The 72,089-nt window shown below is 48.4% G+C and overlaps 2 protein-coding genes and 1 pseudogene across 2 annotated transcripts; 1 reads left to right on the forward strand and 2 right to left on the reverse strand.

Moving 5' to 3' along the window:
- Positions 1-7,133: 7,133 nt before the first annotated feature.
- Positions 7,134-13,468, reverse strand: LOC542077 (vacuolar processing enzyme 1). Its single transcript, NM_001111713.1, is given in 9 exon segments — positions 7,134-7,409; positions 7,493-7,699; positions 9,439-9,645; positions 9,723-9,771; positions 10,566-10,765; positions 10,832-10,917; positions 10,998-11,154; positions 12,115-12,279; positions 13,206-13,468. Coding segments are annotated over 9 exon segments (1,485 nt in total). The 5' UTR covers positions 13,437-13,468; the 3' UTR covers positions 7,134-7,226.
- A 9,478-nt stretch (positions 13,469-22,946) lies between these two features.
- LOC100285569 (uncharacterized) lies at positions 22,947-30,040 on the forward strand. The gene is made up of 7 exons (NM_001372304.1): positions 22,947-23,932; positions 24,609-24,897; positions 24,980-25,065; positions 29,014-29,237; positions 29,320-29,386; positions 29,482-29,541; positions 29,621-30,040. The coding sequence occupies exons 1-7, from the start codon at positions 23,030-23,032 to the stop codon at positions 29,732-29,734; spliced, it is 1,743 nt and encodes a 580-aa protein (NP_001359233.1). The 5' UTR covers positions 22,947-23,029; the 3' UTR covers positions 29,735-30,040.
- A 3,506-nt stretch (positions 30,041-33,546) lies between these two features.
- On the reverse strand, positions 33,547-33,906 carry LOC118472087 (uncharacterized; annotated as a pseudogene).
- Between the last annotated feature and the right edge of the window lie 38,183 nt (positions 33,907-72,089).

A 72,089-nucleotide genomic window follows, 5' to 3' on the forward strand; every position in this document is an offset into this window, starting at 1 on the left:
GCTTCGACAGGTATTGGCAAGCTTCGCATCTCTGAACTAACTCGGCTGCATCATTCTTCGCCGTCGGCCAATAGAATCCTGACCTGAAAACCTTCCCGACTAATGTTCTGGATGCTGCGTGTATCCCACATTGCCCTGCATGGACTTCCTCCAGAAGTTGCTTCCCAGTGGACGGGAGAACGCACTTCATGAGGACGCCTGACGCGCCCCTCCGGTATAATACCTCCCCAATGAGTGTATAGTGAGCTGATTGTCTGGCAATGCGCTCTGCTGAGTTCTTGTCATCTGGCTCTTCTTCATTCTTTATATGCTTAATAATCGGTTGCCTCCAGTCATCAGAATCTGACTCGGGTTGGTCTATGATGTTGCACTCTTCTATTTGATCCGTCGAGATGCTCGGCTGAAGGATTTCTTGCACGAAGACCCCGGGCGGGACTTGAGTCCGACCGGATCCGAGCTTGGACAGTACATCAGCCGCCGTGTTACGATCCCTTTCCACATGATGAAATTCCAGACCCTCGAACTTATCTTCCAGCTTTCGAACGGCAGCACAATATCTTCCCATTGAATCATTTGAACAATCCCATTCTTTGTTTATCTGGCTAATGACTACCAGAGAGTCTCCATATACCATCAATCTCTTGACGCCCAGTGATATGGCGATGTTTAATCCGTGTATCAAGGCTTCATACTCGGCTGCGTTGTTAGAGGCCGGGAATAGTAGCTGGAGAGCATACTTAAGGTGCTCGCCTCCAGGTGCAGTGAAGAGAATTCCTGCTCCTGCTCCTTGCAGCTTCAGCGAGCCATCAAAATACATTCGCCATACTTCTGCGGTTTCTGGATTATCCGGAACTTGCTGTTCTGTCCACTCTAATACGAAATCGACCAGTGCTTGAGTTTTGATGGCAGTGCGAGGTCGGAACTCGATATCATGGGACCCCAACTCGCAAGCCCACTTGGCTATTCGGCCAATGGCTTCCTTGTTGTGAAGAATGTCCCCTATTGGAAAACCAGTAACTACTATGACTTTGTGGTCGTCAAAGTAGTGGCGCAGCTTGCGGGCAGTTAGAAGTACTGCATATAATAGCTTCTGAACTTGAGGATACTTTTTCTTCAATGGGCCTAGAACCTCACTGATGAAATAGACGGGATGTTGTACCGGGTAGGCATGCCCTTCTTCCACTCGCTCGACTACCAACGCAGTGCTTACCACGTGAGTCGTGCAAGAGATATATAACAGCAGATCTTCAGCCGGCTGAGTCGGCGTAGCTCGCCGGGGCGGTTTCAATACTGGCGGCGTTGTCAGGAATTTTTTCAGTGCATCTAGAGCTTCTTGTGCCTCTGAAGTCCATTGAAACTTATCCACCTTTTTCAACAGTTTATAAAATGGCAGACCTTTTTCTCCCAGTCTGGATATGAATCTGCTCAGGGCTGCCATACATCCTGTGAGTCGCTGAACCTTCTTTTGCGATCGAGGAGCTTCCATCTTCATGATAGCTTCAATCTTATCTGGATTAGCTTCAATTCCCCGGTGGCTGACAATAAATCCGAGTAACTTTCCTGCTGGTACCCCGAAGACGCATTTCTCAGGATTGAGCTTCCATCTATATCTTCTCAAGCTATTGAAGACCAGCTGTAAATCTTCAATGAAATTTTCCGGATTCTCCGTTTTAATCACCACATCGTCTACGTAAGCCTCCACACGCTTGCCCCAGTGGTCGGCTAAGCATGTTTGGATAGCTCTCTGATAAGTTGCTCCAGCGTTTTTGAGGCCGAACGGCATGGAGGTATAACAGAAAGCACCGAACGGGGTGATGAACGCCGTTTTTTCCTCGTCTTCTTTTGCCAAACTAATCTGATGATACCCGGAATAGCAATCTAAGAAAGACAGCATCGAACATCCAGCGGTGGAATCCACCACCTGATCTATCCTCGGGAGCCCGAAGGGATCCTTCGGACAGTGTTTGTTGAGATCAGTATAGTCGACGCACATGCGCCAATCCACTTTATTCTTTTTGAGTACAAGAACAGGGTTGGCTAACCACTCGGGGTGCAATACTTCTCTAATAAATCCGGCCGCGACCAAGCGGGCTAACTCGGCACGAATGGCTTCTCTCTTGTCGGGCGTGAAACGACGCAGCTTTTGCTGGATCGGCCTTGCCTGGGGATAGACCTTCAATTTGTGCTCGGCCAGTTCTCTTGGGACTCCCGGCATATCCGCAGGTTGCCATGCGAATACGTCTCGGTTATCTTGCAGGAACTGGACGAGCGCGCTTTCCTATTTGTCACTCAAACTGGAGCTGATGATGGCCGTCTTGCGTTCATCAGCGAACCCCAGGTTGATCCGCTTGGTGTCTTCAGTCGGCCGCATAGAGGTCGCGGCCTGAGCTTCGTTTGCCGGCACGGCGAGGTCTTCATCAGGCTTAGAGTTCGCCGGTGTAGAAGGAATCGCTGATGGCTTGGTGGTGAGGGCCGCTTGGATGGCCACTCGGAAACATTCTGCGGCGCCTTGGAAGTCGGCGCGCACAGTTATGATTCCTTGTGGTCCTGGCATCTTCAGTATCATGTACGTGTAGTGTGGGATGGCCATGAACTTGGCCAGCCCTGGCCTCCCGATGATGGCGTTGTACCCGCAGTCGAAGTTCGCCACCTCGAACCTCAGGAACTCGGTTCTGTAATTATCCGGAGTCCCGAAGGTGACCGGCATGTAGATGTGGCCCAGCGGATACTCCCCTTCCGTCGGCACGATGCCGAAGAAAGGAGTGTCTGACTCGTGGAGCTCTTTGAGGTGAACTCCCAAGCCTTGAAGCGTACGGGGGAAGGTGACGTTGATGCTGCTCCCCCCGTCCACTAGCACCTTCTTCACCCGGCTCTCTCGGATCACCGGATCGACGAGGAGCGGGTACTTGCCTGGGTGGTCGAAGTTGAGCCATTGATCCTCCCGAGTGAACGTGATTGGGTGCTCCGACCACCGGTACGGGGCGGGAGGGCCGGTGGTCGCCACCAGTATCTGGCGGTCGTTGAGTTTTTGTTGTCTCTTGTTCTCCTGCGACCCATGTCCGCCGAAGATGACGTTGACCTCCCTGTCAACGCGCGGGAAAGCTCCTCCTCCCCCCTCCTCCGGCTGATGGGGCTGTCGTGGTTCATCTGGTCCTCCTCTCGGCGGAGGAGGTGGTAGAGGTTGGAAGGGTCGGCCATGCCCGACGGAGTGCTTGAAGTCCCGGCAGTTGCGGAGAGTGTGGCGCATATCCTTGTGGTATGGGCACTGGGCGTCGAGGATGTCGTCCAGCGTGCGTTCGCCTCCACGAGGTCCTCCTCGGGCGCGAGAGGCGGGTGGTCCGGCGGCGTGTACCTCTTCGCGAGGCCTCTTCTCCCAGCGCTTGTCGGGCGGCTGGTTCGCGTCACGTCGTGGTACCGCCGGTGTGGGCTTTGCTCCTCCGATGAGGTCCTGGGCCCGCTCGTCAGCGGTGATGTAGAGGTCGGCTTCCCGGAACAGCTCCTCGGAGGTAGTCGGCGCCTTTTGCAGTATGGCTCGGACGAAAGCCGAGTCGTTAGATCCTCTGTAGAAGTCCTCGATTACGGCCGCCTCCGTGACCTCGGGGATGCGGTTTCTCATGGTCTGGAACCTTTTAAGGTATGACCTGAGAGTCTCATCCCCCCGGCGCTTGATGGATTTGAGGTCCCATGGTTGCGCTGGCTTGTCGGAGAGAGACTGGAAGTTGGCGGTGAAACGTCGACTGAAGTCTCCCCAGTCGTCGATGCAGTGTCGGGGTAGATGTCGTAGCCACTGCAGCGCGTCTTGCCCGAGGACGATGGGCAGATACGCAGTCATGACGTCCTCGGATGCCCCAGCGGCCCGAGCAGCGGTGGTGTAGACGGCTAACCAGCCCCCGGATCCTGCTTAGGTTCATATTTGTCGACATTGGATACCTTGAAGTTGGGAGGCCATTGGATGGCCCTAAGGCGCGGAGTAAGGGCGGATACTCCGCACGTGTCCTCCTGTCGCCGAGGATGTCGTCTGTCCCGGGGAGGGGAGTGGCGGTGGTGGCTCCTCGACCGTCCCCGGGTGGTTCCACCAGTTGAAGCTGTTGCCGACTCAGTTCGGGTGGCCTGGCTTTGGGTCGGGAATCCATGATCTCGATCATACTCCTCTCGACGGCGAATTTCGTTCTCGTGCCGCCGTTCGCGCGAAGCATTGATAGAGCTTCGCGCGTCTCGGCGACTGTTGATGGCGTGTCGCAGATCGTTCGGCGGATGAGCGAGCGGTAGAAGATGGTTGGCTGCCTGAGTGAACAAGCGCCGGTATCCCTCGGCGTCGGGGGTCCGAGGAAGTCCGTCAGCTATCCGGGCCAGAACGCCTCCGACTTCGCTCGGCGTATTCATGGCTCGGGCGAAGTCGGGGTTCAGGTTGCGCCCAAAGAGCGGATTCTCGCGTCGTTGCCTTGCATCTTGCTCGGCTTGCTCCTGAGTTCGACGGCGATCTCGTCGTCGGGAGTTCCTTCGTTCCCTGAAGACGCGTTCTTCCGGAGTTTCTCCTATCTCTGAGACCTCGTCTCGCGAGACAGGTTGCTCCGGATCCCGTTCTCCAGCTGCGTGATGTCGTCGAACGTTCCTGCGCCGATTCCTTCGTCGGCGGGATTCTCGCTGAGGCGGTTCTTCTCCAGGCGCGGTCGGTTCATCGTCGGAGACGGCGGGTGATTCTGCTCTCCCGATGAAGAGGACGTCGGGGTAGAACGGTATTGCTGCCACGGCGGCTTTCTTTCCGTTCTCCTTTGAGGTCGGAGGAACGGGAAGAACGACTGGCCTCTCCCTGGTCTCCTTCTTTCTCACGACCCGTGTCCATTCTTTCGTTGGAGAAGTAGACAGCGGAGTCTTCCGGGTCAGCGAGCTTCTCGCTCCAGCCTCCCCGGAGACGATCTTTTCCCGAAGAGCTGGAAGTAGCGTCTTTCCAGCATTTTCGGAGTTTGTTGATGGAGACTTCTGTTCCGGCAGATCCGCGAGGCGGTGTAGAATTCCTTCTTCGTCTGCCACGGAGGAGATTGTCCCGAAGCAGAATGTGGATCCGGGACGCATGGTGATCTTGCTGTGGAAGGTGACGGCCATTGAGCTAGCTTGGATCGTCGACACACCCCCTACCTGGCGCGCCAGCTGTCGGTGTTTTGGGTCCGACCGCACACCCGGGGTTGCCCCTCAAGGTGTTTTTAGGAGTAGGACAGTGTTGACGACTGTAGCAAAATGGTTCGTGCCGATCGCACGAGAGACAATGGACAAGATTTACAGGTTCGGGCCGCTTAGAAACGCGTAACACCCTACGTCCTGGTGAGTATATGAGCGTGGTTACAAGAGGATTCTCTGGATAGAGGGCGCAGAGAGTTTTTGTGGGTGGCTAAGTGGAGCAGAGTCGATCGATCTGAAGGGGTGCCCCCTAGGCCTTATATACTCGGCCGTGGAGCATTACATGTGTTACGATAACAACAAGTAGCTGAAAGATAGTGAACTTCTTGAGCTTATCCTTACGTAACCTCCGCCGACTTATCCTCGCATGGCTCCGTTGCATGGGGGCTTCAGCGCGGGAAAGTCGGGTCTCTGTTTGTGATTCATTCGTTCGACGTTGTGGGCCGCCTGTGTTTGCACTAATCAGTCCCACGTCTTCTTTATTGGTTGTCTTTCCCTAGGCCCATGAAAGAATGACCTTACGAATTATTGGGCCCTTGGGCTTTTCGTGAGGCCTTTTACTTCTTTAGTGGACCCAGGGGATATCTATCCCCCACACACTCTTTCTCCACATTTTTCCCACTGGGTTTTTCGGAGTTTTAACGAGACATGTGTTGGTCGCGGTATTCGCCCAAGGGGGAGTGTTAAGTAACCCTAGTTAGGGTTATGTGGGCAAATACCTGCTTTGCCCCAGAGGGGTCTCACATCTCTATATAAGGAATATGTACACCACCTCATAATACAGAGAAGAGAAAGAGGCCAGAGGCCCAACCCTACATCGTGTCTTGTGTGTTTTCTCTGTCGTGCTTATGGGAAGGGAGACGGGTACTCTACAACTTCTTGCGCCTCTACTGCTGACGGGAGGGAAGGGAGCGGATCTGGTGATCCGTGGTAACGTAGTTCTCAACAGGTATATCTACATATACACACGCATGTAGACCTGAAAGTTTGGGTCGTGCTGTTTTGGGCCGTCTAGGCACGGCCCGACACGAAATATATTGGGTCGTGCCAGCACGGCACGAATAAAGGGATGAGTCGGGCTTTGATTTTCAGCCCATCGTGCCGCCCGGCCTGGCACGAGTGACTGGGCCGTGCTCGGGTCGGCCCGACGGCGAAAAGGCCGGTATAAATATGACATCAAAATTATATTAGGCTTTATTATATATATCTTCAAAATAACTTACTTGATTGTGGGCCGTGCCTAGGCCGGCACGACCCAAGATAAGCATGACGTGCTTTAGTGCCGTGCCGGACTTAGATTTTAAGTATTTGGCTTAGTACGATCCGGTCCAAAAATATTAAGGGTCGTGTCGGCCCGAAGACTTAAGGCCCAAGACATGATGGGCTCGTGTCGTGCCGACCCAAGTTTCAGGTCTACACGCATGCATTTTTATCTTTCCACGTTGTTTGCTTGCTTCGGCTCCTCTAACAACAGTAACTGTAGCAGCACCGTTCACGTAAGTTACGTGAGTTGTTTTTCTCTCTTTGTGAAATGGTGAATGTGAAGCTGGGAGCCCTCTGTTCGTGAAATGAACGTGAAGCTGGGAGCCACGGTCTGTAGCGAGTAGTAGGAGGCATAGGAGCATGGCCAAACAGAGCCTATGTCGCAACACTCATCTGCGCAGCCAGCGTCTTCTCTGATTCAACCTGTTCTACTCCGACCGTATGTCGTGTCGCAACTCCCAGCTCATGTCGTCTCGTACCTGCATCTGCACTTCTGCTCTTTAAGCTGTCCGAACTAGTGTCATGTCTCTGTTCTCCTAGAAATGGCCCATAGGCCTGATTGTGAACTACTACTACTAGTCTACTACACCGGATTGGCTTGCAAGCTGCAGGCCACTTTCGTCTATTATTATGACCTGGCGAAACATACCAAGTCAGAAACACACCACCGAGACATATACAAGACAACTGCTACGTACATTACAGAGGCACAAAGGCCAACTTTTACAGTATACAGTACTTCACAGATAAGACTATACACATCCATATCCCCGGAACCTTTCAGAAGATCAAGCGCTGTAGCCCTGAGCCAACGGGCTCCATCTCGCCGAGTTGTAGCCGCCACAAGCACCCATGCTCGCTCGCTTCATCGAAGCGCCAGGCGTGCCACTGTTGCATATATTTGCGAACGCCCTCATATGCCTCATACCGTACTGAGTGAGCGATCCGCAATGGGATTCGAAGATCCGTACCTGACGAGGCTCACCAGAATTGAGTCAGTTCAACAACAGGAAGTAAGGGGATGGATGCATCGAGTGAGTCTCTAATAACTAACCATTTGCTTCAAGCAGTCCCAATCATCGACGAGTGGCTGGCCGGGAGGTCTGACGGCCTCAAGTGTGGAAGGCCCTTTCTCAGCCCCGAAGAGAAGCTTTCCGATGAAGTTGATGCTGTTGTCCAGATGCTTCCTATGCCTTACTGTTCCGGTGATCTCCCTCAGAACTTCCTGCTTCTCTTCAGACTTCTCATGTAAGAGCTCATACTGAAACCGAACAAACCAAAACTGTAAGCAGCCTCGAAGAAAATAAAAGCAGACGACTCTTTTTTTTTTTGACGCAATTGCAGGATTTCAATCAAGAACTAGAAGAAAGCAAATAAACTTAATTTAGGAGTGTCATCATCATAGGGGCATGACAGACTCCCCCCAGCCTGCCACAGCTCAAGAAAGTGACAGCCCAAGAGCGAAAGAAGCAGAAAAGACAAGGCCTTTTCAAAGCCCCAGCACATGACCTTCTTAAGGCTAAATCCTCCCATATGAAATGAAGTACACCAAACAAGCATTCACAGATTGCCCATAGATGACCTATATTTCAGTTCTGCTTGGCCACAGTAGCAAAGCTTGAGGTGAAATTTGGGGGTGCGGGTCGGGGCTGGAGGGTCGCATTAAGAGCACACTATGTTGGATTAATCTCCACTAAGATGGACCCAACCCTATATGGTTGGTGGGCCCCTATCACAATGCGCTATAAATGATGGGTGGGGGCTGGCGGCTCTAATGACGCAGTTCGCTAGAGCCGCATTCCCCACCGACAAACTCTAACACCGATCTGAGAGAGGGTGCGCAGCTAGCAACAGGAAGACACCATCGTTCTTAGCCGTCGCCAGCCTCGCTGCATCGACCATAGCTGCCCTAGCGCAGATCTTCACCAACGAACCTGATGGCGACTGGATCTGCATCCTCCAACACGCCTGCGCTTTCTACTGACGGTAACAATCTAATACTGTTTTGATCTACTAGTTAGGAACCCGAAATTACCCCACAGAACACAGATTACCCCACTGATTTACTCCTAGAGATCCTGTTGGGTCTAACACACTAGTCACCACATGGAAGCTCATGACACAGCTCAGAAGATGGCCCACAGTCAAGGTCCTGGGTGCTCCATCAACTCGAGAACGTTAGCTAACAAAGCATTTGAAGTTAGCATACAAGCTAAAACTCTCAGCCGGCTACTCTTATTAGCTGGCATTTACTACTTGCATGTGTCTCAACGAACAGATTATTAGCTCCCAGCTGCAGTCCTGTAGGAAGCCTCTCAGTTCTTTCAAGGCCTTGGTGACTGCACTGCACTCATCAACATGACACTTGCTGGCAAGCAGCTAAGTGTGAGCACTAGGAGTCTAGGACACAACAAGTAACATACATTTTTAGGTTCAACGAAGTTGCTAGTCCTGGTTTCTAGGTGGAGGATCAATGGGGTAGCTGTGAGATGAGATAGATATGCTTAGGCTTGCTGAGCTAACTCTACTTGGGCTTTAAAAAATGTTTCAGAAGAGGGAGGCTAGTTTCGCCTCCAGGTGGCTCCATCCATACCTAATGAGCTCTCAGCTCACATGATGTTCATAAACCAAAATTCCACTACCTAGGACATACTGACAATAAATTTGGCCTACTTACAGTACAATCCTCCGGTCAGGACCATCATCTATCTATCCTGAACAGAGGAAGTAATAAACATAGGATGTGCAGATAGTAATTACTGAAGATTATTAGTAGTAGAAAGAAAGTGACATATACAAAGCCATGTCATCGTAGTCCAGATCACCCAAATTATCTAAGCAAGAAACAACTTCAGCAGGGAAAATTGGTAGGTTGTAAATTAAACCATTTCAAGAAGCAAACATAGTGGTTATCTGACGCAAGATAAATTAGTTCATTTTGTATCCCAGAAAGGAGCAGGCAAGCTAATCGAATGGTGCTGGTATAACACAAGGACTTACCCTCTTCCATAGGAAGAGAATATCTGCATCCCTTTGGTTGACCACAGCCTCTTGGCCTGACCAAAGCAGCTTATTTGTGACATTGGCATTTGCAGGATCAAAACCTTGATAAAGGTAAAGCTTCTCGCCCTTGAAGGTCTTGTCACCATATTCCATGACGTGAGAGCCTGCACCATAGCTATTGAAGTCTGAAGTACGCTTCTTCACCTGTGCACAATGCTGTGACTAAGTACAAGTTTATAAAGCGATCAAATGAAATGCCTAGAAGGCAAGTCCAGACTCACCACTTCATATTGTTCCTTTATTGTTTCCTCCTTCAGATTGTTAGTCTCACTGTCAAGTAGTAATATTATGGTTATTCATCATGGAACCAAGTGGCCATCTCCAAATTAACAAAAAAATATGATTCAAGACGAAGTAATCAAGTCAAGTGGATGTTTGGTAAAAGTCCTCATCAGCCTGAATTAGTTCTATATTCACTAGAGAGAAGTTCATGGTTTTGAAGTTGCTATGTTAAATGTACCTGCGAAAGAGCCTCTAGCGTAATGGTTAAGGACTTAAGGCTTCCGAGTAGCACCTCCAAGTTCCCGAGCTCAATCCCCCTCGGAGGCGATTTTCCGGCTTGGTTAAAAAAATCCCCTCGTGTGCCCTGCCTGCTCCGGGTTACGTCCTGCGCGCCACGCTCCGGCTAGGCCGTTGCAAAGTGGGCGGTGACGGCCCTCTAGTGATGGGGTGGTCAGGGTTCAATGATTTTCTCGGCCGTGACCATGTTTAGGTCTCTTCTTAACATAATACCGGGATGTCGGTCTTTCCCTCCCTAGCCGAGTTATGTTAAATGTACCTACCAACTGTACTTTATTCGACTACGAGTGCACCAGTTTCCTGTGTACAGCAGAACCGGAAAAGAACAACATGCCATAGTATCTCTACAGAGAAAATGCGAGTAATTTTTGAGAAAGATTATGATTCCCCCACTAAACCACAAGGTACTCCACTACGTATCTAAACACAGCAAATATCTAGGTATATAGCAAAATGTCTGTACCTAGAAAAGCCAAAAGACCTATAATTTAGGAAGGATGAAGTTGTTGCCAACAAAATAAGCATCCACAAAATATGAACTTTACCTGTCTTCCATCCAAGAGACACTATATAGATCACCTAGGCAGGTAATGTACTCAGAAGGAGGCGGTGGTTCCATTCCTGGACAGTATGTACCCCAGCTACTTTCTTCTGCATTGGATGCAGTCGTGACATAAATATTAAGGTCTTCTGGCATTAATCCCTCAAATATACTGCCACTTTCACATGCTTCAATATATATAACCTGTCCACATGCTTCCGTTCAGATAGGACAAGTGTCCTGGCAACAAGTAAATGAGAACAATCTTACCATTTTGGCATAGCTATTTGAAGCATGTTTTTCTCTTAACACCTTCATGAAGTCACCAGCATAAAGATATGGTAGATTGGGCATACCTGCAAATAGCAAACGTCAATCCATAAGACAACAAAATTCGATTGGATAGTGTATAGAAGCATATGCAACTTCCACATACCAAGAACACCAGGGCCCCCGTGATCTGAGTAATAGATAAAAATATGGTCATCTGCTTTACTATTGATGACCTTCCTGCTGCCTCCAGTGACTGCAGTTTTGTTGCCCAAGAGAACTGCATAGAAGTTCTTAGTAGTGACTTGGTCCCCAGTGTAGTCCTGGAGTTAGAAACTATGTTAATTAATAGACTTGCAGAACCTAACACTGCTAAAAAAGAATGTGCCTATGGTGAATTCATGAAGCAAGATACCTAAAACAACACATGGTAAAAGGATAGATTCCCATGCCACGTCCTCCTCCTAAATAACTTGCATATTTAATTGAAAAGCTAAATATACCCAGGTACAAAAAAAAAGCCTAGCGAAAGGGCATCTAGCCTAGTGTTTAAAGGCTTCCGATTAGCACCTCCAAGTCCCGGGTTCAATCCCCCCTCGGAGGCGAATTTTAGACTTGGTTAAAAAAATCCCCTCGTTGTGCCACGCCCGCTCCCGGGTTACGTCCTGCGTGCCACCCTCCAGCTGGGCCGTTGCAGAGTGGACGGTGACGACCCGCTAGTGATGAGGGGTCAGGGTTCAGGGATTTTCTCGGCCGGAATCATGTTTTGGTCTCTTCTTATCCATTAGTGGGTTGTGTGCGCCTTGAGTGCCGGCCCTAGACATTGTACCGGGGGGACGGTCTTTCCCTCCCCAACCGAGTTTTTTTAACAAAAGTTACCTAGAGCTTGGTTGGAATCAAATGCTGCTTAAGTAATTCACATTAGTGTGAAAACTCTGAAGTATGGACAATGAAATTATCCAAAAATCTGGCCTCATCATGGGTGGGTGTCAATGTTGAGAATTTTTCTATATAAGAATATGCATGCTGCATCTGCAAACAATTGCATTGGATTTGAATTACTTTAACTTATGATGTGTTGTATTGGTGGCCTGCAACACAGTCAAAAGCAACTTGTGATGTACAAGTCGTAAGGTGTTCTTGCTGTACCAATACAGTGGGTTATGTAGAATCCTAGTTGACGCCTCTACAGGTGGAAACTAGTTGAAAGGGAAGTTTGAGTGCATAATGATCCCAATATTGTATCTAGAAAATGGTAGAAGGACAATTCACAAAGTAAGTACCTTTGGAACACCAGCATAAACATCTTCGCCCTCTGGGTGGTTGATGATAACCCCCTGCCTTGGGTTGAGTGCACTATTGGCAATGTCATCATACATAAACACCACGATGTTCTCCTCTTTTATGCCTCCTTTTTGCAGTATCTGGTACGCATGACATATATCAGCCTGCAACAAAAAGTCACATGAACCCTGTGAGCAAAGCACCATGGAAAATAATTGCTTGCTGATCTACGATGACTGTTCCCTACTTAGGGCTAGTTTGGGAACACTAATTTCACATGGGATTTTCATTTTCCCAAGGGAAATTAGTTCGTTTTCCCTTGGAAAAATGAAAATCCTATGAGAAATTAGTGTTCCCAAACTAGCCCTTAAAAGGAGACAAAACAAGGCAAAAAAAGAACATGGAGATCATTGCCCAAGAAAGATGATATTCAGAAGAGTTTTTAGCTACTGGTGCATATTCCAGTTTACTGACTCAAAGTACAAGCACTTGCCATCAAATATTTTATCTGTTCTTTCAACTGTCATCTAATGTTCTTGCCAACTTATGCATCTCTTTAGACAGTAGCAAAATTTGGTACCAATCCATCCACTGCAAAAAAAAAAACCAAAACTTGCAAAGTTCCAAATCCCTTCACGTTCCTGAATTATATTGTTGCTTAAACAATTTCCATCCATGAAAAGACTACAACAACGTCCCAAACTTTCATTTGTCACTTCTATTCTAGCTGCACTCTCCCTTGATCCTTAAACCCGCGGAAAGTGGAAACCCCTGGAGCCGAACTGTTCTTTCCTGAACTTTAGGTCTTTAGTTGGACCCACAACTAACTTAACTCAGGATGTCATGTTAGAACTTAGAACCCGAGCATCCTATAGCTTACGAACCCCCCACCACCAAGAAAAAAGAACTGATATCCAAAAGTGCAACTTCACGGTTCGACGACAATAATTTCAGAAGCGCTTTTTGAACCACAAGAACCTGACGAAGCAGTATCGCAACAACAGTATTACACCACGCTCCTCTCGCTAAAAATCGAACATCGGACGCATCCATGAGCGCGTGTAACACGCCCGTAAGGTATCGCGCTCACCTGGTGCCTGTAGTTGCCGTAGCCTGAGGACCCGGCAACGAGCACTGCCCACCTCGTCCCGACGGCGTCATCCACCTCCCCATCGAATCCCTCGCCGCTGTGCGAGTGCGACCCTGCAGGCTCCTTCTCCCCAGGCATCCGAATCACCGGGTCCCACTCCCCCTTCTCCGCGCAAGCCGCGGCCGCAGCCAACACTAACACGAGCAGCAGGAGGCACCACCGCACAGCCATTGCCTCTCGCGTGTCGCGCTATTAGAGTCCAGCGACGCGAGGGTAGGAATGTAGCGTCAGAGCAGCGCAGGGTCGGGACTCGGGGTGGAGAGAACTCAGAGAAGTAGGCGCCGCGCGCATGCCGCCATGCATGGCACGCGCCCTGGATCGCGGACGCGTGGGCGTGTGAGCTGGTGCGGCGGCTCCGTCGGCTTGTGCGGCCGGGTGCAGCCGTGCAGGTGCTGGAGAGTGGAGACCGGAGAGTCACTTCAATGCTTTGATGACGTCAGCCGAGTAGTGGATTGGTGTTGTTAGAATTCCAGACTCACTTGTGTCTTGGTGCTGTAAGCTGCAGCATTTTCTGTTGATTGTATTCACTATAAAAAGGAATCACATGCTGTATTACAAGGAAATAAAATAACCAGCCAATCCCGGCATACTCGTGATCAGTGGTTGCCATCCCAACCTCCTGGACCATGCCGCAGTGGCGGACCTAGAATTTTTGTATAGGGTGTGTCGTAACAAAATTTTCATGTAGAATTCTATCTAATGTACATATAATTTATACTCCCCCGTTTCTTTTTAGTTGTCGCTGGATAGTTCAATTTTGCACTATCCAGCGACAACTAAAACGAAACGGAGTGAGTATAAATTTGGTAAATAATTCAATATATAGATATAAAGTTTGGTATTCAACAATTAAGCATGAAAGTTGCATACATTAAACATAAAGATTGCAATAATACTACTTATCTGGCCTACGCTTCCTCAACGCCATAAAAGTCTCAATTATATCTTCTTCATTCACTTCGAAGAAAATATCCCTCTCGATGTATGTAACAAGACAATCATCTAAAAGACTATCACACATCTTATTTCTCAATTTAGTCTTCACTAAACTCATTGCAGAAAATGCCCTTTCAACACTTGCTATCGCCGCCGGCAAAAGCAATATCAATTTGAGAAGCAAATAAACCATATCAAACACCTTATGTCTCTTTGTTTCAACAAGCTTAACTGAGAGGTCCACAAGATTAGTTATGTCTTTGAATCTATCATCTTCTCTTATGCCATCAATATAATTGTCAAGTTGCAAGTCAAGTTTTAACAAGTCAGTGTTTGACATGTCATTAGGATACAAATCAGCTAGCTTTCGTACCTTGTGTGCATCAAAAGAAGCAAAGGAGTTCGAAGGATCCAAAGCTGACATACAAGAAAGCAGCTCCATATTAGCCTCACTAAACCGACTATCAATCTCTAGGCTAATTTGATCAATGACCCCAATATATACTTCTCTTCTGAAGTGGTCATCATTGGTTTGGTTATGAACAAATCGTGATGATCTTCCATAGGGCTTATAATTTCCATCCATAGCAGGAACTTCGATATTATGTTTGTTGCAAAATGAAGTGATTCTTTGAAGGAATTGATCCCAACCATCAAGCCTTAACTGTTGCATTCTTCTCTTTGCCACATTAACAAGTGAAATTGCATTAATAATATCTTGCTCCCTTCTTTGCAAACACACTGATAGATCATTTGTATATCCAAGAATAACAAACATTAAGTGTGCATCAAAAACAAAGTCAAATGACTCAAATGCTCCAAGCATAGAATGTATTCTTGTCCAATCACTTCTAACTGTAGTATCCTCTCCAAGAATCATGAGAACATCTCGAATTACAGGATACATAGTAATTATGTTGCATATAGTTTTGTAATAAGAGCCCCATCGAGTCTCACCAGGCCTAGGTAACCCCATCTCTTGATTCAATCCTCTCCCAGTTTCAAGTTCACCACATTCAAGTGATTTCATAAGATTCTCAAGTCTAGCATCTCGAAGCATACCGTGACGCTTACAAGAAACTCCAACAATATTCAATAAGAGAGTTACTTGATCAAAAAACCACACACAATCATTATTTCCCTTGGCAACAACAACAAGAACTAGTTGGAGTTGATGTGCAAAACAATGGATATAATAAGCAGAAGGTGACTCTTGCATGATCAATGTTTTCAATCCTTTAATATCACCTCTCATGTTGCTAGCCCCATCATAACCTTGTCCACGAATTCGTGTTAAAGTCAAGCCATGACTAACAAGTAAAGCTTCAATTGCATTCTTAAGTGATAAAGAGCTAGTATCATCTACATGAACAACTCCAATGAAGTGCTCACATGGCCTTCCCAATGCATCAACATAACGCAAGCAAAGAGCTAGTTGTTCTTTGTGCGATATGTCACTAGACTCATCCGCTAAAATTGCAAATGGCTCTTCACCAAGCTCTTCAATTATTTTCTTTCTAGTTTCTATAGCGCAACACTGAATAATCTGCTTTTGTATCTTTGGGCTAGTCAAAGTGCAATTACCTGGAGCGTTGTTAAGAACATACTTGTTGACCTCTTCACTATTTGCAGCAAGAAATTTCAAGATTTCAATAAAGTTTCCTCTGTTGCCAGACTCCTCACTTTCATCATGTCCACGAAATGAAAATCCTTGATGCAAAAGAAACTTTAAACATCGAAGTGAATATGTCAACCTTATCTTATAAAGATTGCGGTCATCATCACTCCACTTCTCAATTTTATTATCAATTGCTGCATTAGGATTTATAAAGCCAAGATATTTCTCTTCGACTGTCTTATGTGCCATAGAACCCACATGTTTTAGAAGTGCTTCAGACCCTTTATTCCAATTATTCCAACCATCTGAAGTAAATGCAAAAGTCCCTTTGCCCTTATTTGCTTTACTTTTGAATAAGTAGCACATAAAGCAAAATGCAGCATCTTTCTTGACACTATATTCAATCCAAGGAAAATTTTGAAACCACACAAAATTAAAATGGCGATCTCTATCTCCAATTTTCCTATTTGGGAATTCATGTGCATATGGTTGAAATGGACCTCTAAGAATATATGCTCTTCGAATTGCATCGTGATCATTAGCATGGTAACTTGCAATAGGTTGTCTTTCACCTGGATCATGTGGAAGACGACTGACATCATAAATTGTTGGCGGTGGCGATGCAGATGGTATTGGATTCACAATTTCTTCATTTATCATCTCTTGCTCTTGTTCTTGAGGTGTCGACGCTTGAGTAACATCCGGAGATAATGAAGAAGCAATAAACTTCTGTTTTTTTACAACATGATTACGAAAAAGAGAGGCAATATCTCCCTGCTTCTTCATATTTTAGTCACTACAAAAACAATTGTAGTGAATCAACAATTAATAAAACAAAAATCAACAACAACAACAATATATATATATATACGCACACATTGTGTATTTGCATTAGACAAAATTCAACAAAAAAACATATATGTACATTACCTGACTGAAGCACAATGCAAACGGCACTACGGCCAGGCGCCCAGACCGCAGCCAACAACCAATTAGCAATCTACCACACTACGACAACTAGGCAAAAGGCAAGACTGCAATGCAACAGCAAGAGCCACTACGTCCAGACGCCGAACGGAGGCAGGCTGGCAGGGGCCGAGGGGCGCAGGCTGCAGGCCGCAGGGCGCTTGGGCAGGGCACCGGCTGATCGGCGCTGGCGCACCGCACGTCCAGGCGCAGCGCAGATCGCAGATTCTGAATTTCGCAGCAATCGTCAGCCGCCGATGAAAGCTGAACCGCCTGAACGATCGCGCTGTTTAAATAGGAACGTGATGCCGAGATGACCAGATGGGGTCCTCGATGGGCCTGGCTTAGGGTGTGCCAGGGCCCACCTGGACCCCCTTGTGGGTCCGCCCATGCCATGCCGTAATCAGTGGCTTACCTTCTACAATTTGATGCTCAAGACTTTATTCAAACATTCTCCACCTAAGTCCTAGAGCTGCTAAACTAACTTCTTCATGCCGATGTATCCACGAAGCTCAATGAACTGAGTGCGTCCAAGTGCTTTTGTGAGCACGTCACCTAGTTGCAACTTGGTGTCGACGAACTCGACGTCGATCAGCTTTCTGTCGCAGCACTCCCGGATGAAGTGAAACTTCACGTCGATATGTTTACTCCGGTCATGATGCACAGGGTTCTTCGTCAAAGCGATGGCAGATTTATTGTCCACCATGAGCTTGGGTGCGTGAACCACCCCTCCTGTGAGCTCAGCTAGCAACCTTGCCAGCCAAACTGCTTCACACGCGGCTGCTGCTGCTGCCGCTATGTATTCGACCTCACAGGAAGACAAAGCGACTACCTTCTGCTTCGACGATTGCCAAGCAATCGGACCTCCGGCGAGGAAGAAGATGAGCCCGCTCGTGCTTTTCCGATCATTGATGTCGCATGCTAAGTCACTGTCGGAGTATCCCACCAGTCTAGGCGGCGATCCCTTCCCTCCAGCCGGACGGTAGTGCACACCTCAGTGCACCGTGCCCGCAACATAGCGGAGCACCCGCTTCACAGTAGTAAGGTGCTCTTGTCTCAGTGCCTCCATGAACTTGCTGAGGTACCCGACCGAATAGGCGAGTTCTGGTCTAGAGTTGCACGTGTACCTCAAGCTCCCGATGAGGCTGCGGTACTCCGTGGCGTCGACGGCCAACGTGTGCCTTCCTTGTGGAGCTTCAGCTTCATCTCCATGGGCGTGGCGCTGGCATTGCAGCCGACCAGCCCAGCCTTCTCAAAGATCTTGTTGGCATAGGCACTTTGCCGCAGTGTGATGTCGTGGCCACCTTGAGTGACCTCGAGCCCCAAGTAGTAAGATAGGAGGCCGAGATCGCTCATGCAAAATGTGCGCAACATTTGCGCCTTGAACTTCTTGACGGCGTCGGCATCACCACCTGTGATAAATGAGGTCATCGACATACACGCCTGCAATCAGGTGCTCAGCTCCACTTCCCCGGGTGTACATCCCGTGCTCATCCACGCAGCGCGTGAACCCGAGGCCCAACAGCTCGGCGTCGAGCTTATGGTTCCACGCCCTTGGCGCTTGGCGGAGTTCGTAGAGTGCCTTATGGAGGCGCAGCACCCTGTTCTTGTGCTTGTCGTCGATGAAGCCGGGGGGTTGATGGACGTAGACTTCTTCCTGGAGCTCGACGTTCAAGAACGCCGACTTGACGTCCATGTGATGTACGCCCCAGCCGAAATGAGCAGCTATGGCGAGCACTAGTCTCACAGACTCTAGTTGGGCAACCAGGGTGAACACTTCCTCAAAATCAACACCGGGTCGCTACACATACCCTTTGGCAACGAGGCGTGCCTTGTACTTGGCGATGTCACCCTTCTCATCACGCTTGACCTTGTACACCCATTTCAAGCCGATGGCACAGTGCCCTTATAGAGTTCAACCAGCGACCAGGTCTTATTGTCACGGATCGACTTCATTTCCTCCTCCATCGCACCAACCCATTTAGGATCCCCCTCAGCCTCCTTGATCGATCTGGGCTCCTCCACACTCACTGCATGTCTGACAGTGTGGAGCTCAGCTTCAACAGCATCACGGAGCACCAGTCCAGGCGCTGCATCCGAGCCGAGGATGTTTTCCATTGTCCGGTACCGGTGCTCAGCTTCCTCATCATCATCTACATCAAGGTTGGGGTCGATGGTGAGTGGCATTGCGAACTCGATGCGAGTCAGCGGTGCCTGCGGTGTCGAGGACAAGGATGCTGCCACCGATGCGCTGGGTGCCGTTGGAGACACTGTGCGCAGCGCCGGTGTTGATGAGACCGACGCAGGGCGCGGTGTCAATGCTGATGGAGCTGGCGTGCGCGCTTCGGGAGAGACAGGCTCAGGGCCGATCCCTCAACTTGCTGGCGCCGCAGCTCGTACTCCTCCGCGACAGTGAAGGGGTGCATGTCGACGGTGTCTGTGACACCTCCCTAGTCCCAGCACGCTCCCTCGTTGAAGACGACGTCGCGCGAGACGTGGACGCGCTCGGCGACGGGGTCGTAGAAATGGTAGGCCTTGGCCCCATCTTGGTAACCGATGAAGACCACCTTGCACCCGCGATCGTCAAGCTTTCCAAGGTGTGGGTGTACATTCTTGATGTAGGCCACACATCCGAACACGCGGAGGAAGTGCACGAAGGGCTTCTTCCCGTACCACGCCTGGTAAGGGGTCTTGCCGTCGAGCGCGCTGGTGGGCGCCTGGTTGAGGAGAAAAACAGCAGTATGCACTGCCTCCCCCCAGAAGTGCCCGAGCACTCCACATGACCGCATGATGCTCCTCGCTGTCGCTACGATCGACTGGTTTCGGCGTTCCACCACGCCATTTTGCTGCGGCGTGTACGGAGCCAAGTGGTGACGTTGTATCCCTTCTCCTGCACAGTATTCACCAAATGTAACAGAGGTGAATTCACCTCCATTGTCGGTCCGGAGCACCTTCAGTTTCTTACCGGATTCATGTTCCACCCGCGCCTGGAATGTTATGATGGCCGCCGGTGCGTCTGCCTTGGAGCGTAGCAGCGTGAGCCACATGTACCGGCTCATGTCATCAACCAGCAACAGGAAATAAGTGTTCCCAACCGGCATGTGTGGCGTTATCAGGCCACAAATATCTCCATGAACCAGCTCGAGCTCCTCCTGAGCTCGGTACTTGGCGGCCTTGGGGAATGGCTTCCTCTTCTGTTTCGCCAGGACGCAGTCCTCACTAGGGATGGCAACGGGGAATTCCCCGTCGGGTTTTAGCTCCCCAAACCCGTCCCCGCGACGAAAAAATTTCCCCGCGGGGATCCCCACGAACGCTTGCGAGGGACATTTCTTCCTCATCTCCATTCCCCGCGGGGATAAATCCTCGTCGGGGATCCCCATCCCCGCTTAAATTATAATTAAACTGTACTTTATTGTTGTTAATGTAAAACATTATCACTTATACACATTTTTAGATGTAAAAATCATTATGTGCATATTAAAATCAATGTATTCGTACAACGGGTGATCTCTTGACAATGTAATTCTTTATTTTTATCATTAACTATTACATGAAATCATTGTCACATGTATGTTTTATGGGTCCCCGCGGGGAACGGTGATGGGGAATGCTTCTCCATCCCCGTCCCCGTTTACCCGTCGGGGGAGAATTTCCCCCCGTTTACATCCCCGTGGGGGAAGAAACGTCCCCATCTCCATCCCCTAATAGAGGAATTCCCCGCGAGGAATCGGGGATTGGGTCCCCATTGCCATCTCTAGTCCTCACAAACCTGATCAACATGATCGATGGCTGGCAGTCCGCGCACCATGCCACCGTGTCCAAGCTTGCGGAGTGCCTGGAAGTTGACATGGCCATACCTATCGTGCCAGCTCCATGCCACATCCCCGACGCGCGCAGTGAGGCACACAAGAGCGACGAGATTCATGTCGAGGAGGTAGAGCCGGCTCGGTGACCGCAACACTTTGGCGAGCAGTTGCCGCTGCAAGTCGAAGAGACGCATGATCCCCTCCTCGATGACGACCTTCAAACCCTCCTCATCCATCTGCCCGAGACTCACAATGTTGGTCGTGAGCCGCGGGATGTAATAGACGCCGTCGAGCCGACGGTGTTCGCCAGATTTGAGGGCAAAGAGGACGGTGCCCTTCCCCTCGATGTGACCACCGACCCGTCGCCGAACCTCACGGTTCCAGTGATGCCGGTGTCAAGCTCGGAGAAGAGGCAGTGTGATCCCGTCATGTGGTTCGTCGCCCCGGTATCAAGGACCCACCGGCAAGGGGCCACAGCCTCCTTCTCCTCCTCACTGCTGAGATGGAGGAGAACCTTGCGCTCGTGGATGTGGATCGGAGCCTGCGGGGATGAGGTGGACGAGCAAGGCGGCGGCGAGCAAGGCAGCGACGCGATTACCTCTGTCTCTTCCGCAAGGTACATCAAGGCCCGTTCTTCTTCTTGGGCCTCTGCGACATGGGCCGCGTGCTTCCTTTTGCCATGGCAGTCTCTGGCCCAATGGCCCCCCTTTCCGCAATTGTGACAGAGGGTTCCAGGCGGCGGCTTCCCACCGCCACCATTCCCTGCGGCCATGTACCTCCCGTCTCGAGCGTTCCGCGCCGTGGATCCCCGTCCGCGTCCACGATCTTGGCGCTTGTCGCGGTTGCTAGAGCTTGAGCCGCCACCGGAGTTCTCCTGCTCGCGGTGTTCCTTGCGACGGGCTTCCCAGTCTTCCTCGCACAGCATCAGGCGCCCCATGGCGTCCGTGATCTGTGCGGGCTTTGCACGCTCCTCGAACACGTGGAGACGACCGATCACTTCCTCGATTGTCACCTTGTTCAGATCAAGGAACATCTCGAGGGAGACCGTGGCTTGGGTTAGCCGTTCCCGTACCACCTGCAACATCTTCTTTACCACCTCGGCGTCGGTGATGCTGTCGCCGAGGGTGCGGAGGTTGGTGGCCAGCGTCGTGATGCGGATGCCGAACTCGGTGATGCTCTCGCCCTCCTCGAAGGAGAGGATGCCGAATTCTCGGTGAAGCTGCTGCGCGCTGGCATCACGCGCGCGCTCGTCGCCGATCTGCAGGATCTTGACCGCGTCCCACACCTCCTTCACGGTCCTTTTCCTGGCGAGAGTGCTCTAGAGCTCAGATGGGACTGAGCGCAGAAGCCCGGCCATCGCCTGGCGGTCAGCGTGGTACTCATCTTCGTCCGGATCGTCGTTGATCCCGATGTCGACGACGTCCCAGACCAGGAGGGTCTGGAAGTTCACCTCCATGACCAACGCCCACTCCGGGTAATTCGTCCGGGAGAGCATCAGCCAGGAGACGTTCGCGGACGACCGCTCGATGACGCGCTTGACGACGCGCGATCCGACACGTGACGGTCAGCGGTGGCGGCTGTGGGAACGTCCCCTCGGCGGGCGAACGTGACGGTTGGACCTTCTTCTCACCTCCATCGGAGCCATTACCAATCTCTGGCTTCTTGGCAGGAGACTTCGACGACATGGCGATGGTGAGAGCAGGCTCTGGTACCAAGTGTTAGAATTCCGGACTCTGAAAGAGATGGAAGAAAGAACACGCACGCGATCTGGACACTTGTGTCTTGGTGCTGTAAGCTGCAACATTTTCTGTTGATTGTATTCAATATAAAAAGGAATTACATGTTGTATTACAAGGAAATAAAATAACTAGCCAATCCCGGCATACTCGTGATGAGTGGTTGTCATCCCAACCTCCTGGGTCATACCGTAATCAGTGGCTTACCTTCTATAATTAGATGCTCAGGACTTTATTCAAACAGGTGTGGCCGGGGCGGGCTGGATTATTTAGGCTGCAGCCCAACTTTGTTGGCCCATCAACTTGGCAGAGCTTGCAAAATTTAGCATATGGCTAGATTAGAGGCCCAAATGTTTGTAAGAGGCTGGAAAAGGCCCATTTATATATGCGACAGTAGGCGTAATAAAATAGAAATACACACAGTGGCAGGCCGTAATCCATATGGTTGTCCGGTGTCCGGTGTCCCTTCCGTTGCCTTCCGTAATTCCTGATCGGCTATTCCGTGGAAGAACCTTCGAGAACTGGGATGCAACTATGCCAGCACGCAGCTGGGCTCCTCTCGGTTTTATAAAAACCTCAAAGCTTTTCGCCTTAATCCCCATCAACCCCCCCCGGACATTTCTGGTCGCACCCTCCTCCGGCCCTCCCAGCCGCCAAGCCCTCTGGAACCTTCGAGAGCTCGATCGGATCGGAGCCCCTGCCATGGCCGACGAGGCGAAGGCGAAGGGTAATGCGGCGTTCTCAGCCGGCCGCTTCGAGGAGGCGGCGAGGCACTTCACGGACGCCATCGCGCTCGCCCCGGGCAACCACGTCCTCTACTCCAACCGGTCGGCGGCGCTCGCCTCACTCCACCGCTACTCCGACGCTCTCGCCGACGCGCAGAAGACCGTCGAGCTCAAGCCTGACTGGGCCAAGGGCTACTCCCGCCTCGGCGCGGCGCACCTCGGCCTCGGCGACGCCGCCAGCGCCGTCGCCGCATACGAGAAGGGCCTTGCGCTCGACCCCAGCAACGAAGGTCTCAAGGCGGGGCTCGAGGACGCCAAGAAGGCCGCCGCCGCCCCGCCGCGTCGCGGGCCGTCCGGCCCCGACGCCATCGGCCAGATGTTCCAGGGCCCCGAGCTGTGGAGCAAGATCGCGTCCGACCCCACCACACGCGCCTACCTTAACGAGCCCGACTTTATGCAGATGCTGCGCGAAGTGCAGAGGAACCCCAGCAGCATCAGCATGTACCTCTCCGATCCCCGCATGATGCAGGTGCTCAGCCTCATGCTTAATGTCAAGATCCAGAGACCCGAGGCCTCCGAGCCATCGCAGTCTACCCCACCGCCGCCGCCGCCGCAGCAGCAGCAGACATCTCCTCTTCAGACGAAAGCCAGAGAGGTGGAGCCGGAGCCCGAGCCAGAGCCGATGGATTTCACTGATGAGGAAAAGGAGCGCAAGGAGAGGAAAGCTGCTGCTCAGAAGGAGAAGGAGTTAGGTAACACAGCTTACAAGAAGAAGGACTTCGAGGCGGCGATCCAGCATTACACCAAAGCCTTGGAACATGACGACGAGGATATTTCTTATTTGACTAACCGGGCAGCAGTTTATATTGAAATGGGAAAGGTGAGGCGGTTCTATTATGCTGGTTTCATCCAGTGAGCTCTCATACTGTTTGTTGATGTTCATTTGCTTTGGTTTATGCAATGCACAAATCACTAGTAGACTGAGTTGTGATTTACAGGAATGAGGTGCGGGACTGGCTACTATTGAGTTGCCATTATGCGGATTTGTGATACTTGTTTGTCATGCATGCATGCTAATAATGAAAAGTGCTTAGTTGAGAAGCAGTTGTTCTTACTTAGAGCTTTGTCTAGGAGTAAAGAGTGCAATATACTCCATTCTAAATTATAAGACATTTTGGCTTTTTTTAGGTACATTATCCATGGTTTTTAAAGCGATAAGGCGGTCCAAGGCGTTGGACCACCGCCTGGACGCCTAGGCGGCGCCTAGGCGAGGTAGGCGGGCAAGGCGCCTAGGCGTTAGACCACCGCCCGGACGCCTAGGCGACGCCTTAAGAACAGAGCATGCATCTAGAAAAGCCAAAATACCTTATAATTTGGAATGGAGGAAGTATTACATTATGCCTCATTAGAATCCAAATTTTCTGACATGATTTAACTGTGACCTATGCCCAAAATATCAGATATTCTTGTTTTACTAGAAAGTGTCTATAGCTTTCTCTTACTTTTGGTAGCCAAAGTTGTCACTGTAATGTATTAATATTACCTTTTACCTGCAGTACGATGAATGCATCAAGGACTGTGATAAGGCTGTGGAGAGGGGAAGAGAACTTCGTGCTGATTTCAAGATGATCTCAAGGGCACTGACAAGAAAAGGAACAGCTCTAGTCAAGCTTGCTAAGACCTCTAAGGATTTTGATATTGCCATCGAGACCTACCAGAAGGCTCTAACTGAGCATCGGAACCCAGACACTCTTAAAAAGTTGAATGAGGCTGAGAGAGCGAAAAAAGAGTTGGAGCAACAAGAGTACTATGATCCAAAATTAGCAGATGAGGAGAGAGAGAAAGGTATGTATAATCTTTATAATGTCATCTCTAGTACATGTTGGTGATTCTGCTATAGTTTTGTAATTTGTCATATGATTTGTAGGCAACGAGTTCTTCAAGGAGCAAAAATACCCAGAAGCAATAAAACACTACACGGAGGCTCTCAAGAGAAACCCAAAGGATCCTAGGGTAATTCTGCTACCTCTGTCTCATACAATCTGCCTTTGTTAGGGTATAATACTATAACATATGAAATATTTGGGAAACTTGGTAATTGATATTCAGTTACATGACTTGATTGTGTTTTTGTAATGCAAGTACAGACTGTATATCCTTTACCAAAAAAAGAAGGAAAAATAAGACTTCATTTTGTGTTTATCCACATCGTTCAATGACTTGTCATGGCTGTGTTTTTCTTGGGGGTGATGTTGATGCTGAGAGTGGTTTGCCTAGTGCCTTGGCTTGCGGAGGTAGAGAAGGCAGATATGGTAGAAGGAAGAACGATTCTGGTTGAGATAAGAATTGTCACTAGAAGAGATGCATTTCTTGGTTGATTTGAAAAGGATTCTTGCTCTTATATGAAGCTACTTAACTTAGGATTTGGTCTTTAACTTCGAAAGTGCAATTGATTTGCTTTTTCTAGATTCTAAATTGTAACTTTTATTGTAAATTTAGAGAAATAGGTGACAAGCTTCCAACATATTTAAATTGATTAAATATTCTAATTCCGAATAAAACAAGCATATAACTCAGATAAATGTCATATGTAAATGTAACAACAATGAACAGTAGCAATCTAGGACATAAAAATATGAAACATAGCTACTCAGGTCCATTTGAACATCAAACATGGCTAGTAGATGAAGAAAATAGAGTATACACATGAACATGATTATTTATATTTAGATTTTGTTCTCAAATTAGTGGGTTGCTCCACTAGACAACCCTCCAACGCTAAGTGGTGATCAAAGATACTTGACTAACGTGACAGTTCTATCTTACCAAATCAGGGTTTTAGATCAAATATAATGAGCCTAGAAGCCAAGCATGAATACCAAGATCAAAGTACTGTGCACTGGAATAAAGGAACATAATTTAACTCAAGTAATCAGCCTTCGCAATAGTAAGATATGACTGGGCACAAATATAATCAATGCTGAAAATAACAACACACTAAAACCCAGACTGTCACGTTGTCTCACTACACCGCTATCATCATCGAGCAAACAAATCTGCCCACAATAGTGCAATCACACCCAAGTATATAATACTAGCAGATTGCACAAAGTATACTGTAAGTAAAGAGAGGCAACGGGTAACTCACATCACGTAGATTGTCTACGTGGGAAGACAAGCTCAACGAACCAGTGTTTACAAGTCGTCCGACTAATCGGATTAGTCGGGCTGGTCGCCTGGAAGAGGGCGATTAGGAGGACGACGCGATTAGGGTTTCTAGTCGTCCGACTAGTCGTCGACCTGGGCGATTAGTCGTCTGGTCGAACACTTCCTGGTCGTTTTTGGTCGTTGCAGTTTTGGTACTGGGCTTCACTCTGGTTTTTGGCCCATCTACAGTAGCCCGTCCCTCCAAAAACCCTCCCAGCCGCCAGGACCCCTCCTGGCCGCCGGAAACCTGCCAGAACCCTTCCCAGCCGCCAGAAACCCTACTCCTCTCCCCTGTCCTCTCTGGTTTCTGCCGACGTCTCTGCTCCAGCCTCCAAGTGCTCCAGCCGTCCAGCGGCGTCCAGTACTCCAGTGCTCCGGTGTCTGTCAGCTAGTCAAGAATTGAAGATGAGCTCGTCATCTGAAGGTAGCACTTGCTCTCCCTTCTTTGATTATCTCCCAGTCTCCCTTCCCTTTCCCTCTATTACCTCTGCAGCGCCCGGAAGATAGCAGTCATCTGGTATCTCCCAGTAGGCAGTTTGGACTTTGGACTTTGGATGGATTCAGCTTTACACTTTTACTGAATTACTGCTAGTCTGCTACTAATTATGCCTATATTATTGTAGAAATGCAGTGTTTATATAGTTAATATATAGTTATATACATATACATATGTCCTTAAATCTATAGGACGACTAACGGACGACCAGAGGTCGACCAGGATCGATTAGGTCGACTAATCGTCGCCCTAATCGCGATTAGTCGCCTGGTCGCCCCTCTCACTCGACCAGCTGGTCGCTCGACTTGTAAACATTGCAACGAACACAATGTTCTGTCCCAGAAAACCGATTCCGCTGCCCACGTCCGAGTCTGCACGACGGGAGCTTGACGGAGATACTAGAGTCGCTGCTGAGGCCGAGGGAAACGTCCACGACACCAGCCCGAGAAGAGGAACACTGCACATCAGGAAGCTCAAGCACCAAGCCACGGTTGACAGCAACCAGAAAGAAGCCCACAACACCACACAGGCGCTCGAGCACAGCAGTTGAGCACAAGAAAACCTCTCTGCACGTGTGCAGCGCAACCACTGTCCTCTTTCAATCACTACTAGCGAGACGAACACAGGAATGCCAGGGATCGAACGAATCGATTGAGTTCTTGACTGGAGCAGTGAGTAGGAAAGGAGTAGAGATCTTGCGTCTCCAGAGATATTCTAGAGCCAGGGGATTCACCTCCCATTTTAAGGAGCCGAGCAGGAGGTGGTTGCACAAGCTTCGGCGAACGTGCCGCGGAAGACGGAGCTGCCGTTGAGCGCTGCCGCCCCTGTCGAGAACCCAGCGCCCCCTGGCCTCCGCTCTCCGTCTGGAGGAGGCACCAACATGCCTAGGGTTGTGCTGGCCGGCTGTGAGGTCTTTTAGCGGCCCAGCCCGGCTGGCCACCCCCCCCCCCTAAAAACCTTTTCTCATTTTCATATTAGAAAATAAAGGGAAGTACCCCATAAATGGACCACAACTTTCCACTTTTTCTTGTTTGCTGAACATTCATATTTTCTACCTCTATATACTTCAAGCTTTCCTGATAAGCTATGGTTTTACTTTGATTCGACATTTCAACTCGAACCATTCGCTGTTGGTACTGGTTAGACACAGAGGGTGTCTGCTGCAATAACTTAATAGTATTAAACTTAATTTAGCAACTGGGTTACGAGGAGTGGGAAAGGGAAATGATGGATAGGTTAGATTTATTCCAGCGTTTGGTGGTTATGGGGAAAATATTGGTTTGGGATAGGGATACAAGCTCGTCGTATCTCATTGCTGCTATCCCATGGTGGTGGTGGTGGGGTGTTTATGAGGATGGATTGGGTTATGATCTGTGAAATGATCAAAATACCTATGTGGAGGAGGATATCTTCCACATAAAAAATTGATTTTGTCATTTTCCTCTTTCCCCCCAATCCATACCCATAGGCTATGTGCCAGACAATGGAATTTGAAATGATGTCGACTTCCGAATAAAAAAATCCACACCTCATAAGCTACACCCACAAGTCATATCCCTTTCCTATTCCAACTTAATATCCAAAAACGCTGGTCAAATCATATGAACCCTACAAATTGAGGTACTTCCCTTCTGTTTATTCTAGGTTACTTTGGATTACTTGATTGTTGTAACAATGATGGTGTGCATATCTCCAACAATGGCAACTCAGCTCAGCTAGCTCATATAATTCATATCAACAATAGTCTATGCAACAAATAATCATCATATGGTCATTTTTTCCTATGTAGAGAGCTAGAAGGACTAGCTCTTTGTCATGACCTAGTCTCTTGCATGTCTCTTGATGTTTAGTTGGTCATCACTTATGTCTCTCCAATCATCTTTCTTTGCTTTGAGAACCAGATTAGCTTTGAGCGTTGTGTAAAAGCTATATCATCGGTGATTTGTTTTTAAACTAGCTCTTATTGAGGTGGATGTGACTGGCCTTAGAGTTAGCAGGTAGCTCTAACTTGTTGGGAGCTTGCTATTGATGTCTTGTGCTTGTGGTTTTTTGCTATTTATCAATTGATTGCGAGTTAAATAATACATGATCAATGTAATAGTTTAATCCATACTATGTTTCTTAATTGGTATCCTTCCCTCTTTCTGCCTTTATATATTGAGCTGCTTAATGTTGTTGCACTTTTCAGCTGTGTCTGTATAAGCTTACATGTGTTACTTGCAGCCTGTAATTGACCTTCAAATGTTATTTATATACAGGTTTACAGCAATAGGGCTGCCTGCTACACCAAGTTAGGAGCCATGCCTGAAGGTCTTAAAGATGCAGAGAAGTGTCTTGAACTAGACCCCACCTTCACTAAAGGGTACACAAGGAAAGGTGCAATTCAATTCTTCATGAAAGAATATGACAAGGCCATGGAAACCTATCAGGCTGGCCTGAAGCATGACCCGAAAAACCAGGAACTGCTTGATGGTGTTAGGAGGTACTAAAGCTTATGCAGTACCACTAATCTGATTGTTCTGTGTATATTGCTTCAACATGTTAACACTTTTTAATATTTGCAGGTGCATTGAACAAATTAACAAGGCTAACAGAGGTGAAATAAGTCAGGATGAATTGCAAGAAAGACAGGTAACCATATTGGGATGTGCTTCTGTATTCTTTGGTATTCACAACTTTAGAAGTTAAGAAGATTCAGTTAACTGTTCTTCATGCTGTCTGTGCAGAACAAAGCTATGCAAGACCCAGAGATCCAGAACATTCTTACCGACCCTATCATGAGACAGGTACCGTTGAGTCCCTGAACTCTGGTATCTTGTATCAAAACTTACTATACGGGCATGCTGATGATGTCATGTTTGGCAGGTGCTAAATGATTTCCAGGAGAACCCAAGGGCGGCCCAGGAGCACCTGAAGAACCCTGGAGTTATGCAAAAGATTCAGAAGCTTGTAAGTGCTGGGATAGTCCAAATGAGATGATCAGGCACACGATGCGATTGTACCTGCTTGTTCGTCCCTTGTGCTTGGCTTTGTTAGTTAACGTGCCCTTTAACAAGCAGCGACGGCAAAAGAATGAGGGGCTAATCTTTTTTCCCAATTGGATTGTAAGTGCAGTTAACATTGGATTATTCATGTTTGTGGCAGAGTCTGAGTATAGGCGCCGTCTTGCTTTATTGATGCTGGACTTTGCGTGCTTGTGGGTGGGGGTTGGTTCCCTAGCTAAAGTTTAGTTCATGTCCCATTAAATATTTGAATATAATATATATTTAATTAGGTTTCATAAAATTTTCTCATCTTTTATCTTTCATCTGTGTAATTAGTTTCATAATTAGCGACCAAACTTTAGTCTGATCTGAAATGATGCGCACGTCCTGCTTCGATGGTATGTGCCCTTCATGCCGCCTAGTCTGATCTGATTGTTGTTTGATGATGGCTAGGCTAAAGGTACTCTCTCCTGTCAAACAAATAGCATGCTGAATAAATGTCTAGAGCACTTTTCCTAGTTGGTGGCCTAAATACAGTATTAATACAATTGCATGAAGGAACAAGGAAGCCAACAAGTATAGCTTAATAATGCTAGTGCATATGTGCAACTATTTTTTTCTCTTCTTTACGTGTGTTTTTTGTGATGCTTTTTATTTTTTCTATTAATCAATAGCACATAAGATGGAATCACACTTAGTTCAGTTTTCTGTGCATAGACTTAGACTTGAGAAAATCTGCAAAATCTTTAAAAACATGTAGAAATTTTGGAGCTTGATTACTCCAACTTTAAGGCTAAATTTTCATAAATATGAAAAAGCAAAACCCTACAAAGTGGGGGAGAAATGAATGTAAATTTCTTCTTGGTGATTTAAAAAAGTTCATGACTTTGGAGTTCATATGTGAAATTTATTATTGTTTTAACAATGGTCACCGAATCTAGGTTCTGGTGAAGTACTATCTATCCAGTAGATCATTAAGCGGGAGCTCTACACCTAAAATATCCGAAAGTATTGGTAACCGTGTTATTTTTTAGATATTGTTTTAGATGCTCTTTAACTAGGCTAGATGACCACTGATGGAAGTGATGTGAGCTCGTCTATCTGTGCTGTGCCCGTGCTTGCTTGTGGCGGGACGGGAGATTTTGATTGAGGGCCCAACAAACATGATAGTGATAAATATGTACATCACGTGTATATCTTAATTTCATTTACCTAATAATTATATATATAGGCTGTTGGTAATGGAAGCCTATTGCTTCCGATAGGCATAGGAAGTCCCAGTTAGGGTAGTGGTCACGCGCGTGGTCGGATTGGGCTAGTGGGATGCGTTTATGCATGTGTAAACATGTGTTATGTTTTGCGTAAACAGAAGGTACACACGTGGTGGGGTCGAGATGGGATGGACGAAGATTGACCAGCGTCGTGTTCGTTGGTCGAGTAGTTGGTTCCTACTCGTGTTTATGCTAACATATTTGATGGTTCAGACTTGCATAACAGCAGAGCGGCAACAAAACTTTCGTTGGTTCGTTCAGGTGGGTCCACACACCACGATGATTAGCGCACCCACGATGCTGGAAGTTACCGTATATGTCGGAACAAAAGATACAGAGTCGATTGTGCGTGGGAGCTCAGGCGGATTTCAGCGTAAGACGTGAACCAAAACAGTGTAAATGAGTACGAATTTTAGTGTAAATTATCGATCTATTTCATAACAACGAATGGGTCCCAAATTTCGGTTTGAAAACTGCACACGTATGACAGCGCACGGATTCAGTCCTGGACAAATTTAAGTGTAAAATGTGAACAAAAATAGCATAAATGAGTACGAATTTTAGCATAAATAATCAACTGTTTCGTAACAGCGAATGTGGCCATATGTATCTCTCCGCACGAGGCTGTCGTAAAACGCATCAAGAAATGTCATAAGTTGGCATAAAATGCAACGAGAAGTGATTTGAGATAATTGTAGCGTAAAATGCAAGCTAACTATCTACATGATAACTGTTTCAGATTTTACAATAAGATACAAGAGATTATTATTCTTGTACTTAACTATGATAATGTCGTGTTTAAAGTTTAGCTGTTGATACATACACGCAAGACTCTGTTTCACCATAACACCACTGTTAGCATAAAAATGAGTAGAAAGGACTCTTCCAGCTTCCCTAACGTGGACAAAACCACCAAGGTCCATATCTGCAAACGTAACATGAACTGTTAATATGATCTTTCCTTGTTAATATGATTATCTTTTCCATCTTGTTATGACTAACATAACCTACACTCTAAACTGAATGCAAACTTGAGTTAGAAGATTAGATTACCAAAAGAAAAAATCTCTCCAGTGAACATTATTTGGATTTAGGGCAATATGAATGATCTCAAACTAGTTCATTTGTACTGCCGTAAATGACGACGAGTAATGTTGATCACAGGTTGTGTAGTTGACAAATATGGATCCAAATCCCACCTACCTAGACAGGCCTCACTCATATTGCATTAAATTAGTTGGAAAAGTAAGATACATTATCTTGTACAAATGCTCATGGGCAAGCCATCATTTGGCAAAAGGCTTCATTCCAAAAATAGTAGCAATATTTTGAGTGACATTTGACATGAATGCAATAATGGAAAGCTAACTAAGTATAATGAGCAAGTTTTCAAATAAGGACAACAACATCTACAAAACAGTGAAGGTATTTTATATTTCATAGGTTTAATGTCTACAGAACTGCTACTGATATTCATTACAGTTACATAGCTTGGTAGCTATACAACTAGTTTTGACAGCGAACTGATGCAATAGACATACAATCAAATGAATACATGAACATTCATAAAATAGTAGTTGTAAATATAGTAAATTTTGGTGCCATGCATTTAACTAGCTTGGAAGTTATAAGCTTAACATTACTAGACAATCTATGCACGAACATATAACAAGCAATCATGTAGCAACTAATTTATACCATAGTCTCATAGAAAATTCAATGAACGGCAAGTAGTTCTTCATAGAAAAATCAATGAAGGCAAGAAGCATCTACTGATTGAATAGTTGCAGAGCATAGAAGAAAATAATCATAAAATTCTAAAAGGCTAATAAACAGACAAGATATTCTATAGTGTAACCAATAGACATGCTGACAGTGACAACGATTCATATGTTCTAAACTTACGCCATAGACAATGTTGCAGAGCCCTTTGCCAGCCTTTGCTTCAACCACTTCTGTCCCACCAACATGTGTCCTCTTTGTGAGGGCCTCAATGTCTTCTTCGAACAAAGAATTGCTTGCAGGATTGGCCAGCATATAAACAGAAATTTTGATTTTAATTTATGTTTGAGTTGCTAGCTTCAAAGATACAAGGTACATCATAGAATACAACTAGCATGCCTATCACTTGCATAACATTTTAGTACAAGGAAGAATGATGCAATGTACAAATAACACGTCATGAACATACTATGTATTGCTAAATAACATCATAGAATACAATCACAATCATAATAAACTGGAGTGAGGGATTTAATATCACTTTTTAAAAGAAGAATGTGTGCAGGTCGACAAAATGAGGTGCTATCTATCAAAATGCATTACAATCGTCAGCCATTACGAGCCATACTAATTTATATAGCAAATGCTTCTAAGAAATAGAAAGCAAACATAGAACAACAAAAACAGATATGCAATAAGATGCTGACTACATCAACCAAAATATACGCCGAGTAAAAAATCAATCAAACCAATCAAATAGTCTAATTGAATGAGTATGGTGAGTTGCATAATTGATCGAACAACTGACCTGCAGTTAGGCCCGCTGCTCCATCCGCCGTAGGAATGCTCCCTCCATCCATGGTTCCATCTTTTGGAGAGACGAGAGGGTTGTAGCAGAATATGTCGACTGAGCTACAGTCGATACACAACTGAAAATGGTGGTGACGCCACGCCGGAGATGGACACTAGCAGCGTTGTTTATGCAGGGGATTTAGAATTGAGAAGCGAGATCAAGATCTAGTCGAAGAGTATCTCACCTTTGAGTTGGCTCTAGTGTCACTGCTTCGTCCTACCCCATGGAGGTGCGCACCGTGCCTCACATGGCCGACACGGACAACGTGATGGTCTACGCTGCTGCCTCCCCCGCTCTCGCCGTAGGCCGCTTCAGCCCCATTGCTGGTGTCGCAGAAGGTCAGCGCGACTAGCGGTTGTTGCTTCCGTTTCCGGCGAGGCGCGGGCAGCTTCTTCACCACGAAGCGGAGGAACTCGAGGAAAGGTCTTGCCGTCGGGGAGGAATATGGGTGAATGGCGATCCAGGAGGGGACAACGGCGATCTGCTAGGGTTTGGTTTGGGAGTGAGGGGATGAGGGAGAATTGCGATATGGGAGACAATGACGACGATTCAAATTAGGGTTGCGAGCGGTTGGGTGGTGGCGTACTGTAGGGTGGATCCGAGCAGGGCGTGGGTGGAGCAGGTCCGCCGCGTCACAACTCATCCATTTTTTTTTGCGTAAAACAGATAGAAAATAAGGATAAATGTTTGTATAACTAATCATAAAATATTTTTGGTGGACTCTGGTTCACCTGGTCGACCAATCGGGTGGGATGGTTGGGGTTTTCTCTACTTAGACATTGCCCATGGCTTCAAATAGTTTATATATATAATATTTATAACGTAAATCACAATACTATAATAAAAATGGTTGAATTGCTGTGCTGTGCTGTGCTGTGCATTCAAGTACTTAAAAGAGATAGTACTTAAGAAAAAATCACTGTTCTCAGCGCCACGGCCCCCGATGCCTTCCCCCTCTGGTTCCGCCACTGCTTGCATACCACGAGGTTTGGTTCAAATATTTCTATAAGCTACTCCTGCCCATCTCACATGGAGCATTCACATGTTTATCGGCAACAGCATTTGCACAGCTGACTCCTCCGTGATCTCATGGTCGGCACGCTCTAGACGCCGGGCTCATGGTCGTGGCTGCCACTGCCAGCTCAGCTGCCCCATTGTTGTTTTCGCTGCTTTGACGAGCCCTGGCTGGCACTGGCAGGTCCCAAAACAATTTCCCAGGCAGATTGAGATCTCCCTCCAGACTCCCAGCTCTTTTATTATGTTTTGCATGCGCTTGGGGGTATGCAGATGCTGGCTTTCAGCGCTGTTCGTGTCTCACTACTGCCACCTTACCCGCGACTAAAAACAATTCATCTACGAGGGGGCAACGTCACGGCTCGCGTAGTGTGCTAGTGGTGCAGCGTGCTCGGCGCAAGGCGGAGGATGCTCCATGTACACGGGACGTGCGTCCACTACGTCGTGCCAATGCCAGTACGTACATGCTGGAGTCCTTGTCCCAGTGGAGCCAGTGCTACCGTGTAGCTCTTCAGAAAAAAACAAACAAATTGTAGGTCAATGAGGCATTCGAATTCAGTTCAGAAAAAAAAGAAAGGACAAGTTGAAACTAGTACACAGAAGCTCTATAATGAGTTAATGACAGTTCTCAACCTATTTATATTGTCGTTTTTCGAAACCGTCAGTGCACATGAGTTGCCATATATGTACACAATAACGAGTTCAATGCCACTATGATTTCTGAGTATAGATGGCCAATCGGGCCATACGACACGGCACGACACGGTCACTACCACGGCTAGGCAAGACACGGTAGGTTAACCGTGCTGTGCCTGATAGTGCTATCGTACTAGTAGACCGACCCAGGCACGACACTACCAGAGCTTAGCCGTGTCGTGTCGTGCCACCAGGCACGGTGTCCCGTCAGTGCTAGTGCCAGCACGGGCACTAAGCCCTCACACAGGCTTGCAGCACTGGTTAGCACACAATCACACATTAATTCAAGATTCAAACAACTATTACGGTTGTGCTAAGAAAACAAGTATTAATTCAAGATTCAAACAACTATAACGGTTGTGCTAAGAAAACAATTTTATTAGGAGCTTTTGTGCAATGGCTGCCCCATTAAAACATGTCTAGGTAAAACTCATCCTTGTGAAAAACCCTAGACATGAAAAAGAGTACCACTAGTACACACAACCTCTATAGTGGCGGTTCTAGAGCCGTTTTCACTGGCGCTTTTCAGTGCCGCCAGTGCTAGGGGCCAGTGGAAATCGTCATTTCCACAGGCGGTTTTCTTAAGCAACCGCCAGTGGAAATAGCATTTGCACTGGCGGGTTTATAAAGAAAACCGCCAGTGGAAATAGCATTTCCACTGGCGGTTTGTTTTATTTAGCCTCCAGTGAAAAGTTTCCCGCTTTTTTTTAAATTTTCAATCAGTACTGAAATTTATATATATTTACACACACAAAACATATATATATATTGATATTGATATTGATAAACATGTAGTATTGATATTAAAAGCAACATGGAATTAAATTCTATCATACATTTATATACATCAAAGTCTTGTTTACAACCATGTATGCATCACACATTATATACATCAAAGTTTTCACTTAAGCTCTAATAACTATCTCGGCTAAGAGATAGTCTACTAATTTCTGTTAGTATTCTAAACTCTGGCAAAGCTAATGTTCCGGAAGCATCGTGATATTTCCCTTCTGCGGGAATGACCTCTTTCAATATGAATGTGCACAGGTCCTCAACTATGCCATACAATGCACCTTCAGTCAAGTTCTCCGGGCTTCCTTGTTGAAATTGCTGTAAAGGAAGTTTATAAACATCATCTATTTATACTCAATAATAACACATTTGCATCTTTAATGACATAAATACATACGTGACTATTACTAATAATACCTTGCCAGGGTTCGTGATGTATCGTCCGTTCATTCTCATGAACTCGCACACGTAGAACCCACATAGGACCGATCCGGGTGGTTGCTTGTGGCACTACATAACGGGAGATTGGTTATTTAGTTGCAACATTGTCCTATGTACGTACATGTATGATATGTATTCATAAATTCACATACTTACCGGCCAGTTATAATGGATGTCTAGTGGCACGCCTTGTTTGGACGTGTCGTACTTTCCACCTTGTAGCTTATAAAACCTAAATGCCCTGTGATCTCAAATAGAATCACCATGTTATTCTACAATTCTCATTGATATAAGTATGCATGCATAGAAAAGGCTTACAGCTCTAAGATGCTGAGGAATTTTGAATAGGCCGAAGGCTCGGTGTGCAAGGAGTCGAGCACCAGCACCTTTCCAACCTTAGGATAAATGAAGAAGCATATCCAGTGGTCCCTGTACGAATCAAACTTGTGATACATGTGTATTGAAATTATTAATTTTATTTATGCAAAATCACACTTACTTGAAGTTGTACGGGGCCACTATGGATTCCCTGTCTTGAAATTCAAGCATTGCGTGTCCTATGTAGGTGGCGTATCTTGCTTCAAAATCCTTCTTCAGATCCTGGATACGCACCTCAATTTCTTCGTCTGTTAGCCCCTGTAATGCTTCGTTGCCTTTTCCGATTCTAAAAGTATGGTTATCCTCGCATATCTTTATTGGGTTGAGATACCCAACCCTTTTACTGGCACTAGCATTGGGATTGGTACCATAAAGGATCTCCTGCTGATCATGTTGCATTCTGCAATGCACACGTGCATGTCAGATATTGAAAATTTATACAACTCACTAATAATAACACATATATGTGGAGTATGAGTGACACTTACAATGCAAATATGGTTACAAGTTGCACGTCGAGTCTCTGAAGGTTCATCATTAACCACATGTCCTCGAATGTAACAACGACCTTTTGATTTGAACCAATAAAAGCATGGGCTGGTATATTAACACTGATGGTGTCGATGCCAACTGAAGATGCCTGCATGTACCAATCATGTAACCTTTTAATATTAGCCGGGACCTTCCTTAGTTTCTCAAAAGTGAGTAGTGGTCTGCCCGACACATATTTTTTAGGCACGTTTTTATAATCTGCCTTAGTTGGCTTCTTTATCTTTGCGGCCATTGCCTCAGCCTTTTTTGAGGACTCCTCGAGATCGGCCAAATCAACATTGTCTGACGTGAGGCTCCGTCCAATCCCTTTCAAAAAACGAACAGTGCCAGCAGTGGATTTACTCTTCTTTTTCTTATCATACTTTTGGTATAGAAACTTTAGATTTCTTTGATGGTCGTGGAGATAGCTGTGGAGAAGGTGGATCCCTGAAGGACGATGTATGTGGCGGAGACGGTGGGCCACCATGAGGATGAGGAGAAGGAGGGTCAGAAAGAGGATGAGGAGCAGCATGTGAAGTTTGAGGAGGTGACGATGGATGTACAATAGGAACATCAATTTGAGAAGGCGGAGACGGTTGGGCCTGCGACGAATTCGACCAATCAACCAATTCGACATCCCTTCGAGGCCAAAGGATAAAATTCTTGATAGCTTGTCCAAGTGTCTCGATACCTTCGGGCCCAGGGATGTCTAGCATGTCGTCCTCGTTTCCTTGGACGACTGTCGTCACTTCTACCCTGCAATATTCTTCTGGAATGTCGTTTCCATGGAACTTGCGTCCTGGGATCGCAAGGCCTGTGGCTACTTTCCTTGTACGCTGATTGTTAATACCATATCTTATAACTAGTGTGCATGCCACAGGCCTTGTGATGTCATCAACTGGATAGTGGACCTTATTTCCCGTTGACGCGACAGAGCTTGGGATGGTCGTACCCTCGGTGGCAGCCGGCGTTTGACCTGCTGGAATTATTTGCATCTGTGGAGTGGTCATCTGTTGAACAGACATCGCACTCGCCATCGCCAATTGCTGCATCAATTCTGGAGGAGGATTTGATAGCATTTCAGACATCAGGCCTTTGAACTCTTTCTTGGCCTCCTCCTTAAAATAATTTGCCATCTCTTCCTTGTATCGATCACGTTTCTTGTACAGACCTTCCCATTGTGGTCCGAATCCTTCCTTCCATCCTTCCTTAGATGATATTCCTCGTACACGACCAGGATGCTCAGGGTTACCGAGACAAGCCGTTAGAATGTCTTTCTCCCTTTGCGGCTTAAATGTTCCTTCGCTCTGCTTAGCTGCAATTGCATATATGTTTTTTGCCGCTTCTTCGACAGTGGGATCATCAAAAGATACACCAGACTCAGTTTCCCTTGGTTTTCTAGCACGGATCCAATTAGCTGTCCTTTCACCGAGTTGCTCGGACAGCGTCGGCAACCCTGCAGCCTTCTTCTCGGCGTCTTCTTGTCTCCATTTAGGAACCTGACGCTTGTAACCACCTGTGCCAATGTGGTGGCGGTATTTGTTCTTCTTAGACAGTTCTGAATTTGCCTCACTTAGCGATATGAAATCAGGGCTGCTCCTCTGCTCTAGAAATACTGCCCACTGACCTGCTGAGATTTTATATTTTTTCGTCGGGTCTAGGCCTTTCTTTGCAAACTTTGTATTCATCTCAGACCTCCAGTTTCGGAAATTTATTGCAAACTGCTTCATCGTGTATTTTTTCACGAGTTCTTCTGAACCCCCAGGCAAAACGAACCTCGTTACTAGCTTATTCCACATTTGATTCTTGACATCATCTGATACATCTCTCCACTGTCGGATTGTGATGTCAAGATTATCTCTAACTAAGAACCCAAGTGCATTCCGAAACTTAGGCAGTGCCTCTTCTGGAGCTAGGGGCTGACCATTCGGGCTCACGTCTGTGATTTTATATGTCTTGTCAGGAAACTTGTTTAGCCCCCTGTCACCTCTGTTCCGATCGCTCTGCTTCCTTTTCCTTGACCTCTCGGTGGTTATCTCGGTCGATTTCGGTGCGCCTTGGGTCGGTTCTGGTGCGCCTTGGATCGGTTCTGGTGCATCTTGGTATTGTGCCACAGCTTTTTCGAGCATCGCACGAAATTCAGACAAGACCTCCTATTCATGTAATAAATGCACAAGAGAATCATGCATGTGTAATAGACATTGTGAAATCAGCTAATTAATTAGGTACACACACGAAATTAAGGATGTATAATTTACCTCATGTTCTTGTGGATCATATGTAGGGTCACGTTGCAACTCACGCGCAGCGGCCCTATCTATCCTAGTGGTAGGAAAAGGGTCGCTAGGCGTTTCATATCCTTCACTGCTGGATTCTTCTTGAGCAACACTCTTGTCCATGTGGTCGGGCCCTAATCCTTGGTCCTTGGTTGGAGAACTCATTGAGCTACATATTAACATAAGCAATAATTAAATTCGTATTAACAAATACCCTAACCCTTATCGAGGAGGAGTCGTATAGGACGTATAGAGAGGGAGAGAGGGAGATGGAGAGTCGTATAGAACGTATAGAGAGAGAGAGAGGGAGAGAGGGAGAGAGGGAGATGGAGAGTTGTATAGAACGTATAGAGAGAGAGGGAGAGAGGAGGAGTCGTATAGGACGTATAGAGAGGGAGAGAGGGAGATGGAGAGTCGTATAGAACGTATAGAGAGAGAGGGAGAGAGGAGGAGTCGTATAAGACGTATAGAGAGGGAGAGAGGAGGAGTCGTATAGAACGTATAGAGAGAGAGAGAGGGAGAGAGGAGGAGTCGTATAGAACGTATAGAGAGAGAGAGGGAGAGAGGAGGAGTCGTATAGAACGTATAGAGAGAGAGAGGGAGAGAGGAGGAGTCGTATAGGACGTATAGAGAGGGAGAGAGGGAGATGGAGAGTTGTATAGAACGTATAGAGAGAGAGGGAGAGAGGAGGAGTCGTATAGAACGTATAGAGAGAGAGGGGGAGAGAGGAGGAGTCATATAGAACGTATAGAGAGAGAGAGGGAGAGAGGAGGAGTCGTATAGGACGTATAGAGAGGGAGATGGAGAGTCGTATAGAACGTATAGAGAGAGAGGGAGAGAGGAGGAGTCGTATAGGACGTATAGAGAGGGAGAGAGGTGATGAGAACTCGCTCTGGTCAATTGGGGTTCTGATGAGTTGCTCTTAATCGAAACCATGAAGGAATACGTTGTTTACTAGTGAATCTAGTCTACATTTTACAATATGTTGTTTACAATATAATACAATAGAATATGTTGTTTACAATGGAATACGATGGAAAAAAACATGCTTTCCGTTGCTCTATCCTCTCTCTCTCTCTAATCTCCCTCCCTTTCCTCTCTCTTCCCTCCCTCCCTCTCCCTCTCTTTCCTCTCTCTTCCCTTTCCCCCTCTCTCCTCTCTCTCTCCCCCTCCACTCTCTTTCCTATATATACACTCCCTCTCCCTCCTCTCTCTTCTCTCTCTCTCCCTCCCTCCACTCTCTTTCCTCTCTCTTCCCTTTCCCTCTCTCTCCTCTCTCTCCCTCCACTCTCTTTCCTATATATACACTCCCTCTCCCTCCTCTCTCTTCTCTCTCTCTCTCACTCTCTGAACGTGCGCAGGGTCTCCCTCTCTCTTCCCTCTTCCTCCTCTCTCTTCCCTCTCACTCTTCCGGTTAGGGTTTATCCGCGGCGCGTGCACGACGGCGGCGTTTGCACGGCGGCGCGCATGCCCGCGAGCTAGCCCGAGCGAGCGATCAAGTCGAAGAAAAGGGAGAGAGAGAGAGAGAAGAACTTACCTACGGCGCGGGGACGACGGCGTGGACGACGGCGTGAACGACGGCGGCGCACGGCGGAGAAAATCGGCGGGCGAAAATTTTGGCAGCCTGACGGCGGGAAGATGGAAAGACAGGCGCCAGAGACTTAGCGAATTTTTTTGGCCCCGCGCGCGCTCCTTTATATAGGAGATATTTCTACTGGCGGTTGACAATGACAACCGCCAGTAGAAATCATTTCTACTGGCGGTTGTCATAGAGAACCGCCAGTAGAAATGCCGTCCACAAACTGTGGAGGCCATTTCTACAGGCGGTTTTCATCGACAACCGCCAGTAGAAATGATTTCTACTGGCGGTTTTCGTTGTGAACCGCCAGTAGTAATGTTTTTAGTATATTATTTTTTATTGTATATTCATACATTAATTATATATATTTTTTATACATATTAAATATATAAATATATATATTTAGTATACATAATATATATATTTATATATTACTTCTCTCTCTCTCCTCTCTTTCTCTATCCTCTCTCTCCCTCTCTCTCCCCTCTCCCTCTCTCTATCCTCTCTCTCTCCCTCTCTCTCTCTCTCCTCTCTCTATCCTCTCTCTCTCCTCTCTCCCTCCTCTCTCTTCCCTCTCTCTCTCCCTCCTCTGTCACTAGAATGCCCGTTCTTGCAGTGTTTAAATACTACGTCGTCTCCTGGCTTCGCGTCTCTCATCACCATTGGCCGGGAAAAAGACCACGGCTTCCTCTGACGGCGGCACTCCAAAGAAAGCCAAGGTGGTGGTGGAGGATGAGGAAGAGCTCTCTCTCCCTCTCCCTCTCCCTCTCCTCTCTAGAAAGTCGTGTAAAATTACATACTTCGGTTTGTCGCTAACAATAATCAATTACATGACATGTCCTAACAATAATCAATTACATGACAACTATATAATCTAGGGAGCTATTGTTCTGCCTTGTCCATCGTGGCGTACCCAGGGCATCGAATTGCGTGGGATGCTTCGCTCAACGTTCCTTATCTTGGTTGGATGGTCTATGAAAAGAGACATGTCGTTGAACTGGTTAAAATCCTCTAAATCAGATACACCATCAACTCCTATAGCTTGTTGTTTTCCAGGAAAAACTACATGCTTCGGTTTGTCGGTGCTTTTCTTCTCATTGTTAGAAATGATCTGTTCAGCATAGAAGACCTGTGCAACACGATTAGCAAGGATCCATGGGTCATCTTTGTAACCTACCTTACTTAGATCAAGAACTCTGACCCCATAGTTGTCTACAGTGACATGTTTGTCTTCAACCCATTGACATCGGAAAACCGAGATCTGAAATGTACCATAGTCTAGTTCCCATATGTCCTCAATAAAGCCAAAATATGTAATAATCTCACCAGTTTCATCATCTATGGCCTCGCATCGAACACCACTGTTTTGTGACATGCTCTTTTTGTCCTTGGACTTTGTACAAAATGTGAATCCACTAATGTCATAGGTTTGCCATGTTGTGACCTGGCGTGAAGGTCCAGATGCCAACCCCTTGATGGTTTTTTCTTCTATTGTTTCTCCACGTGGAATGTCCTTCACCATTAGCCATGTGTTGAACCGCTGCTTATGTTGCTTCATTACCCAATCAGCCGTATGCCCAGGATTTTGCTCGTGAAGCTCATTGATGTGTTGTTGGATAAATGGCTCTATTATCGTTAGCTGATGTAGGATGCTGTGATGTGCCTCAAGTACTGTATTGTAATCTGGTGGAATGAAAGATTTCCGTCCCATCCTCCCGCTTCCATACAATCTACCCTCGTGTCGTGACGGAGGCAGACCTATTGCAACCTGATCTTTTAGGATATTATTGCAGAATGGACCTCCGGACTCAATGGCCTCTTCAGTACAGTACCCCTCTATCATGGATGCCTCGGGACGAGCACGGGTTGATACATAGCCATTCAGTATTGACATGAAACGCTCGTACGTCCACATTTCATGTAAGTACATAGGACCCAATGCCTCTATTTGTGGCACCAAGTGCACCACAAGGTGCACCATAATATCAAAGAACGATGGAGGGAAACACATCTCAAACTGTGTTATTGTCTCCACTACGAATTCCTGAAGAGATGCCAACTCATCACGGTCAATTACCTTTTGTGAAATTCTGTTGAAAAAGTAGCACAACCGTGTGATTGCCATCTTTAAAAACAAAGGATTTATAGCCGTGATGGCAATAGGTAGGAATGTAGTCAGCATGACATGACAATCATGTGAGTTGTAGTTGGTGACTATCGGGTCTTTCATTGACACAATACTTCGTATGCTAGAGCAGAATCCGGATGGGACTTTCAAATTCTTAAGCCAAACACACATCGCATGTTTCTCATCTACATTGAGATTGTAGCTTGCTGCTGGGAGATGATACTTCCCATTTTCTTGAAGAACAGGATGTAGTTCCTTTTTTATGCCTAAATTTACCAAGTCCATGCGTGAATTGAGCCCTTCTTTTGTTTTGCCCTTTATGTCTAGCAAGGTGCCAATTATGCTTTCAAACACGTTCTTCTGAACGTGCATACCATTGATCGCATGCCGCACATCTAACTCTTTCCAGTAAGGCAAGTACTAGAAGAAAATAGACTTTTTCTTGAATATAGCCCCCGGAGCTGGTTTGACATCTTTCCTTGTTTTTCCGCCTTTTGTCTTCTTTCCGAAAACAAACTTGATATTCTTGACTATTTCAAAAACTCTATGACCTTTATTGTTACCCGATGGAGCAGTAGAATGTAGTTCACCATTATTGTCAAAGTACTTATCCATCTTTCGCATGCGGTACCTGTGTCCTTCCAATAAAAAGCGTATGTGCCTCATGTACACTATCTTCTTAGATGCAGTAAGGGACACGTAAGCAGTTTCATCAATGCATACTGTGCAACCAACCTTTCCCTTAAACTGGCCTGATAATGTGAAGAGTGCAGGGTAATCGTTGATCGTAACAAAAATAATTGCTCTCAGCGTGAATGAATCTTTACGATACTCATCCAACATTTGAACACCCGTTACCCACAATATTTTCATATCCTCCATTAAGGGCTCTAAAAATACATCCATATCAACTCCAGGTTGTGTAGGTCCAGAAATAAGCATGGTTAGCAAAATGTACTTCCGTTTCTGCATCAACCATGAAGGAAGGTTGTATATGGTGAGGATCACTGGCCATGTGCTATGCTTGCTGCTCCTTTCAGCAAATGGATTCATTCCATCAGTACTCAGTGCGAACCTAACATTTCTTGGTTCATCGGCAAAGTCTCGGTGGTTCTCATTGAAATCTTGCCACTGCTTCCCATCGGCTGGATGTCGAAGCTTCCCATCGTTTTTGTGCTCATCAGAAGCATGCCAGCTCATAAGTTTGGCATCCTCAGGGTTAGCGAACAAACACCTCAATCGATCGACGACGGGGAGGTACCACATCACCAAAGCAGGAATCTTTTTGAGCGCATAATAGTCTACTTCTTCCTTTTCTTTGCTCGTGGATTTTGAAGTCTTCTTTTTGGCTTTCTTTCGCTTCTTCCCTTTAGACACAGATGCAACACACTCTTCCTCTCGATAGTCTTTATTCGTCTTGTACCTACTTGCACCACACTTTGGGCAGCTCTCCAAGTCTTTATAATCATCACCTCGATAAAGGATACAGTGATTTCTACACGCGTGGATCTTCTCCACGCCCATAGTGAGTGGACTGATTAGTTTCTTTGCATAGTACGTGTTAGCAGGCACTTTGTTCTCCTTTGGAAGCATGTCTGCGACAATACTCAAGAACACATCGAAGCCAGCATCAGACAGACCATATCTAGCTTTTAACATCAACAACTTTAACATAGACCGGAGCGTCGTGAACTCTTTGGTACAGCCCTTAGACTCGTCGTACAAAGGCTCTTCTGCTGCCTTCTTCAGGGACTCCATACCTTTCATGAAGAACATCGATGGATCTGTATGACGACGCAACATTGCCTCTAACAACTCTGCATCTTCCTCGTCCATAACATTTGGCAGAACATGGCTTCTTTCACGTTCATTTCCTCCGACGTAACCATGATCAGTAACATTTGGCACTACATGTTCGCTCTGTGGAAGAGGTTGTTGTGTCTCGTGAACGAACTGAAAGCTGTCGTCGATGTTCGCAGGGTTTCCAGCTGTATAAGGCGAAGAGCTACCCTCTCCATGCTTTGTCCAAATTATGTAATCCTTCACAAATCCTCGGCATACCAGATGAGATATGATTTGTTCTGTGTCATCAAATACAACAGCATTTTTGCAGTCCATGCATGGACAATATATGTGCTTTGTCTTTGTTCTCCAAGCATGGTTCTTAGCGACAACAATAAACTTATGGACCTCAGATATGTATGATGGATCTAGCCTTGATAAGTTATACATCCAGGATATCCTCTCCATCATCACCTGTAAAAAAAGTAACATAAAACACATGGTGAAACCCTATATCCAAAAATGTGGCTAAAATGTGAAACCCTCTCTCTCTCCTCTCTCTCTATCCTCTCTCTCTCCTCTCTCTCTCTCCTCTCTCTCCTCTATCTCTCTCTCTCCTCTCTCTCTCCTCTCTCCCTCCTCTCTCTTCCCTCTCTCTCCCTCCTCTGTCACTAGAATGCCCGTTCTTGTAGTGTTTAAATACTACGTCGTCTCCTGGCTTCGCGTCTCTCATCACCATTGGCGTGAAGTTCTTTCACAAGTATCAGATCTGGTGATAAACCATGACCGGGAAAAAGACCACGACTTCTCTATGGAGGATGAGGAAGAGACGGGCTTCTCTACGGCGACACTCCAAAGAAAGCCAAGGTGGTGGTGGAGGATGAGGAAGAGGCGGGGTTGGAGGATGAGGAAGAGGCGACTGTGACACTATCCATGGAGAAGGACGCGCTGGAGTGCGACATCTGCTGCCTACCCTTCCAGTCCGAAGTTTTCATGGCAAGTCAGATTACCATGCATGTATATATACAATACATATTGATCGGTAGGCTCCAGCATGATGCTCTGCTCTGTGTAAAATCAGTGCAAGAACGGGCATTCTGGATGTGCAAATGAAAATGAACTTATTTGAGAAACACATTCAACCTTATATATCCAACCTTCCATACAACACATTCACCATTCATAAAGCAATTAAATATGTGTTATGGATAAACTTATTTGAGAACTAAACATGAAAAAGGAGAGGGAATAGATAAAAACTAATCATCTTAAGCAACCTCATTTGAGGAAATAGAGAAAATTACCTAGCTATACTCTTCTCTCTCACATGTAAAACCCTAGATCCAAAATGTGGCTAAAATTGAGCAAGAATGAACAAAAATTGACAAAGAAACATAGACCAACCTTTCTTATCCACCTTCTTCCAAGAAATGAAGACCAAAACCTCCCCCCTTATATTTTTGTGAAATCTGGACCTCCAAAATCGCCTCCAATGGAAGCTGGCTGCGAGCATACAGTTCACTGTCGGGGGGAAGAAGAGGGCTATTTATAACAGACAGTTCACTGGCGGTTGGCTTGAAAAACCGCCAGTGGAAACATATTTCCACTGGCGGTTATCTTAACACAACCGCCAGTGGAAATAGGGTATTTCCACTGGCGGTTCTGTTACACCAACCGCCAGTGGAAATAGGTTTCCACTGGCGGTTATGTTACACCAACCGCCAGTGGAAACATCCTATTTCCACTGGCGGTTGTGTTAAGATAACCGCCAGTGGAAATGGGTTTCCACTGGCGGTTCCAAAGTCGGGCCCACCTCGTTTTTTTACTAGCGCGCGATAACTGAAACCGCCAGTGATAATTTATGGGTGTTGCAGGCTATGAGCTCTTTTCTACTAGTGTACATCCTAGCTCCATATAAGTTTATTGTCCTTACATCACAGTTCAAGTTCATAATATTAGAGTCCAAGTACATAAATGGTCACAAAGAAGTAAAGAACTAATCCAGATAAAGACCTTCAAATGATTCTTCAAGCTCATTGTCATCCACCAAGTGTTGCATCCTTGCTTCAGCATGCTCCCAGTCTTTAATGCAGGTTAACATCTCAGCCACATAAGATTTCAACCTCCTCCTCCGCTCATCGATGATCCTGCCAGTCAGACTAAAAGTGGATTCCAAAGAGATGGTAGAGACAGGGACAGTTAAAATGTCTTTAGCCGTAATTGACAGTACTGGATAATTGAGTTTATGTTATTGACAATGCAAGATGTTGAAATCATCATTTAATTTGTTCACAGTGTCATAGTCCAAGTAAGAAATGAGTTCAGAAGCATTAGAAGTTGAAGAGCTTGCAACATGCAACAGAGCAGTTGCAGAGGTGTCTCTAGCTATGTTAAGAGTAGAAGCAAAAGAATGCATACCACCAGAAGCGCTCACATCATCAGTATCATCATAAGTTTCATCCCAAGCAAACCTTTTATTACCAGACAAGTTAGGAGGGATAGACCTCCTCAACCTAACAGATCTGTATTTCTCTTCATACTTATTATTGACATCAGTAAGTATAGCTCTAGTGGTAACCTGATAAGCAGCATAATCAGTACTAGTCAGGTTCATCAACCTCCTAAGTACCCTACTGAAACCTTTCATTTTAGCTCTAGGGTCCAGGATGAATGCAAAAGAGTAAAGTAAAAGTATGTTCCTCCAATATTTATTATATTTATATATCATAGGTTCAATCACAGGTATGATATGACTGTCATTAGCATAGTTCTTTAGGTGTATAGCAATATTAACAAGATAATGAAGCATAAGTGGAAATGTAGGATAGTAAACACCAGACAATGCAACTGTAGAATCATAAAATAGCTCAAGAAATTTAAGTACTTTTTCTACAATTACCCAATGCTCATCAGTTAAAATAAATTGATCACCTTCAGCCCTAGGATAGTTTGCATGCATGAAAGTAGTGAAAGGGACCCTATGGGGAAACAAATGTTTAAGCATCAGATATGTAGAGTTCCATCTAACCTCCATGTCCAACTAAAACTTTCTAGGCCTAGAATTAGTATCAATGCAGTAACTTTTATATGCAGCAATTCTCTGGTAGAAGAGTTTAAAAAGGATATTGCAATTCTAAATGTTTCAATCAAAGACTTAAGAGCATCAAGGGCCTCTTTAACTATTAGATTGATAATATGACATGCGCAACGCTGATGCAAGAACATAGATATGGAGGTTTGGGATTCATCATCATCATCAACATTGTCAATTCCAAGATATGGTGACATTATAGGTCTAAGCAGCCTCATGGCAGAAACATTAGATGATGCATTATCTAAGGTAATAGCAAACACCTTATTAGTCAAGCCATAATCAGCAAGCACACCAGCAACACGATCATCAATGTTTTGTCCATTGTGTGACACATCAATAAGCATAAGACCAAGCACCATTTTCTCTAGTTGCCAATCAGGGTTTATGTAATGGGCAACAACACTAAGGTAGTCCTATTTTACATTACCAGACCAAATGTCGGAGGTCAAGCCAAAACAATTAACAGTAGTAGAATAAGAGTTTCAACAAGCTTAGCCTTTTTATCAGTGAAGTATTTAACCATGTCTCTGGTGGTGGTTTGCCTAGAGACATGACAAATTTAGGATTATGAGCAGTTCTAATGTAGTTTTCAAATGTAGCATTTTCACCCAAACTAATAGGAACTTCTAGCCGAGCAAGCAATATTACCAGTTCAGTACGTGCGACCATAGGACAACACTCCCAATTACGCATACTACCATCAGGACTAAAAGAGATCTGAGAATGAGACATGCGAGTTTTCTCACGCCTCCTAGGACATTTATCCCTATGTCGAGTGAAGTGGCTAGTGCCACCACTAGAGAGAGCAGAGTATTGCTTAAAGCAATGGATGCATTTAGCTGCATACCTTAGCTTCTTACCATTGACAATTTTGAAGATTTTTTTGAAATTTAACTAGACTACCGAGATAGAAGGACGAGAGCGCTTGGTGCTTTGTTCATCCTATGCACCATCATCGACATGGACGGGAGCATCTGTACTACAGTCGAAGAGCTCCGCAGCATCTTCCCGCAGATCATCATCATCATCATCATCGGCCAACCTGCACAACTGCCTCTCGTCGTTGCCGTCGATCTCAACTGTGTAGTCGTTGGAGCCGTCCATGGTCAGTCGACGAAGCCCCGGTTCCTCAACAGCTACACCAAAGACAACATAAGTACACCGAGAGGGTTAGGGTTGCAGAGGAGTTACGATTAGGGTTACCTTGTCAGTCGAAGCACTAGGATCTCCGCCGGCGACGTCGACCGGTCGACAACCAACAGATTCGGCCTCCGGCCACCCAGTTCCTCAACGGATTTGAATCCGAAGCACCAAAGCAGCCGACGGCTTGTGAGCTCGACGGATCCGACGAGGAAGACGACAAGATGAAGAAGATGTCATGTCGTGTGCCAGTGCCGACCACCAGTGCGTCAAGATGACACTAGAGAGGGAGAAGTTGAGAGGACAGAGGAGTTAGGATTAGGGTTCAGGCGACTCCTGACTTAGCTGAGCCCCCAACGCTCAAATCCAAGGGTCGGGTGGAGCGGGGGAGGATCTCCGACGATGGATCTGAGGGGAGGAGGTGTGATGTAGCCACTGTTGGGGCGAAGGCAAAGATGCCACCCTTCGCTCGAGGCCTTCGCTGCAGTCGCTGGTCTGATAGAGACAAAACGGGCAGGGACACCCTTTGCTCTATTCGGCACCAGACGAAGGCCTGCGGCGACGTCATTCCACAGTGCGGCCTCGTCCAGCTCAGAGGCCCACGTGTGATCCGGCCCATTGTAACGGGCCCTGCGTGGCCGCCGCGTGTTACGGGCCTAATTTGTAAAGGCATCCCTGTAATTACAGTCTGTAACCCTGCTTTATGGGAATATTCTGGGGATAACCTAGGTAGCTGAGGGCACATGTGTCCTTAACACAAGGCGCTGGGCGCTCAGGTACCTATAAATACCCCCGCACAGTGCCCGTGAGAGGCCAGATTAACAGAGCTATTGCCTTCTAGCACGTAACCCTGTTAACGTCATTGTTCACCCTCGTTGGCCCCCTTGCGACTGAGAGCAAGTGCCAACATTTGGCGCCCACCGTTCGTGCTACGAGAAAACCACCCGCGATGGCACCCAAGAGAGCTAACCCGAAGGCTGACGAGGCTGCGAAGGCAGCACTGCTAGCCGCAAGGAAGGGCAAGGCCCTCGCCCTCACCCAATCCACCCACCAAGAGGCCACTGAAGATGACACCCTCCGCACCTGCGGCCCTGAAGGACAATCACAGCCACCCCCAGGCTTCGCCCCACTGGAGGGCGCGGACCTCACCGAGGACGGTGAAGTCCTCGGCGTTTCAGCGGAAGAACAGCTACAACTGCGCGCCCTGTGCCTCAAGAACCGCAACCTCCAGAGGCAGAAAGAGATACTGGAGGCCAAGCGCCAGCGCGTGTCCGCACTAGCCAAAGTGCGGCAAATGATACGTGACGAAGAGCAGAAGGCCCAGGACCTCGAGCGGGAGATCACGCTGATGCAGCGCGAAGGCCACCTCGGCCTGCAGCATGAGCCACCCCTCCAGCAGCGCGCACAACTGGAAGACACGCGCGAAGGCCACCTTGGCCCGCAACATGAGCCACCCCTGCAACAGCGCGCACAACCGGAAGGCCCGCGTTTCCCCCAGCGCGACCACACCTTCCCGCACGCCGCGCCATTCCAAGGGGTCAACTACCTCGACGAGCGAAGTCCCCTGGCGCCACACCTGCAAGTGACGCCTTGGCCAGCTAACTTCCGGGCAGGGGCATATCCCAAGTACAACGGCAGCACCGACCCAGCACAATACATAATGAGTTATCAGGTAGCCGTTGCATCTTCCGGAGGGGACGACGCCACAATGGCGAAGTCTTTCATCATCGCCCTAGAGGGCCCAGCTCTCACCTGGTTCACTAGGTTGCCTCCGCTGTCCATTGATTCCTGGAGAAGCCTCCGGGATAAGTTCCTGCTCAACTTCCAAGGGTACCGCCCAGACACCGACGCCTTGGCCAAGCTCTCACTCTGCAAGCAGCTGGAAAAGGAGACTCTGCGGGAGTATTACCGCAAATTCTTAACACTCAAGTCACAGCTGCCCTCCGTCGATGATCAGATCGCTATCCACTACGCTATCAGTGGCCTTCGCGCCGGCGTCCTCTACAGCCACTATATCAGAGATCCGCCAACAACCTCCAGGAACTATACCAGCTCTTTGAAAAATATGCCAAATCCGAAGAGCTCCACCAGCGCAAGGTTGAGTCGCAGCGGAAACCCAAAGATGCTCCACAGTCCAGCCGCACGTGGACGAGGACTCCGCAGCCAGACTCCGGTCGAGACGGCCGCAATCAGCAGCAAGTGCACAACATCACCAACCAGCACCCCGCCACTGACGCCCCTCGTCGCCAGGAATATCCCCCCCAGGGTCGCGGAAATGGAACTCGTGGTAGGGGTCGAGGGCGTGCGCAGCCGCCGCGCCGATTCTACTGCCTCTTCCATGGCGAAGACTGCGCCCACCAAACCAAAGACTGCCCCGAAACGAAGGCCACCAGAGACAGAATGGCACGGGCGCAGCCAGCCGACAACCCCAGAGTTGTCGCACACACTTACCAGCAACCCCCTCCACCATATATCCACGCCCCCGCCCCACATCCACCGCACCACGCTTACCAACACCATCTAGAAGTACAAATCGTACCTCCCCCACCCCCACCACCACACCAGCAACATCAAAACATCCCCCACGCCCCAAAGCAGGAAGACTTCGCCGATCAGCCGTATCGCGGAGTCATTCACATGATAACGGGGGGGGGTCCAGCACTGACTTCGACACCAAGCGGCAGAAGCGGGACCACTACCGCAGCATCAACCATGTTGCCGTCACTGGCCCAGTCGTGCAGACAAAGTGGTCCCACATACCGCTAACCTTCGACGCACGAGACGTCGACCTGCGCAGCGCCCCCCACATCGACGATATGGTTATCAATTGCAGCGTGGCAGGCTGGGACCTACACAAAGTCCTAGTCGACAATGGCAGTCAGGCGGACATCATCTTCCTCCACGCCTTCGACCGCATGGGTATAAGCCACAGCCTGCTCAAGCCTTCGGACAACCCGTTGTATGGCTTCGGCGGCAAGGGCACCTTTCCCGTCGGCAAAATAGAGTTGCCCCTCTCCTTCGGTGTAGCGCCCAATGCCCGAAGTGAGCAAGTGACTTTCGATATCGTGGATATGGTATATCCATACAACACCATCATGGGTCGGGGCTCCATCAATAAGTTCGAAGCCGCCATTCACGGACTGTACCTATGTATGAAGATACCAGGTCCGTTAGGCGTCATTACGGTCTACGGCAACCAACAGACGACGCGCAACATAGAGCGGGACTTCGTGCCCGGTCAGAGAAACGTGCATTGCCTCACGGCCCAGCGCGAGGTCCCCGCGCCCGCCAGCCCAACCGATAAACAGCACGACAAGGCACAGCTGCAGAGCCAAGACGGGACCAAGACTGTCCCCCTCGATCAGGCCACACCCAAGCAGACAGTCACTATCAGCGAAGACCTCACCTCGCATGAAGAGGAGAAACTCCTCTGCTGCCTGTCCAAGAATAAAGATGTCTTCGCTTGGTCCGCCCTCGACCTGGTCGGAGTCAGCCGATCCATAATTGAGCACAGCTTGGGAATTGACCCTTCGGTGCGACCAAAAAAGCAGAGGCTTCGCAAAATGTCCGACGAAAAGACAGAGGCCGCCAAGGCGGAGGTGCACCGTCTCCTGGAGGCAAAATTCATCGAGCCAGTGGCTTACCCCACGTGGCTCTCCAATGTTGTAATGGTGCAGAAAAAAGCGGGAAGTGGCGAATGTGCATAGACTTCACCAGTCTCAACAAGGCCTGCCCAAAGGACAATTTCCCGTTGCCGCGGATCGACAAAATAGTCGATAGCGCAGCCGGATGCGAGGTCATGTCACTCCTCGACTGCTTCTCTGGTTACCACCAGATATACATGAAGGAGGAAGACAAGGCTAGCACCAGCTTTATAACACCCTTCGGCACATATTGCTTCATCAGAATGCCGGAGGGACTCAAGAACGCCGGGTCCACCTTCTCCAGACTCACCAAGACAGTGCTCGAAGGGCAAGTTGGCAGAAATATATTTACATATGTGGACGACATCGTCGTCGCCAGCAAGAGCAAGGAGGACCATCTCGCCGACCTCGCCGAGACATTCGCGAACATGCGAGACGCACGACTCCGTCTAAACCCGGAAAAGTGCGTCTTCGGCGTTCGCCAAGGCAAAATATTGGGCTACCTGGTATCACACCGCGGCATCGAGGCCAACCCAACCAAGATCCAGGCCATCATAAACATGACGCCTCCGCAGTCCGCCAGAGACGTCCAGCGTCTGACAGGCAGATTGGCCGCTCTCAACAGATTCATCTTCAGGTCCGCTGAGCGAAGTCTCCCCTTCCTCAAAACACTCCGCGGTGCAAAAGACTTCGCCTGGGGACCGGAGCAGGCAGCGGCCTTCGCCTCACTAAAACAGTACCTGTCAGAGTTGGCCGTTCTCACAAGCCCCGACTCCTCGCTCCCCCTATTGCTCTACATCGCGGCTTCGCCGCATGCGGTCAGCGCGGCACTAGTGCAGGAGCAGACAGTTGAGGGCGTGGTCAGGCAGTGCCCTGTTTACTATGTCTCCGAAGTACTGACACCGTCCAAGTGCAACATGACAGAGCTGGAGAAGATTGCCTACACAGTCGTTATGTCTTCGCGCAAACTGCTCCACTACTTCGAAGCATTCAAGGTCCGAGTCACCTCAGACAGGGGACTCGGCGAATTGTTCAGAAACCCAGAGGCATCGGTGAGGATTGCCAAGTGGGCAGCCGAACTATCCGGCTACCACATCAGCTTCGAGCCTAGGACAGCCATCAAGTCACAAGTCTTGGCAGACTTCGTCGTCGACTGGACTGGGCCAATAACACAGCCAGACCCGTCCGCAGAAAAGGTTTGGACGATCCATTGCGACGGCGCATGGTGCCATGCGGGGGCAGGCGCCGCTGCAGTCATCACCTCACCAGCCGAGGTCAAGCACAGATATGCAGCACGCCTCAGCTTCGCTTTGGAATCCGACAGATGCACTAATAATATAGCAGAATATGAAGCAGTCATCCTCGGCCTCCGCAAGCTAAGGGCCCTCGGAGTCACCACCTGCATCATCAAAACAGACTCCAAGGTAGTTGCCGGCCAGGTCGAGAAAGACTATGCAGCAAAGGACCCCGCACTTATGCAATACCTCGCGGCCATCCGAAGTCTCGAGAGACAATTCAAGGGATTCACCTTGCAGCATGTGGATCGGGCCAAGAATGAAGAGGCCGACGCATTGGCCAAGGCCGCCGCCAGGGGCGAGTCCTTGCCCTCCGACGTGTTCTTTCACATCATCGGCACGCCAGCCGTCCGGAGCCCCGAAGGGCTCCAAATAACTAATGACAGCGAGGGCCACCTCATAGTCAACCTAATCATGACCGAAGACTGGCGGGCACCAATAACCCTGTTCCTACAGGGGTACTATCATCCAACCGACATCAGCGAGGCCAAGCGCCTCAGACATCGAAGCCGGGACTTCGCACTGATTGAAGGCAACCTCTACAAGAAAGGGGTCAGTCAGCCAATGCTTAAGTGCGTCACCGAAACCAAAGGCATCCAGATCCTACGCGAAGTCCACAGTGGCACGTGCGGCTCACACGCAGGGCCAAGGGCCCTAGCTGCTAAGGTGATCCGCCAAGGCTTTTACTGGCCCGCAATGATCTGCGCTGCAAATCGGGTCACAAGGTCCTGCGAAGCCTGCCAGAAGTTTTCTCCTCGGTCAGGCAGCCCCTCGCAGTATACAAAGCTGATCGCCCACACATGGCCTCTCCAGCGCTGGGGCCTGGACATTGTCGGGCCCCTGCCCACCGCTCAGGGGAACCTTAAGTTCTCCTTCGTCGCTGTCGAGTACTTCACCAAATGGATCGAGGCAAGGGCTGTTTCCACAATAACATCAAAGACTGCCCAAAAATTCTTCTGGCAAAACATTGTTTGCCGCTTCGGAGTACCGTCCGAACTAACAGTTGACAACGACAAGCAGTTTGATAGCCAAGACTTCAAGGATTTTTGTTTCTCCATTGGCACCAAGCTTGCCTTCGCTTCAGTTTATCACCCGCAGTCCAATGGAGTTGTGGAACGCGCCAATGGAAAAATCTTCACAGCTGTCAAAAAGATGCTCCTCGACGAAAAGAAGGGCAGATGGACCAAATTATTACCCGAGGCGGTCTGGGCACTAAACACGACTGAGTGCAGGGCGACCGGGTTCACTCCTTTCCGCCTTCTATACGGACCGGAGGCCATGACCCCACAAGAAATAAAACATGGGTCCCCACGAATGGCTCCGTCAGCCGTCCCCGACGTGGACGAGCCAACTTCAAAGGATCTCATCGACGGAGACCGAGTCTTCGCCTTACAGGCCCTAAACAAATACCAAGCCCAGACAAAAGCATGGCGCGACCACTCAGTCATCCCGAGGGAATTCAGCGAAGGAGACCTCGTACTCGCCCGAACAGCTCGGACAGAGTCCTGGGGCAAGCTCGAGCCCAAGTGGGAGGGCCCCTTCATTGTCAAGACGAAAGCTTCCCCCAGCGCTTACAGGCTCGCGACGCCAAACGGCGAAGACCTGGAGCACTCCTGGAATATTGACAACCTCCGCAATTTTTTTGTTTGACTCATCAGGGCCGATTCGCCCTTGTAATTCGTAAAAACAATTTTATTCTGGCCCGCACTCTTTTCCTCCCGGGGGGTGAGGTTTTTAACGAGGCGGAGCCATGTAATATACAAGTGAAAAATCCCCCGCAAAAACATGCGTCGAAAAAAGACCGCGACGACGGTCTTCGACATTTGACCAATACGAGGTCACCGCGAGGCTCAGCGCTAGCCACCCTCGCGTGCGACATATCCGCGCAGAAGTCGCCTAAGGGTGCAGCCGGACTAGCACAATAAGTGCGAAAAAACCGAAGTCTACCGCGAAGACTATCCGCGCAGAAGTCGCCTAAGGGTGCAGCCGGACTAGCACAATAAGTGCGAAAAAACCGAAGTCTACCGCGAAGACTATCCGCGCACAAGTTGCCTAAGGGTGCAGCCGGACTAGCACAACAAGTGTGAAAAAACCGAAGTCTACCGCGAAGACTATCCGCGCACAAGTCGCCTAAGGGTGCGGCCGGACTAGCACAACAAGTGCGAAAAAACCGAAGTCTACCGCGAAGACTATCCGCGCAGAAGTCGCCTAAGGGTGCAGCCGGACTAGCACAACAAGTGCGAAAAAACCGAAGTCTACCGCGAAGACTATCCGCTCAGAAGACGCCTAAGGGTACAGCCGGACTAGCACAACAAGTGCGAAAAACCTCAGTCTACCGCGAAGACTATCCGTGCAGAAGCCGCCTAAGGGTGCAGCCGGACTAGCACAACAAAAGCAAAATCGACAACACCAAACTGTCCGCGCCAAGACCGACTATATGCGCACCAGCATAGCATAACAAAACACACCAGACCAAGTACATAACGCCTTCGCAAGCATAGCCAAGTGTGCGGGGGCACACAACCTCACCATACAAGCCTTTACACATGTACAAGCGAGGGCACCACACTCTACATCGGCTCAACCTTAGGAATAATTCACATCTCCCTATAATTAAATAACATTATCCTAAGCTCCTCACCCGCAAAAAGACTTCGCAATTCCCCTTCATCTGTACTCACGACGGCTGGCAAAGACAACAGTTCCTGCCGGCCAGCCCTACTCACACGAAGCCGACCTCCCTCCGCTTCACTCACTCTGCGCTTCGCAACCGCCCTTCGTCGCCGGCGCCCGGTACTAGGACCAGGCACATCTTCCGCGTCCGCAGCGTGCGGTGAAGCCTCCGCCGCAGCCACATCCAAGGCCGCAAAGTAGTCCAAGTCCTCCTCCGACGACTCCTCAGTCCACTCAACCGAGCTCCCAGAGTCAGCAAAATCAAAAAACTCAAATGCAGAACCATCACATTTATTACCACCATCCACGGTCGAAGCCGCCAAAAATTTAGTAGTGGCGGTTGCGTGCGTGATAGTCGCCTAGAGGGGGGGTGAATAGGGCGAAACTGAAATTTACAAATATAAACACAACTACAAGCCGGGTTAGCGTTAGAAATAAAATCGAGTCCGCGAGAGAGGGCGCAAAACAAATCGCAAGCAAATGAAGAGTGTGACACGCGGATTTGTTTTACCGAGGTTCGGTTCTCGCAAACCTACTCCCCGTTGAGGAGGCCACAAAGGCCGGGTCTCTTTCAACCCTTCCCTCTCTCAAACGGTCCCTCGGACCGAGTGAGCTTCTCTTCTCAAATCAAAGCCGGGAACAAAACTTCCCCGCAAGGGCCACCACACAATTGGTGCCTCTTGCCTTGATTACAATGGAGTTTTGATCACAAGAACAAGTGAGAAAGAAAAGAAGCAATCCAAGCGCAAGAGCTCAAAAGAACACGGCAAATCACTCTCACTAGTCACTAATGCTTTTGTGGAGTTGGGAGAGGATTCGATCTCTTTAGTGTGTCTAGAATTGAATGCCTAGCTCTTGTAAGTGGTTGAGAAGTGGAAAACTTGGATGCCATGAATGGTGGGGTGGTTGGGGTATTTATAGCCCCAACCACCAAACTTGACCGTTGGTGGAGGCTGTCTGTTCGATGGCGCACCGGACATGTCTGGTGCCCCAGCCACGTCACCAATGTCGTTGGATTCTGACCGTTGGAGCTTCTGTCTTCTGGGCCCGCCTGGATGTCCGGTGCACACCGGACATATACTGTTCACTGTCCGGTGTGCCAGTATGGGCACGCCTGACTTCTGCGCGCGCTGCGCGCGCATTAAATGCGTCGCAGGTAGCCGTTGCCGCGAAGTAGCCGTTGCACCAGAGTTGCACCGGACAGTCCGGTGCACACCGGACATGTCCGGTGAATTATAGCGGACTAGCCGTTGGTGATAGTCGCCTAGAGGGGGGGTGAATAGGGCGAAACTGAAATTTATAAATGTAAACACAACTACAAGCCGGGTTAGCGTTAGAAATATAAACGAGTCCGCGAGAGAGGGCGCAAAACAAATCCCAAGCGAATAAGCAAGTGAGACACGGAGATTTGTTTTACCGAGGTTCGGTTCTTGCAAACCTACTCCCCGTTGAGGAGGCCACAAAGGCCGGGTCTTTTTCAACCCTTCCCTCTCTCAAACGGTCCCTCGGACCGAGTGAGCTTCTCTTCTCTAATCAAAGCCGGGAACAAAAACTTCCCCGCAAGGGCCACCACACAATTGGTGCCTCTTGCCTTGATTACAATGGAGTTGTGATCTCAAGAACAAGTGAGAAAGAAAAAAAGCAATCCAAGCGCAAGAGCTCAAATGAACACGGCAAATCACTCTCTCTAGTCACTAGGGTTTTGTGTGGAATTGGAGAGGATTTGATCTCTTTGAATGTGTCTAGAATTGAATGCCTAGAGCTCTTGTAGTAGTTGAGAAGTGGAAAACTTGGATGGCAATGAATGTGGGGTGGTTGGGGTATTTATAGCCCCAACCACCAAACTTGACCGTTGGCTGGAGGCGTCTGCTCGATGGCGCACCGGACAGTCCGGTGCACACCGGACAGTCCGGTGCCCCTGCCACGTCATCACTGCCGTTGGATTCTAGCCGTTGGAGCTTCTGACTTGTGGGCCCGCCTGGGTGTCCGGTGCACACCGGACATGCACTGTTTGATGTCCGGTGCACCGGCATGGGCGATTCTGACTTCTGCGCGCGCTGCGCGCGCATTTAATGCACCGCAGGGAGCCGTTGGCGCCGCAGGGAGCCGTTGCTCCGCTGGCACACCGGACAGTCCGGTGCACACCGGACAGTCCGGTGAATTATAGCGGAGCGGCTGCCGCGCGAACCCGAGGCTGGCGAGTTCAGGAGGCCGAGCTTCCTTGGAGCACCGGACATGTCCGGTGCACACCGGACAGTCCGGTGAATTATAGCGCGCCGTCTTCCGAGAAATCCCGAGGGTGAAGAGTTTGAGTCTGAGTTCCCTGGTGCACCGGACAGGTACTGTTCACTGTCCGGTGGCACACCGGACAGTCCGGTGCGCCAGACCAGGGGTGCCCTCGGTTGCCCCTTTGCTCCTTTATTGAATCCAACACTTGATCTTTTTATTGGCTAGTTGTGAACCTTTTGCACCTGTATAACTTATACACTAGAGCAAACTAGTCAGTCCAATATTTGTGTTGGGCAATTCAACCACCAAAATTATTTAGGAACTAGGTGTAAGTCTAATTCCCTTTCAATCTCCCCCTTTTTGGTGATTGATGCCAACACAAACCAAAGCAAATATAGAAGTGCATAATTGAACTAGTTTGCATAATGTAAGTGAAAAGGTTACTTGGAATTGAGCCAATATAACTACTTACAAGATATGCAAGGAATGTTTCTTTCTTATATAACATTTTGGACCACGTTTGCACCACATGTTTTGTTTTTGCAAATTCTTTTTGTAAATCCATTTCAAAGATCTTTTGCAAATAGTCAAAAGTACATGAATAAGAGTTTGCAAAGCATTTTCAAGATTTGAAATTGTCTCCCCCTATTTCAAATGCTTTTCCTTTGACTAAACAAAACTCCCCCTAAAAGAGATCCACCTCTTAGTGTTCAAGAGGGTTTTGATATACCATTTCTGAAATACTACTTTCTCCCCCTTTTGAACACAATAGGATACCAAATGATAAAGACGTTTGGAAAGCACTAAGTTTTGGTGGTGGTGGTGCGGTCCTTTTGCTTTGGGCTCATTTCTCCCCCTTTTTGGCATGAATCGCCAAAAACGGAATCATTAGAGCCCTCTCTGTGCTATCTTCCCCTTTGGTCATAAAATAAATGAGTTAAGATTATACCAAAAAGCGAAGCTTTTGAGCTTTTACTCTCTTCCCCAGGGATGAAGTTCTTTTCTTTGATGCTCATTTTTCCCCCAAAGAAGAGAGAGTTGCTCGGAGTGTTGGCGAAGTATGAGTTACGGAGTGGAAGCCTTTGTCTTCGCCGAAGACTCCAATTCCCTTTCAATATACCTATGACTTGGTTTGAAATAAACTTGAAAACTCATTAGTCATAGCATATAAAAGAGATATGATCAAAGGTATTCAAATGAGCTATGTGTGCAAGCTTAGCAAAAGAAATTTCTAGAATCAAGAATATTGAGCTCATGCCTAAGTCTGGTAAAAGATTGTTCATCAAGTGGCTTGGTAAAGATATCGGCTAATTGATCTTTAGTATTAATGTAAGAAATCTCGATATCCCCCTTTTGTTGGTGATCCCTAAGAAAATGATACCGAATGGCTATGTGCTTAGTGCGGCTATGCTCGACGGGATTGTCGGCCATTTTAATTGCACTCTCATTATCACATAGCAAAGGGACTTTGGTTAATTTGTAACCGTAGTCCCGCAGGGTTTGCCTCATCCAAAGTAATTGCGCGCAACAATGTCCTACGGCAATGTACTCGGCTTCGGCGGTGGAAAGAGCGACCGAATTTTGCTTCTTTGAAGCCCAAGACACCAAGGATCTTCCCAAGAACTGGCAAGTCCCCGATGTGCTCTTCCTATTGATTTTGCACCCCGCCCAATCGGCATCCGAATAACCAAGTAAATCAAATGTGGATCCCCGAGGGTACCAAAGCCCAAACTTAGGTGTATAAGCCAAATATCTCAAGATTCGTTTTACGGCCGTAAGGTGGGATTCCTTAGGGTCGGATTGGAATCTTGCACACATGCAAACGGAAAGCATAATGTCCGGTCGAGATGCACATAAATAAAGCAATGAACCAATCATCGACCGGTATACCTTTTGATCCACGGACTTACCTCCCGTGTCGAGGTCGAGATGCCCATTAGTTCCCATGGGTGTCTTGATGGGTTTGGCATCCTTCATCCCAAACTTAGCAAGAATGTCTTGAGTGTACTTCGTTTGGCTAATGAAGGTGCCCTCTTGGAGTTGCTTGACTTGGAATCCTAGAAAATACTTCAACTCCCCCATCATCGACATCTCGAATTTCTGTGTCATGATCCTACTAAACTCTTCACATGTAGACTCGTTAGTAGACCCAAATATAATATCATCAACATAAATTTGGCATACAAACAAGTCATTTTCAAGAGTTTTAGTAAAGAGTGTAGGATCGGCCTTGCCGACTTTGAAGCCATTAGCAATAAGGAAATCTCTAAGGCATTCATACCATGCTCTTGGGGCTTGCTTGAGCCCATAAAGCGCCTTAGAGAGCCTATAGACATGATTAGGATACTCACTGTCTTCAAAGCCGGGAGGTTGCTCAACATAGACCTCTTCCTTGATTGGTCCATTGAGGAAGGCACTTTTCACGTCCATTTGATAGAGCTTAAAGCCATGGTAAGTAGCATAGGCCAATAATATGCGAATTGACTCAAGCCTAGCTACGGGTGCATAGGTTTCACCGAAATCCAAACCTTCGACTTGTGAATACCCTTTGGCTACGAGTCGAGCTTTGTTCCTTGTCACCACACCATGCTCATCTTGCTTGTTGCGGAAGACCCATTTGGTTCCTACAACATTTTGGTTAGGACGTGGAACTAAATGCCAGACCTCATTCCTCGTGAAATTGTTGAGCTCCTCTTGCATCGCCACCACCCAATCCGAATCTTGGAGAGCTTCCTCTACCTTGTGTGGCTCAATAGAGGAAACAAAAGAGTAATGTTCACAAAAATGAGCAACCCGAGATCGAGTAGTTACCCCCTTATGAATGTCGCCGAGGATGGTGTCGACGGGGTGATCTCGTTGGATTGCTTGGTGGACTCTTGGGTGTGGCGGTCTTGGTTCTTCCTCATCCTCCTTTTCTTGATCATTTGCATCTCCCCCTTGATCATTGCCATTATCTTGAGGTGGCTCATCTTCTTGATTTTGCCCTTCATCAACTTGAGCCTCATCCTCATTTTGAGTTGGTGGAGATGCTTGCATGGAGGATGATGGTTGATCTTGTGCATTTGGAGGCTCTTCGGATTCCCTAGGACACACATCCCCAATGGACATGTTCCTAAGCGCTATGCATGGAGCCCGTTCTTCACCTACTTCATCAAGATCAACTTGCTCTACTTGAGAGCCGTTAGTTTCATCAAACACAACGTCACAAGAGACTTCAACTAGTCCAGTGGACTTGTTAAAGACCCTATATGCCCTTGTGTTTGAGTCATAACCAAGTAAAAAGCCTTCTACAGTTTTAGGAGCAAATTTAGATTTTCTACCTCTTTTAATAAGAATGAAGCATTTGCTACCAAAAACTCTAAAATATGAAATGTTGGGCTTTTTACCGGTTAGGAGTTCATATGATGTCTTCTTGAGGATTCGGTGAAGATATAACCGGTTGATGGCGTAGCAGGCGGTGTTGACTGCTTCGGCCCAAAACCGGTCCGGTGTCTTGTACTCATCAAGCATGGTTCTTGCCATGTCCAATAGAGTTCGATTCTTCCTCTCCACTACACCATTTTGTTGTGGCGTGTAGGGAGAGGAGAACTCATGCTTGATGCCCTCCTCCTCAAGGAAGCCTTCAATTTGAGAGTTCTTGAACTCCGTCCCGTTGTCGCTTCTTATTTTCTTGATCCTTAAGCCGAACTCATTTTGAGCTCGTCTCAAGAATCCCTTTAAGGTCTCTTGGGTTTGAGATTTTTCCTGTAAAAAGAATACCCAAGTGAAGCGAGAATAATCATCCACAATAACAAGACAATACTTACTCCCGCCGATGCTTATGTAAGCAATCGGGCCGAATAGATCCATGTGGAGTAGCTCAAGCGGCCTGTCGGTCGTCATGATGTTCTTGTGTGGATGATGGACTCCAACTTGCTTCCCTGCCTGGCATGCGCTACAAATCCTGTCTTTCTCAAAATGAACATTTGTTAATCCTAAAATGTGCTCTCCCTTTAGAAGCTTATGAAGATTCTTCATCCCAACATGGGCTAGTCGACGATGCCAGAGCCAACCCATGTTAGTCTTAGCAATTAAGCAAGTGTCGAGTTCAGCTCTATCAAAATCTACCAAGTATAGCTGACCCTCTAACACTCCCTTAAATGCTATTGAATCATCACTTCTTCTAAAGACAGTGACACCTACATCAGTAAAAAGACAGTTGTAGCCCATTTGACATAATTGGGAAACAGAAAGCAAGTTGTAATCTAATGAATCAACAAGAAAAACATTGGAAATGGAATGGTCAGGTGAAATAGCAATTTTACCCAAACCTTTGACCAACCCTTGATTTCCATCCCCGAATGTGATAGCTCGTTGGGGATCTTGGTTTTTCTCATATGAGGAGAACATCCTTTTCTCCCCTGTCATGTGGTTTGTGCACCCGCTATCGAGTATCCAACTTGAGCCCCCGGATGCATAAACCTACAAAACAATTTTAGTTCTTGACTTTAGGTACCCAAACGGTTTTGGGTCCTTTGGCATTAGAAACAAGAACTTTGGGTACCCAAACACAAGTCTTGAAACCCTTGTGTTTGCCCCCAACAAACTTGGCAACGACCTTGCCGGATTTGCTAGTAAGCACATAAGATGCATCAAAAGTTTTAAATGAAATGCTATGTTCATTTGATGCATTAGGAATTTTCTTCTTAGGCAACTTGGCACGGGTTGGTTGCCTAGAACTAGATGTCTCACCCTTATACATGAAAGCATGATTGGGGCCAGAGTGAGACTTCCTAGAGTGAATTCTCCTAATTTTGCTCTCAGGATAGCCGGCAGGGTACAAAATGTAACCCTCGTTATCCTGAGGCATGGGAGCCTTGCCCTTAACAAAGTTAGATAAGTTCTTTGGAGGAGCATTAAGTTTGACATTGTCTCCCCTTTGGAAGCCAATGCCATCCTTAATGCCAGGGCGTCTCCCATTATAAAGCATGCTACGAGCAAATTTAAATTTCTCATTTTCTAGATTGTGCTCGGCAATTTTAGCATCTAATTTTGCTATATGATCATTTTGTTGTTTAATTAAAGCCATATGATCAAGAATAGCATTAACATCAATATCTCTACATCTAGTGCAAATAGAAACATGCTCAAGATTAGATGTAGAGGGTTTGCAAGATTTAAGTTCTACAACCTTAGCATGCAACATTTCATTCTTAGTTCTAAGGTCGGAAATAGTAGCATTGCAAACATTAAAATCTTTAGCCTTAGCAATTAAATTTTCATTCTCTAATCTAAGGCTAGCAAGAGATGCATTCAATTCATCAATCTTAGCAAGCAAGTCAATGTTATCATCTCTAAGATTGGGAATTGAAACATTACAAACATGAGTATCAACCTTAGCACTTAAAATAGCATTTTCATTTCTAAGGTTGTCAATCATCTCACGACAAGTGCTTAGCTCACTAGATAATTTTTCACATTTCTCAATTTCCAGAGCATAAGCCTTTTTAACCTTAACATGTTTTTTGTTTTCTTTAATTAGACAATCCTCTTGGGAATCCAAAAGGTCATCCTTTTCATGAATAGCACTAACCAATTCATTCAATTTTTCCTTTTGAGCTATGTTAAGGTTGGCAAAAAGGGAACGCAAATTATCCTCCTCATCACTAGCATTATCATCACTAGAAGATTCATATTTAGTGGAGGAGTTGGATTTAACCTTCTTCTTTTTGCCGTCCTTTGCCATGAGGCACTTGTGGCCGATGTTGGGGAAGAGGAGTCCCTTGGTGACGGCGATGTTGGCGGCGTCCTCGTCGTCGGAGGAGTCGCTTGAGCTTTCGTCGGAATCCCATTCCCGACAAACATGGGCATCGCCGCCCTTCTTCTTGTAGTACCTTTTCTTCTCCTTTCTTCTCCCCTTCTTGTCGTCGCCTCGGTCACTGTCACTAGATATAGGACATTTTGCAATAAAATGACCGGGCTTACCACACTTGTAGCAAACCTTCTTGGAGCGGGACTTGTAGTCCTTCCCCCTCCTTTGCTTGAGGATTTGGCGGAAGCTCTTGATGACGAGCGCCATTTCCTCATTGTCGAGCTTGGAGGCGTCTATTGGTTGTCTACTTGGTGTAGACTCCTCCTTCTTCTCTTCCGTTGCCTTGAATGCAACGGGTTGGGCTTCGGATGGGTCGCCAAGCTCGTTGATTTTCCTCGAGCCTTCTATCATGCACTCAAAACTTACAAAATGCCCGATAACTTCCTCGGGGGTCATTTTAGTATATCTAGGATTACCACGAATCAATTGAACTTGAGTGGGATTAAGAAAAATGAGAGATCTTAAAATAACATTTACCACTTCGTGGTCATCCCACTTCTTGCTCCCGAGGTTGCGCACTTGGTTCACCAAAGTTTTGAGCCGGTTGTACATGTGTTGCGGCTCCTCTCCTTTGTGAAGCCGGAACCGACCGAGCTCCCCCTCGATCGTTTCCCGCTTGGTGATCTTGGTGAGCTCGTCTCCCTCGTGCGCGGTTTTGAGTACATCCCAAATCTCCTTGGCGCTCTTCAACCCTTGTACTTTGTTATACTCCTCTTTGCTTAAAGAGGCGAGGAGTATCGTCGTTGCTTGAGAGTTGAAGTGCTCGATTTGGGCCACCTCATCCTCATCATAGTTTTCATCCCCTACGGATGGTACCTGCGCACCAAACTCAACAACATCCCATATGCTTTTGTGGAGCGAGATTAGATGAAATCGCATTAAATCGCTCCACCTAGCGTAATCTTCACCATCAAAAGTTGGTGGTTTGCCTAGTGGGACGGAAAGTAAAGGTGTATGTTTGGAAATGCGAGGGTAGCGTAGAGGGATCTTACTATACTTCTTGCGCTCTTGGCGCTTAGAAGTGACGGAGGGCGCATCGGAGTCGGAGGTCGATGTTGATGAAGTGTCGGTCTCGTAGTAGACCACCTTCCTCATCCTCTTGTGCTTGTCGCCTTTCCGATGCGGCTTGTGGGAAGAAGATTTTTCCTTCTTCTCTTTGTGGTGAGAAGAAGATTTCTTCTCCTTCCCTTTGTTGGAGGAGCTCTTCTTCTTCTCCCTCCTTTTGGTGCGGGACTCTTCCGATGAAGTGCTCCCGTAGCTTGTAGTGGGCTTTTCGCCGGTCTCCATCTCCTTCTTGGCGTGATCTCCCGACATCACTTCGAGCGGTTAGGCTCTAATGAAGCACCGGGCTCTGATACCAATTGATAGTCGCCTAGAGGGGGGGTGAATAGGGCGAAACTGAAATTTATAAATGTAAACACAACTACAAGCCGGGTTAGCGTTAGAAATATAAACGAGTCCGCGAGAGAGGGCGCAAAACAAATCCCAAGCGAATAAGCAAGTGAGACACGGAGATTTGTTTTACCGAGGTTCGGTTCTTGCAAACCTACTCCCCGTTGAGGAGGCCACAAAGGCCGGGTCTTTTTCAACCCTTCCCTCTCTCAAACGGTCCCTCGGACCGAGTGAGCTTCTCTTCTCTAATCAAAGCCGGGAACAAAAACTTCCCCGCAAGGGCCACCACACAATTGGTGCCTCTTGCCTTGATTACAATGGAGTTGTGATCTCAAGAACAAGTGAGAAAGAAAAAAAGCAATCCAAGCGCAAGAGCTCAAATGAACACGGCAAATCACTCTCTCTAGTCACTAGGGTTTTGTGTGGAATTGGAGAGGATTTGATCTCTTTGAATGTGTCTAGAATTGAATGCCTAGAGCTCTTGTAGTAGTTGAGAAGTGGAAAACTTGGATGGCAATGAATGTGGGGTGGTTGGGGTATTTATAGCCCCAACCACCAAACTTGACCGTTGGCTGGAGGCGTCTGCTCGATGGCGCACCGGACAGTCCGGTGCACACCGGACAGTCCGGTGCCCCTGCCACGTCATCACTGCCGTTGGATTCTAGCCGTTGGAGCTTCTGACTTGTGGGCCCGCCTGGGTGTCCGGTGCACACCGGACATGCACTGTTTGATGTCCGGTGCACCGGCATGGGCGATTCTGACTTCTGCGCGCGCTGCGCGCGCATTTAATGCACCGCAGGGAGCCGTTGGCGCCGCAGGGAGCCGTTGCTCCGCTGGCACACCGGACAGTCCGGTGCACACCGGACAGTCCGGTGAATTATAGCGGAGCGGCTGCCGCGTGAACCCGAGGCTGGCGAGTTCAGGAGGCCGAGCTTCCTTGGAGCACCGGACATGTCCGGTGCACACCGGACAGTCCGGTGAATTATAGCGCGCCGTCTTCCGAGAAATCCCGAGGGTGAAGAGTTTGAGTCTGAGTTCCCTGGTGCACCGGACAGGTACTGTTCACTGTCCGGTGGCACACCGGACAGTCCGGTGCGCCAGACCAGGGGTGCCCTCGGTTGCCCCTTTGCTCCTTTATTGAATCCAACACTTGATCTTTTTATTGGCTAGTTGTGAACCTTTTGCACCTGTATAACTTATACACTAGAGCAAACTAGTCAGTCCAATATTTGTGTTGGGCAATTCAACCACCAAAATTATTTAGGAACTAGGTGTAAGTCTAATTCCCTTTCAGTTGGAGATTCCCGACGCTGGCGAGTTCCTGAGGCAACTCTTCTGTGGAGCACCGGACACTGTCCGGTGTACACCGGACAGTCCGGTGAATTATAGCGGAGTTGCCTCTGGAAATTCCCGAAGGTGGCGAGTTTGCGTTGGAGTCCTCTGGTGCACCGGACATGTCCGGTGGTGCACCGGACACTGTCCGGTGGCACACCGGACAGTCCGGTGCGCCAGACCAGAGGTGCCTTCGGTTGACCCTTTGCTCTTTTGTTGAACCCAACTCTTGGTCTTTTTATTGGCTAAGTGTGAACCTTTAGCACCTGTATAACTTATACACTAGAGCAAACTAGTTAGTCCAATTATTTGTGTTGGGCAATTCAACCACCAAAATTATTTAGGGACTAGGTGTAAGCCTAATTCCCTTTCAGTGCGCAGGCCCAAAATCTTGAACCTGCGCAGCAACCAAAATTCAGCAACATATCCAAAATTCCCTAACTATCTACACCCACTACGCCACCTGCGAAGACCCAGCCGTTGCGGGAGCCTCCGCCGTTGCCTCCGCTGTCGCCTCCACCGCCACCGTCGCAGGATCCTCAGCACTCGGCGCAGCGGCTGCGGAGGGCATCTGGCGCGCCTTCGGCGGTCTCTGGGGGAAGGTCTCCGACGGCCACAGCAGTTGCGGGGGCATCCGGAGCGCCTTCCGCGGTCTCCGGGGGCGGCTCCAGGGCGGCCCCGGACATGGCCTCCGCCGGGATCGGCTCCGGGTCAGGCAGCGCGCTGTTCAGCGCCCCAAAGTCATCCACCCTCTCGCCACGCGCCGCCTAAGACACAGCACACAAATTCAGCAAAACCACACATAGCCCACATCCAGCAAACGCCAAACAAACGCCAAACGTTACCTGAGCCCTCGCCGTCTCGGCCCGCTCCCTGACCACCTCGCGACCGTGCGGACCCCACATCCGGTCGTAGATGGCTCCGGCGGAGTCCTTCACTATGGGGTCCTCAACCTTGTAGATATCTCGCTCAAAATCTTCATCGGCTTGGTCGAAGACCTCGAAGTGCCGGCACCCTTCGCGGGAGAGCGCGTTCATCGTCCCCTCGCAGGTGACCAGGGAGGCATACGACATAAACCCCTCCACGATAGTGGGGAGTGCCTGCAACTCCTCCTGCACCCACTCCAGGCAGCGAAGTCCGGGCTCTCGGTCCGGCACTTCGAAGTCACCGGTCCGCGCGCCCAGCTCATGGTATGAATCCATAAGCTGTTTGCGCGTCCGCTCTGCCTCCGCGCGCGACGCGGCCTCGGCCCTCTCCACGCGTCTCTCCAGGGCGGTGAGCCGCTCCTGCAGCTGCTCGGCGCGCTCCCTGGCAAGATTGCCCTCCGCCCGCGCCAGTTTGGCCTCCGCCTGCGCAGCCTGCTCCTTGGCGAGGGCCTCGTTGGTCTCCCTCCTCTCCCCCGCCAGTTGGCGCCGGAGGTCAGTCTTCTCCCTCTCCAGTGCGGCCACCTTGTCCGCCAGCTTGCGACATTTACTGTCGGCGACCGATTTTTCACGGACGGCGTCAGCATGTTGCGTCCGAAGTCTCTCGACTTCAGCAGACACAACTGCCGTGAGCGCCCCCGACACTGTGCGGTCGACGAAGTCAGCCGCCTGCAAAACACACGTAAGACCGCGACCCCAGCAAAACCGGCATAAAAAAAACAACGAAGTCTAGCTCAACGGACCTGACTTAGTGCCTCCTTCACCTCCTTCAGCCGGCGGGACACAGCGCCCGCCTCATCCCTGACTGCCGCGAGTGCCGACACCTCGCCTCCGGCGCTAAGAGCCCCGCCCTTCGCCTTCGGCACTACGGCAGCCATCGTGGTCGCCGCAGCAGGCGCAACTATAGCAAGTTGGCCTTCGTCCGACCCTGCGACGTATCAACGAATGAAAAAACACGAGCCAACGGCTTACCACCAAGATAGTCGTCCACACTAATGTCGGTGGCGAAGTCGGCGACGCGCTTGCCAGCCGACGGCAACACTCGGGCAGCCTTCGCGATCTCCGGCACCCTGCTGGGCGGCGGCACAGCCTTCGTCGATTTGGAGCCTCCGGCGCCTGCCGCTGCCTCCGGCGCCTTGCTAGATGCAGGGGCGCCCAACTTCGCCGCCAGCGGCGGCTTGCCTCCGCCGGGGGCCGCAGCCTTCGCAGCCCCCCGCTGCCTCTTCGACCTGGCTTCATGAAGCCTGACAACCGCCTGGCGCTTTTGTGCAGCTCCCTGGCGATCCTTGTCCATCACTGCCGACACAACAGCAGCAATATTCCGCCCGTAAGGAAAAACTCTCCATTCGCGAACCATGCGAGATGTAAAAAAGTCTTCGCCGGCCGCGCGGGGGATAAGAACATTCCTAGGCCAGCAACCCCCGGTAACCCTCAGCATCCGAGCCGAAGACTCCCGGAGCTCGGGCGAAGACATCCTTCCCCCCGGGGCCGTGCATGTCCTCATCAACTCTCTAGCAAAACCATCGGAAACCCCAAGTCCTCTCATAGCAGTACCTAATTTCCTCTTTTTAGAGGATGGGGCGGCCGCCGGCGCAGGGTCGTCTCTAGTCTCCACCACCGGCTTCTTCCCACGGCGGTCCACATCGTCTTGACCAGGATAGCCGTCATACGGCAATTGATTCAATTCAAAAACCCTGTTCAAACGGTCATTCGACCCGCGGATATCCCAGCTGCGCTGGCCCTCTGTCCTCGGCACGTAACGAACGAGCCGCACCGCCCCATCCTCTGCCTCACGCACAAAGGCGGCTGGATCGCGGCTTTGCAGATTCAGCGCGAAGGCAGGACTTCGCACCACCCTCCCACCATGGAAAGGCATCTGGCGAGGGCACACTTCGCCCAACGCCCAGCCATGCGCCAAGGGCCATACCCCGTACGCCACAAATTCTTCAACCAAATCGCGCCCACTGCTCAGGCCGGCGGCGCACCGAAGGGCCCCTTCGTCCGCATCCTCCTCCGCCACCTCAAAGGGCGGGTACGCTGAGTAAAAATGAGAACACATCTCGGACACGGGGAGTCCCTCAAGGTCTTCGACGGTACCCTCAGCAACGTAAAACCAAAACTCATTCCAGTTGCCCCACTTGTTGTGGGCGCAAGGAACCAACTCGACTACCTGCATCGTGGTCTTGCCGGTCTTCGGCGTAAACGTGCAGGACCCAAACTGAGCAACTTCGTCTCCAATCATCCTCTTCTGCCAGTGCAAGCAATAATACTTCGCAAAGACTTCGACCAATGGCTGTCCGCCGTACGAAGTCGTCGCCCAGACATACTTCGACAGAGCCACCACGGCGTTCGGTGTCAGCTGATGTATCTGAACGTTGAACCTGTGCAGGACTTCGCCAACAAATCGGTGCGCAGGCAGGCGGAGACCGGCGGCGAAGAACGCCTCGAACACAACCAACTCGCCCTCCGGCTCGGGGACTTCCTCCGTCCCCGGGACACGAGCAACTCCGCCGCCGAAGTAACCCAACCGCTGCATATCCTGCACGCGGACCGACGACATCCGCGACACGCCAAAATCCAAGAATCGCCGGCGCGCAACTCCTCCGCCATCAAACTACTCAGCGTCTCCTCCGACGAAGCGACGGCCAGCGGCGAGGCATCGGCCGGCGGCGTAGCGGCAGCGGAAGAAGAGGAGGTCGGCATCGCTACGTACCGTCGGCGACGGCGGGCAGTCTGCTTCACTCGAGCCAGATCTCCGGCGAACAAGAGCACGACGGGCAGACGAGCAGCAAGACGGTGAAAAAGGCGGCTAGGGTTTTCACGGAGCGCGGAAGGTGAAGTTCAAGAAGCGCCGACCCCCGCCCACTTTTATAGACAGGGCGCGGCTCTTCGGGAAACCCGCAATCCAACAGGGCGCGGCGCTTCGGGAAACCCGCAATCCAACAGTACGCTGTCAATCAACGGTCGTGTCAAAAACCCCCGCGGAACCACTTCGAGCGAGGGCAGCGTCTCCGCCATCTAGCGACGTCTTCGGCACCAGGTGACTTTGTCGAACTGGTCCCTCGGAGGGAAAATGTTGGGGCGAAGGCAAAGACGCCACCCTTCGCTCGAGGCCTTCGCTGCAGTCGCTGGTCTGACAGAGACAAAACGGGCAGGGACACCCTTCGCTCTATTCGGCACCAGACGAAGGCCTGCGGCGACGTCATTCCACAGTGCGGCCTCGTCCAGCTCAGAGGCCCACGTGTGATCCGGCCCATTGTAACGGGCCCTGCGTGGCCGCCGCGTGTTACGGGCCTAATTTGTAAAGGCATCCA

This window comes from Zea mays, chromosome 5, assembly GCF_902167145.1.
Source record: "Zea mays cultivar B73 chromosome 5, Zm-B73-REFERENCE-NAM-5.0, whole genome shotgun sequence".
Lineage (NCBI taxonomy): Eukaryota > Viridiplantae > Streptophyta > Magnoliopsida > Poales > Poaceae > Zea > Zea mays.

Excerpts from the sequence above, each read along its gene's own strand:
- LOC100285569 (NM_001372304.1), top strand. The coding sequence starts at position 23,030 with ATGGCCGACGAGGCGAAGGCGAAGGGTAATGCGGCGTTCTCAGCCGGC. Across the intron at positions 29,238-29,319 it reads CTGCTTGATGGTGTTAGGAG|GTGCATTGAACAAATTAACA; the intron begins GTACTAAAGCTT and ends TAATATTTGCAG. Across the intron at positions 29,542-29,620 it reads CCGACCCTATCATGAGACAG|GTGCTAAATGATTTCCAGGA; the intron begins GTACCGTTGAGT and ends CATGTTTGGCAG.